At 46.6% G+C, this 69,184-nt stretch overlaps 5 protein-coding genes across 14 annotated transcripts in view; 3 read left to right on the top strand and 2 right to left on the bottom strand.

Annotated features, from left to right (window-relative positions):
- Positions 1-8,560, top strand: part of aff4 (AF4/FMR2 family, member 4) — an 18,533-nt gene extending 9,973 nt beyond the window's left edge. For 5 of the 6 annotated variants that reach the window (XM_067257825.1, XM_067257824.1, XM_067257826.1 and 2 more), the window contains 12 exons: positions 4-157; positions 438-1,301; positions 1,544-1,626; positions 1,739-1,985; positions 2,395-2,492; positions 2,923-2,986; positions 3,381-3,517; positions 3,781-3,852; positions 4,344-4,437; positions 4,572-4,615; positions 4,720-4,937; positions 5,097-8,560. In XM_067257825.1, the coding sequence (XP_067113926.1) occupies positions 4-157; positions 438-1,301; positions 1,544-1,626; positions 1,739-1,985; positions 2,395-2,492; positions 2,923-2,986; positions 3,381-3,517; positions 3,781-3,852; positions 4,344-4,437; positions 4,572-4,615; positions 4,720-4,937; positions 5,097-5,224 (2,203 nt within the window). In that variant the 3' untranslated portion in view covers positions 5,225-8,560. Of the gene's footprint in view, positions 1-3; positions 158-437; positions 1,302-1,543; positions 1,627-1,738; positions 1,986-2,394; positions 2,493-2,922; positions 2,987-3,380; positions 3,518-3,780; positions 3,853-4,343; positions 4,438-4,571; positions 4,616-4,719; positions 4,938-5,096 lie in introns of those variants that run through there. The other variant, XM_067257828.1, reaches the window with a different exon arrangement.
- Positions 8,561-9,698: 1,138 nt separating this feature from the next.
- Positions 9,699-30,402, top strand: shroom1 (shroom family member 1). 3 transcript variants are annotated; one of them, XM_067257497.1, is made up of 8 exons: positions 9,699-9,864; positions 21,229-23,975; positions 24,122-24,174; positions 24,497-25,111; positions 25,226-25,828; positions 26,227-26,338; positions 26,508-26,780; positions 27,779-30,402. In XM_067257497.1, exons 2-8 carry the CDS (start codon positions 21,357-21,359, stop codon positions 28,031-28,033), a joined length of 4,530 nt encoding a protein of 1,509 aa, XP_067113598.1. In that variant the 5' UTR covers positions 9,699-9,864; positions 21,229-21,356; the 3' UTR covers positions 28,034-30,402. The 3 variants fall into 3 exon arrangements, with proteins under 3 accessions (XP_067113598.1, XP_067113596.1, XP_067113597.1); XM_067257495.1 differs by having other exon boundaries at positions 25,223-25,828; XM_067257496.1 differs by lacking the exon at positions 9,699-9,864 and adding an exon at positions 19,578-19,676 and having other exon boundaries at positions 25,223-25,828.
- Positions 30,403-31,331: 929 nt separating this feature from the next.
- Positions 31,332-33,464, bottom strand: LOC136963350 (ankyrin repeat domain-containing protein SOWAHA-like). Of its 2 annotated transcripts, XM_067257453.1 has the most exons (2): positions 33,076-33,124; positions 31,332-32,897 (listed from the first exon to the last, which is right to left on the bottom strand). In XM_067257453.1, exon 2 carries the CDS (start codon positions 32,834-32,836, stop codon positions 31,952-31,954), a length of 885 nt encoding a protein of 294 aa, XP_067113554.1. In that variant the 5' UTR covers positions 32,837-32,897; positions 33,076-33,124; the 3' UTR covers positions 31,332-31,951. The 2 variants fall into 2 exon arrangements, with proteins under 2 accessions (XP_067113554.1, XP_067113553.1); XM_067257452.1 differs by having other exon boundaries at positions 31,332-33,464.
- A 618-nt stretch (positions 33,465-34,082) lies between these two features.
- Positions 34,083-47,821, top strand: septin8a (septin 8a). The gene is made up of 10 exons (XM_067256651.1): positions 34,083-34,277; positions 38,031-38,145; positions 38,461-38,656; positions 39,690-39,882; positions 41,948-42,103; positions 43,018-43,114; positions 45,067-45,235; positions 45,331-45,463; positions 45,690-45,859; positions 46,856-47,821. Exons 1-10 carry the CDS (start codon positions 34,248-34,250, stop codon positions 46,857-46,859), a joined length of 1,263 nt encoding a protein of 420 aa, XP_067112752.1. The 5' UTR covers positions 34,083-34,247; the 3' UTR covers positions 46,860-47,821.
- Positions 47,822-49,670: 1,849 nt separating this feature from the next.
- Positions 49,671-56,160, bottom strand: ccni2 (cyclin I family, member 2). Of its 2 annotated transcripts, none has more exons than XM_067256652.1 (7): positions 55,927-56,160; positions 53,687-53,843; positions 53,440-53,574; positions 53,269-53,343; positions 52,946-53,086; positions 50,954-51,193; positions 49,671-50,625 (listed from the first exon to the last, which is right to left on the bottom strand). In XM_067256652.1, exons 2-7 carry the CDS (start codon positions 53,798-53,800, stop codon positions 50,290-50,292), a joined length of 1,041 nt encoding a protein of 346 aa, XP_067112753.1. In that variant the 5' UTR covers positions 53,801-53,843; positions 55,927-56,160; the 3' UTR covers positions 49,671-50,289. The 2 variants fall into 2 exon arrangements, with proteins under 2 accessions (XP_067112753.1, XP_067112754.1); XM_067256653.1 differs by lacking the exon at positions 55,927-56,160 and adding an exon at positions 54,389-55,600.
- Positions 56,161-69,184: the final 13,024 nt, after the last annotated feature.

Genomic DNA, 69,184 nt, shown 5'->3' with positions numbered 1-69,184 from the left:
CAGCAACAACAGCAACAACAGCGAGGTGGCGGAGCACTCGCGGGACGACTCGAGCAGCCACAGCGGCAGCGAGAGCAGCTCCGGCTCGGACAGCGAGAGCGAGAGCAGCTCCACGGACAGCGAGGCCAACGAGCCGCCGCGGCCCGCGTCGCCTGAGGTAACGCGGCGGCAGCCGCCTGCCGTCTTGCTGTTTTTGAAACGTTTTGAAACGCGGCGTAGAGCGAGCTAGCAAACGGAGGATTAGAAACATCGTCTGTGACCGTGTCAGCGCTGTCCAATCTCCAACTCCCCTACCTTAGCGTGTGTCACGGGAAGGTTACCTATACCGTCCACTAATCCCATATTGACCTGGTAACTCTAAAGACTTAGTTGAAGGTGGTTCACCCTATTCTAATCTCTCTTGTTGCCCCCCCCCCCCTCTCTCTTTCCAACCCCAGCCTGAACCGCCTGTGAACAAGTGGCAGCTAGACAACTGGTTTAAGAAGGTCAAGCAGTTCTCCCCAGCCTCCCCCGTGGACAACAATGTCCCCGCCAAGTACAAGAAGGAGGGTCGCGACTCGGGCTCAGGGAGGAGCTACGGCGGCCAGGGAGGAGGCTCCAAGGAGTCCGGGGCGCCCACGCCCAGCCGGGACCTGAGGACCAGCCAGAAGACGGAAAGCGGCCGCGGGCGCCAGAAATCCCCCGCCCAGAGCGAGGGGGGCGCGGGCCAGCGGAGGACCGTGGGGAAGAAACAGCCCAAGAAGTCGGAGAAGCTCCCCGTGGTGGAGGAGCCCAAGGGGGGGCTGAGAGTGGAGAGCGAGCCCCCTCCCGAGATCTCTCCCCACCGGCCCAAAGCCGCCACGAAGGGCCCCCGCAAACCCAACATCAAGCCCAAGCCCTCCCCCCGGCCGGCGGCCGCCGATAGGCGCAAGAGCAAGGCGCCCACCAAGTCCACCTCGCAGAAGTCCCGGGAGTTCGTGGACACGGACCCGTCGTCATCGGACTCGGAGGAGAACGACAGCATTCCCTCGTCGTCGCAGACGCCCCGGTACACGGAGAGCATCCGTACGCCCGTGTGCGTCTTCTCTCCCATGGAGGAGAAGGAGCTCCTGTCGCCGCTCAGCGACCCCGAGGAGCGCTACCCGCCCCGCCAGGTGCTGGTGGTGAAGATCGACCTGAGCCTGATTGGGAAAGTCCCTGGCCGCTCTTACAAGGAGCCGGAGCAGCCCAAGGCCGAGAGGGACTCTTCTCTGGACCGAGACGGCAAGGAGTTCCACAAGCAGAACCCCGAGAAGAGCTCCAAGGGCAAGAGGAAACACAAGGTTAGTTTGCCGCCGGCTAGGGCTAGCGATCATTCCACATGGCCCCCGTGGATTTGTTCTCTTAAGGGGGCCAGCCATCAATCAGATCCCTGCTCCCTGACCTGGCTGGCTACTATGCTGATTAGATTACATTCTCATAGGGAACGGTTTAATTTGAGCGGCGATTGTGCTACTCTGTTTAGATACCCAACCTTGGTTTGTTTGCATTAACCCTTGTTATCTGTGGCGTTCTTTTGTGGCAGAATGATGACGAAAGTGCCAAACCAGACAGTAAGAAGTCCCGATTTGAGGACAAGTCTTCATCTCACAAGCCCAGCAGCAAAGAGTGAGAGACTTCCCTCTTATCCCTCCCGTACCGTCGCGCAGCTACCGGTCGGATGTTGTATCTGACCCGCGTTGAATCCAATGCTGACCGACCCTCCCGTTCTCCACACCAGGTCAAAGAGGTCGTCGGAGAAGAAGGAGGAGCCGGCGCCGTCTCCCTCCATTGCGGGACTCCAGAGGACTCCCAAGGCGGAGCACCCCGGCCGCAAGCGCACCGTCAGCCAATCGTCCGCCTCGCACTCCAGCGGCGCCAGCAGCGGCAAGGAAGGGGGCGGGGGCCGCAGCAGCAGCAAGAGCAGCTCCACCCCCAAGCACAGGAAGGGAGAGGACAAGCAGGGGCGCGGCGCGCGGGAGGGCAAGGTGGGTGTGGTGGCTGATGGCGAGCCTCTTATCTCGACCTCCGGCCTCTCTGGATCTCCGTCTGGCTTCCTTTCCGCAAACTCGTCACGAAACCACACAGTCAGCTCTGGAATTATTGACACCACTGATAAAAGATTGTAAAAGGGTTATTAGTGTCACCTTTCGGTAGTTTATCTTAATGTCACAGAGAGAGAATTTGAACAATCCAACAGATAATTTATTCAGAAAAAGTACTTCAATCAAAGGTTGAATTGTTGTTTTTGGAGTGTGACATTAAGCTAAAATCCCCCCCAAAAAAGTTTTATATACCCTTTTACTCATCTTTACCAGGGGTGCCAATAATATGTGAGGTGTGTGTGTGTGTGTGTATAAATAAAAAATATATAAGTCTACTATTCTCTGCCTGCAGGATAAAAGCTCCAAGGGTCCAGACAACCAGCTGGCAGTGCCCCCCCTGTTGTCCGACGGCTCCAAGTCCCTCCGGTCTAAGCTGCAGTTTGAGGACAGGTAAGATGAGCCTGCTCCAGGCCTCCACCCAACCCCCGCCAGCATGCACACAGCTGCAGCAGGGATCCAGGGCTGCCTTTGATCCCATTCCCCTGGGGAGGGAAGGGGAGGTGGTTGGATGGGTGTCTGTGTGCTGGAAGAGAGACAAGCCAGTGTGAAGTAGAGATGATGTTAATTTCCATTTTTAAAGCTCAGCAGGGAAGCCCCCCTTTTTTTTTGGCTCATGCTGAGCGGCCAGGAAACCCCAGAACTGCTAGAAGGAGATTGGAGATTGAGTTTCTAGGGACTTCAGTGACGCAACTCAACTTGATTTTAAATTTTTTCGGTGACTTAATTTGAGGATTAAATTAGAAGGAGACATCTAAGATGATTCATTTGTGGTTTATTGAATGTGTATCTAACCAAGCCTCCTCTGCTGGCTGTGTTTCAGGGTTCTTTCTGCTGACCACTACCTACAGGAAGCCAAGAAACTGAAACACAACGCAGACGCTCTGGTGAGAGACAGCTGCAGCGCTCTGTGAAACAGAGAAAAGAAAAAAAAAACTGGTTTTGCATATCTGATGGGACACGGGTCTATTTCACTGTTTTGAATAGAAATAGTTTGAATAGAGTAGTTTTTTTTTTAGATTGTCACTGCTCACACGTGTTGAGGTGTTGTAAGGACACGGCGTGTTAGTACAGAGGTCCAGTGTCGTTCCTGGTCTGTGGCTCTTGAAATCGTTTCATGGGTGCGTTGACAGTAAAAGCCTAGAGGAGCGAGAGTGTAATAGTTCCGACCTGACAGCCTTGATGAAACATTGATATCAGGTCACCACCAATACTCTTGCAGTAAGAGCTCAGGGTCAGCCTAGCAGGCTGTGGTCTTACTGCGTGTCCGTCCGCCCGCAGTTGGACCGGTTCGAGAAGGCCGTGTACTACCTGGACGCCGTGGTGTCGTTCATCGAGTGTGGGAACGCCCTGGAGAAGAGCGCCCAGGAGGCCAAGTCTCCCTTCCCCATGTACGCCGAGACGGTGGAGCTCATCAAGTAAGGACCCCCCTGGCCACGCGCCCCCGGCAGCCAGGCCTCCGACGACACCAAGCACACAGCCACGGAGCCCCCCCCTCCTTCACGCGCCCTAGCTCCTCACACCGACCTAGCGTGAAAACACGCGCGCGCGCGCCGTATCAACTCGCGTTACCCACCTCGAATGAACTCCTGTGTTATCCACCAAGGCTGTGTGTGTGTGTGTGTGTGTGTACTGAGGTGAAAATGACGGGTGTCTTTTGTTCTGCGCGTGCGTTGCCCAGGTACACTATGAAGTTGAAGAGCTACATGGCTCCAGACGCTACATCGGCAGACAAGAGGCTCGCCGTGCTCTGGTACGTGGCTTTCAGCACGTCGACCGCTCCCGGCTGTCCGGGATGCGATCCTGACTGTCGCTGGAGCTGATGAACTGTGACCCCCCCCCTGCCCTCCCCTCCCCTCCACACCCCACAGGCCTGATCCATAGGCCATGAATGACTTGGATGTGGAAACCATCACACTGCAAATAGTTCCGCTTGCCAAGATTTTAAATCTTAGTTCTGGAAATATAATATTTATTATCTTGTTTCAAAAATGATTTACTAGTTTCTATCTTTTAATTTGTGGTATATTCTTAAGCCTGCTTATTTCTAGACTGGAACCAACTTATTTTAAGATATCTTGTCGAGTAAAATTATCTGTCCATGCAGCAAGATAATTTCACTAGTATCAAGTCATTTTCTATTCAAATTTAGTGTTAATTTCTTGTATTGTAGCAGACCTTTTTTGCAGTGTAGTATCACTGAGTCACTACTAATGACCTCCCTCCCTCCCTCCTCATACACAGCCTACGGTGCCAGTCCCTCCTCTACTTGCGACTGTTCAAGCTGAGAAAGGAAAGCGCTCTGAAGTATTCCAAAACCCTCACAGACCACCTCAAGGTAACACATTTGACCACGTGGACAGATGGGATAGCGCATTGAATACGCTGTGTACTGTTGCGATTTATACCTTTTTGAGTACATAATGGCTGTGAGCTTTCAACTCCTTGTCTTCTCACCTTGTGCGTTTCTAGAATTCCTTAAGCAACACTCAAGCCCCCTCTCCTGGAATGGGGAAGTAAGTTCACTCATTAGACGCCAGATTTGAAACTAACTGTCAACACCAAACTCGGTGATTTAAAATGAATATTAACCAATTGTCCCCCCCCACCCCCCCCTCAGTAAAGCGGCAGGGATGCCCTCCCCGGTCTCGCCCAAGCTGTCTCCAGGCAACGCCGGTGGCTACTCGTCGGGCTCCAGCAGCGCCAGCGGCAGCTCGTCCGTCACCATCCCTCAGAGGATCCACCAGATGGCCGCCAGCTACGTCCAGGTCACCTCCAACTTCCTGTTTGCCACGGACGTGTGGGACCAGGCCGAGCAGCTAGCCAAGGAGCAGAGGGGTAAGCGCTCATCGTCGCTCGACCACTTGACTCGGTCGGGTCAGTTCTTGCCTCCCAGGCAGGGACAGTATGATGAGCAAGTTAGGTCAGGGTCTCTTCTCCGCCTCTCGAATCTCTCGACGGCGTTTTTAACTTTGACGCCGTCTGTTTTCTCCTCAGAGTTCTTTGTGGAGCTGGACAAGGTGATGACGCCGCTCATCTTCAACACCAGCAGTATGAGCGAACTGGTGCGCTTCACACGCCAGGGACTACACTGGCTGAGGCTGGACGCGAAGCTCATTCCCTAGAACACGGACCATTACTTGCCTCAGAACACACACGCGCGCACACACGCAAACACACACCGTCCACCCGCGCTGGCTCTCCATGCACATGAACTTATCTGCCTCAAACATATCTCTTACACTGTGTCCATTTTCTACACCAGCTTGCCAAGAACACTCAGCAATTTGGAGCATTTTACACCCATGACAGGCCACCATAGGAGAAGCTCGACTGCAGAGAAGTGTCTACACACTATATCCACTATCAACGCTGGCTTCTCTCATATCCTAACGTTGTGTAACGAAAGCCATGTTACAACTTGGCGTGCAGCCGTCGCGGAATTATTTTTAAAAAAACACTAAATGTCGTTTTATTTTGTTTTTTAGGCTATAAGCACATTTTTGCATAATTTGGCTTTTTAAATGAATTGTTTTGTTTTACCAAAGTACCTCCCTCAGACCAAAGGTGCTTTAAAACTAAGGTTTTACTCTTATCTGGTTTGTGCCTTGTATTTGATCTACAGGAAACAAGAATATGTACCATATGTCAAAATGCAGAGTCGGCAATGTTGGAGAGGGATTTTATGTTTTGCCAAAACATTTATGTCGTTGGCAGAAGTAGCAATTTTACGCTTTCAAACACAACTTGGCTGTGAGATGGGTTTAGGGGGCACATGGCCTTGTCCCTGTCTACCTACCTTATGTCTGGACAGTGCCTGCTTAACGTGTCTGAGTTCATTCGGTCGCCCACGGTGGTGTCGGCCTGTTTCCTTATGGCTGTTGAAATGAGTCATAGATTCCAGGAAAACATGTCCTTATACTGAAGCACCGCAAGGCTTTTGTTTCTGTCAGTAAGTTCTTCCTTCGTATCACGTGTCGTTGTGCAGATGTCGTACTCCCACGTACTTCAGATACAAGCCCTCAGAGATTGGTCACGTTATAACATGGGTGACCGTGTTCGTTTTGATCCTTGAGAGTCTAGGGGAGAATTGGTAGGGTGGTTTGAAGTGCGTTTCCAAGGAACTGCAGGTGGTCCTTGCTATAGCACATCTTTAATCGCCACTGCAGTTCCAGAGAATACGCACCGAGAAGAACATGCATACCGCTAAATCAAAGGCAAATATACTCGCTTTCTGAAAGGACAACTTTAAGAAGTGATGGTGCTCGCTAGCCATACGTTTTTATTGCAGTGTTGTAGCCCACAAGTGTTCCGTTCCAGTATGACTGGCACACAGGCCCCATGAACTCCTCGCCTTGGGTCCAGATCCCTTGTTCACATACGCTTGGTTCTGATCATCAGTACTCGGAACATTCCATGTCCATATCCTTTGTGAAGATGGAGCGTGGTCCAGGATGTTGTTGGAAACGAACGGAAATGGGTCCAGATTAAACAGCCAACAGATTTGTATCTATGTACCCAGCAGTGGTTCTGTCAAAGTTTCAGACTACTAGATTTCAAGCAGGGTCGAATGAAGAATGAGATGATCTATTGGGGGGGAAATGTCCTATTTAAAATGTCCCAACGTGGTTCACTGGTTCTTTACCTAGCATTACAGTTGTGTATGACAGAACTATAAAAGAAGTGTCACCCATGATCTCTATTTATGGTACCAGTTAGAAGAGGGGTATCGATGTTAGTTACTGTTGCTTTGAACTACCCTAGCATGAACATTTTAGTCTTTTTTAATTTTTTTGTAGTTTGGCTTCAAGGCAAAGTGGACATGAGATTTGTGAACAGATAACGTGATGACTTGACACAGGCAGGGTTACTCTGATGCACGAGGTGGTGTTGAAGCGAGGGTTGGGGTTGTGTGGTGAACTTGTTTTCTTTCCTTTTATTTTCTTCATTGAGCCCTCTTGCTTCAGTATACATTCACATGCTGGAAACACTAGTAACTTTTCATTATCGGCTCCCTGGTCTTTCTTTTGGGGGAAAACTGTTATTCTCTCTCAACTCGACAAGTGAAAGAGAAATTCATTTTTTTAATCTATGCAGGATTACAGAAAAATCACTATGTTCCTTGGGGTGGTAGTTAACTGTCTTGTCAGTCACAAACCTGTTTTGTTTGACACAACTGTCCAATGCCTTTTGAGCTTTTTTGCAAGTCATCCTTGTCTACTGGTTTAGTGTATGTGTAAATATAGCAAAGTTTTTATAACCAAACACGGATGGCTTAAGCAGCCATTTTATACCTTAAGCTGGAGGCCACTTTTCTTGTTGATGTTCCTCTGTGTGTGCATTTGTGTACACTCCAATGTCTTCATACACTGGTACACTTTTTGTATGTACAGGTTCGAGGCTTGTGTTCCATATAGTCAGATGTACAGGATTACTCTTTTAGGATTATTTTGATGTGTTTACTCTTAATTTATTTTACTGCCCCTTTTTATTTTATTTGAATTGATCTTTTTTGCTGAATATCATTTTATGGATTTGGATGACGTTGTATAAGTTGTTCACAGGATTTCAGTGTATTAATGTTGAAATAAATTCAAACTTGAAAGAATCCAGGGTAAGATAACATTTTCTGACATTCAACAGAAAGTAACACTTGCATGTCTATTTAAATACAAATGTGTAAAAATTGTATATAGAACATTTCTCTTTAGGATGAATTTGTACAACAGGTTAACATTTTTATTGAGAATTTAAGTTGTAAATATGATGTGAGATATATGCACATTTTTCTTTCTTCCAAAATGTTTCAGATGACACCAGAGTCTCTGAACACTGTATATCAAACATGTTTATCAATCATTTTGTAACTGTATTTTATGCCTTTTTATTCTGCTTCAAAATACTGTCTATTGTTGTCGCCATCATAATCATCAATGTCTATAGATCCAAGTGCTAATATTGTCGTCTTTGTATTTGATACGGAGATATGTTAATTCATGAAATGGTATATAGTTTGATCAACATGAGTGGATGGATGTTGGGAGTGAGATGTATACAATGAACACATTATCATCATAGTCTGTGTGAAAGAGCTCTATCCCTTTTTTGAAATTTGATCTGAGAACTCTTTTGAATCAGAGGTATTTCTGTAAATTAAAAGGTTGTAGAAGTTTATACAGTATGTTGTACTTTTTACTGTCTCAGAGGAGACCATCAGCATACAAAGTACAATAATCTAAATTGGGTTAGTTTTAGGATTCCGATGATAGAGATATATATTATGGATGCAATATTAAGTAAAGGTACTCTTGAGAGTTTGTTATTCAAACTTGGGATTACGTGTAATTTAAAACATTCTTGTGAAGTGAGTATTACTTGTTACTAATGGGATTTCTGAGTCTGTCCTGAATATTCTTTGTATTTTGCCGTATTGAGAATAAAATATATATGGTTATGTTTAATTGAGCTGTCCTGTTTTCATTATGCCTACACCACATATTAAACTCACTGGTTGCCTTCATTCTGAAGGCTATGACTAATGTAAAATGGGATTGTTCACAATGAAGTATCCATATTTGCAAACCAAGCAGGCATTACAACGAGGTTCTCACCATCCCTGATCAGGTACATTGGAATAACTAGGGCTAGAACTTGCTGCTCCGTGGTTGAGCTGCCCCCTTGTGGACATGACATGTCCTAAAAGCTTGGGCAGCCCTTCAGCAGAGTTTCTGCCTTCACCTTGCGTTTCAGACTAATGGTGGAATCAACTCCCCACCTCCATCAGAGACACTGACTGTCTCCCCACCTTCAAGAAAAGGCTCTAGACGCACTTTTTCCGGGAGTACAACGGTACTTAGGAATGTTTGGCTGGACCTGATGCTAGTGTCCTCCAGGATCACAATGACTCTTATTGAGAGACTTGTTGCTCTTGTTGGTTAGTTGTAACTGACTTAAAATGATTGTACTCGCTGTGAAATATATTATTGTTGCTTGCTTTTTCCACAGATACACTCTTGCACTTTTGAGGTTCAATGCTGTTTAATTGTAACTTGTCTAACTACATGCTCTTATGGTTCTTCCCTTTGTGACCTATTTGGTTTTCACAATGTATGCTTCATGTTTGGTTACCCACAATGTTTGGGGCTATCTTGTTATGTTCAGTGACCTATGCACTTTTGTAAAGCTCTCTCTTGGAAGTCGCTTTGGATAAAAGCGTCTGCTAAATGCATAAATGTAATGTAATGCTGCAATTGTTCATATGATTAACTGTATTTAGACCACCAAAACACAAAAGTTCAACACAAAATATTAAGCACTCATTAACGACCACAAATATTTGTTCTCACCGTCAGTATTGTGTGCTTAGGTATGCTTGTCCTTGAATTACCAATACAAAATTCATTGTAAAAGAGTGTCACCTTCCCCCTATTATTTGTAATTCCCGGCAGGAACATGAAAATGCAATGTTAGCCTCTCTTATCACTAGGGCTGTGACATGCAGTGTTAAGAAAGCTCCGCCTACTTATCGGTGCATTGGCTGGGCTGGTGTTGCGTTACCTTTCAGAATCCCCTTTCCTCCCGAGCCAAGGTACCCAGAAGTGAAAGGTTACGCTGTTGCTTGTGTATATTTTTTAAATAACAATGGTTATAATGAAGTGTTCTTTTACATAGTTACATCGATATGATACAGCGTCTTATTTTAAGACGAAAACACACCTAAGCAATCCAAGGAGTTCCCTGACAGCTACCAGGAGAAGGAAGCCAGGTAGGCTTTGTAGACTTTGGCAGGTGCATTAGTATCGCTTAACAATACAGTTTCGGTTGTCAACGGTTTTTAGCGGGGTGGCGTTTATTTTGCTTTAAAAACAATTAAATCAGTTATGCAGTTTTTTGGTCAAGTGTTATGTATGTGTATATGCAGTGTTATTAAAGCCAAAATATTATGAAAGATGTTTTCTTAAATGTGTTTATACTGTAAAGCTGAGAATTAGAACATTTTATATATGGTCGCTGTAGGCTATACATTGTGTGTTGCCAGCATCAATGAACTCATTCACTAAATTAAATAATCTCAATAATATTGTCGAGCTGTGTTAACATTAAATAGGTTACCTTAATTCCTTATAGCCATATCATCGGGTATGTAGACAATGTGCTTGTGGTAAATTAAACTATAAAGGATAGTGCCAAGGACAGGCGTTTCTCACCTGTCAGGAACATGAAAACAAACTCTTAACGATGTCTTGATGGATGTTTATGCACGCGCCTAGAACACATTATTGCTAATCCAGATTGCACATATTAAATAGCATATGTGATCTTGTGAGTGCTTATTTAGAATGTGCAATTTGGTGGGAGCATACAGTAGCCTATGTGCAATTTGTCTCTTCTGCATGTCCTGTCGCAGTTTTAGAAACAAATATGAAGGAGTGTCACATTAGAGATGATTGAATAATGCAGATGGGCCCTTTCAGGCTAATGACTTCAGTATGTTTAATTTAAAGTGGGAATAAAAACGACACCATTGTCCTGTGTTGTTTTGGGGGAAACCAGACACTGGAGTTTTGTCCCATAGCTGAAACTGAATCACTCATGCAGCGCGAGGACACTACCTTCCCTGTCCTCTCTGGCAGACTCAGCACTGGCCAGGCTACTGTCCTACACCCACAGGTCTGCCACAGAGTGTGTTTGGACGAACACACTCACACAATACATACACGCACACAAACACACACATACACAGGGATGTTGCACACATATTTTAGCATTCTAGTCTCTCTATAAATGTCTTATTACAATACATAAGCTCAGCATTTAGCCAAAGTCCTATCCAAGAATCTAATGCGCTTATCCCAAGCAGATTTTAGGTTCCTCTGTGCTGCCTCACATGTTCATTATCTTGGGGCATCACATGGGGCTGTCTACTAAGACCAGGAAGTGGTAAATTGGCTGTGATGGTACTTTGGTTATACGCCAATATGTGAACTAAATTATTGAGGGAGAACCAGTTGACATTGATCATGACACTGGACTCAGAGATAACATCCCAGATATGTCATTAGGCAGATCCTGTGTTGGTGAATGACATGAGCACGTGTGTGTATGCTTATGTGTGGATCCCCATGAATCCTCTCATTCCGGGACAAATGGGAGAGGGGTCACAATAGAGAAGTCAAACATTAGAGTGGAGTGGGATCATGTAAACCGATGCCGGATGATGAAATCTGAACCTTCTGGCTGGCCTGAAATTAATCGAGCCTCGGCAGTGGTTAACAATAGGGACTGCTGTGACGGAGTTGATCTGAGAGAGGGATGTGTTTGATATGAAGGCTGGCCTGATGTTGGAATATGGAAAATGACTCTGGTTCACTCTCGGGGTTTATGGCTGTGTTTGTGTTGGTGAAAGGAATTGGTGTGTGTGTGGTGTGGTGTGTCGTGACTTACTGGTTTGGCTACAAACAGTTAGAGGTGTGGGGAAGGTGCCTCTGCAGGTTTATGAAAGGGAGTAGGCATCTAGTTCGGTTCTGCTCAGTAACATCCAGATGCTCCTTTCAAGGGATTCATATATGTTTCATAAGCTACATCTGCATTTGCAGTACGGGTCAGCTGAGATGTCGTGTCTTATGTTCTTTTGTATCTGGTCTGTTCTGGTCTGTGTGTGGCTGTTTAGAGGGGAACACCCTGGATGGAACTGTTGTCCAACAAGGAGGAAACGATCAGGTTATAAGAAAGGTCACACCTCTTAGGAGGGTCAGGTTAGGTGAGTTCCTGGAAAGAGTCGGAAAATACTGAGTGGGCAGGTGAAGTTTTCTCCGAATGGATCACATGGGCGTCATATCTTGTGACATCGAAAAGAAACGGTCGAATTGGAAAAGAAGGGGTGTATTCGGGATTCCGGAATTTGAAATGTGCAATAGCTGAGGCCCGCTGGAGGATTCTAGAATGCCTGACATTCCATGGCAGCTTGGCAGTGTGCATTATGGATACTCGTAGCTGTGAATGGACGTGGATGAGCTATACCAACGTCTACAGCTATCTCCGAAGGCACCGTGCTCAAAAGGCGCAGTGTCTCTTTGAGAACAAACACACACACACACACATCCTCACTGACTCCTTTCCTCACCTTTAATCTGGTTTCCTCTTTGCAGACCCCCTGTCCCGAGTACCTCCATTGTATCTAGACTTGGCAATCACTCAGAGGCTGTGTGTAGCTGTCGGTCCGACTGCCCTTTGTGTATTTCCATAGAAAGGTCTGAGGGAAGAAAGGCCCTGTCAGGGTTATCTTTCACGGCCCTAGGCCCAGAACACAGGGCCCTAGGCTGCATGGGCTGTGACTTCGAGAACACGGTCATGAGATTGTTCTGTCTCGTCTGTTTGGAGCCCACCCATGCTATTGTGTGACCCTACAGGACCGTTCATCATGTGAGCAACTGGGCGTCATGTGACACGTGTCATGTCCAAAGGGTTTGACTATAGAGTAAATCAATTCCTCTTTTCTTCCCCATCAGTTTTCACATAGATCGAACATGGATTGGAGAAAGCGAGACCCTAACCAGTACCATAGCCCGAGGCACAGGCATGGAAAGCTTGGGTTTCATAAACGCTGTTGAACTAGCAAGATTAGCGATTGACCTCCTCCAGAACAAGTGAGGAGTCAAGCAGGACCAGCCAAGGGATATCGGCTAAACTTTTAAATGCCCTCAACACGGAAGCCGTGTTTTTTTGCCTGCTTCAATAACAATGACTTTGCTCCAGGAACACAGACTGGGGAGGAAAAGGAACTGGACATTGTTTCTTTTTCACAGAGCCTTGACTACAAAGACCCTGTCTCAGCCGTTGTCATTTCAGGAGAGTCATGGTGTGTGAGGCTAGGCTCTGTACTGTACTTCCCTCCAGGCTGCCAGCAGGCCATCCAGGGTAGCTAGAGTTTCATGGGCCCTGATGAAAAGGTGTTCCGTGAAGCCCTGTCAGCTAAACCTTATGTAGGCCAGGCTGAGGTAACATGGCTGTCATATTAACTCATAAAGGAGGCCTTTACAGTAGGCTGACATGAGGGGAGGTGTAAGTGGCGGCAGGGTTTCAACCAGGGTGTTTGGTCTTGTGCCGCCAGCGGTGTTTCTCCACCAAGCAGTTCTGACTGGAGCCTTGCGGCACTGCTACCGGTCCCCACGCTCGCTAGCCTGCTCCCGTTAGCCTCAAACCTTCTTCCTGACAGTTACGGTTATTTTAATTTCCCGGTGTTCCGTTCTTAACTCTCAAGTTCTTTCTTCCTCCTTTCCCCCTCTCCAAATGCTTTTCCTAACCTCATTCCGCTCCCTTTTTTTTTAGCCTTTTTTGGACTCTCTTTGTTTCCCCTTTTCTATCTCTCTGTCCTACCTATATTTCCTCCTCTTCCCTCTTACGTCTATGTCATGCCAATCCAGGTTACAAAGTTCCGATAGTATTGCGCTGTGGCAAATCCGGAGAGCCAAGCAGGGTGAAGTTTAATCTCTGTGTCTTTGGTTTCACAGCCCCCCAAAGCCCTCCACCGCCCCTCTCTGCTCTGCTCTGAGGGACAGAGAGAACCTGCTCTAAAAGGTGCCCTTTGTGACCACCCCGACATTAGCCATGCCAGCGAGCGGCTGCACAATGGAGATTACAAATCGCTTGACTCCTCACAATGATGCTGATTATATGATTTTCTAAAGGAGCCATTTCAAGTTTCCGAGACGAGCTCCACTAGGTGACGGTTGCGCGGAGGAGCAGACGTCGTACAATATCAAGTATCAGGGGGGGCGGGAGTAGTTAGGACACATGTGGTTCTTTGTCTTGTCTTCTGATCTGCTGTGGCTCCGTTCTGTAGCGAGGGTGAGGGGAAAAGGGAGAGCAGGGAGAGGGAGAAAGCGAGGGAGGGAGGAGGTAAGCACTGAGGTAACAGCAGCTCACTGAGAACTCCAGAATCCCTGCTTAGTCCTGATCATTGCCGCGTGACCCATGGACAACTTTGACAGACCTCTCGTAACTTTAAACTGAGACAGCGTAGGAAGAACGGGAACGCTGTCTCGAAAACGTTTGAGGACTGGTAAGACCTGACATGGAGAATGAGGATTTAACAAAAGCAACAGTGCAATTAGAGTGCCATACAATTATTATTATACAAGGTCAGGAATGACGCACGCCAGTATTCACATAATCTCAATGAAAGCCACCTTAGTGTCAAAAGGGAAGTAACCTACATTCGGCCCGTTTTTTCCCGACAGCCTCTCTGTCAGTGGTGTTGTTTTGCAATTCAAATATGTTGCAAGAGCAGGCAAATGTTCCCGACAGAGGCCTTGCTGTTGCCCCAACACAAAGCCTGGGCCAACGTGTCCGGTTCCCTGTCTGTCGGTCCTTTCATGTTTGTCAAAAGCACATCGTATATTATGGCATGGATTATAGTTTCCGAGCAGATGAGCCCTTTCACTGTTGCACAGGTTACATGGTGCAGGGTGTCTCCGTGGGCCAGACATGATGTCAGCATGCGTGTCTTCCGGATAGGTCGGTGACTTTGTGATTCTCGCTGCGTAAATGCTTTCCCACCAAGGAGCATGCGGTAATGGAGCGACGTGTCGAACTGAAGTGGGGCGAAAGGTGGATCTCTTCACAGGTTGTCCGTGATAAGAATATGGACCTTGCAAGGTCACTCGTCTATTGAGATCTTATGAGTCCTGAGGAATTTTGGCCAATGCCATTGAGAGCAGAGACGTATGAATTCATTGTGTGTCATAGTTTGCCAAGAGTAGAGACATTATGTCATAAAGACAGTAACAATGTTAGGATGAATATAACCATAGTCCCGTAATTTAGTTGGTTTTATGTGAGAGTAAAGTGAAGGTGGGGAGAGGAAGGGGGTTGAGAGTCATCAGGTTCGGAGGTGGTGCTTATTGTGTGGTATGTTCCAATAAACTCGTGCACACGAGCTTTTGGGTGCACACTTTGTGCACCCAAAAGCGCAATCGTTGATCCCTGCCAGCCTTACATTGGCAACCGCTCATCTGGCACTTAATGCACTTAATTTGCCCAGTGAAAAGACTTGAAACCTTACATAACACGTATTATAATATAAATACGGAGACAAACTTTGTCCTTCTGATATAATCAAGCCCTGTGAGATAAGCAAGGATCTGTGTATTGTAGTGGAAGAGACTAACCCTTGTTTTAGCCAGAAGGAGAGGTGAACATAGGGAGAGGTGAATAACTGAAGCCTAAGCCAAGCCGCTGTTTGTATTCCCATCTCCTGGTGGAGATAAGATGGCTGACAGAACCACATGACATAACACAGAATGTGCTAGTCTTGTTTGCCCGCCCTGTTTGCCTGCGTACCTACCTGCTTATCTCACGCATTCCTACCCGCGTATAATTGCCTGGACTGTTAAGAGTGCCATGCAGGCATGCTATGCCACCTGACACTCTGACAAAGATCGCCATGCCAACCGGAGGCTGTCACCACTTTTCCTATGGGACACGCACACACACACACACACACACACACAGACACACACCTACACACACACACACACACAGAGCCTGATCTTGTACATCACATTGTGTACGTTGGGCTCCTCTATCTCTACAAAGTGCAACATGTTGCATAACCTTCCCTTACTTAGCGACAGCAGAGAACGATCCTTATCCTGATTTTTTGGAATATACCGCCTGAGATAAGGACATGGTAGTGTGAATACAGGTTGTTGGAAATAGACCAACACATGACCTTGATACACCAAATCATTATCTTAACAGCCTCCTATTAAGGGCCCTCCTGGGCCTACTCCAATCTCTGCACTGACAATGGAACTGTGAAAACCTATTATACACAATCTATTATGCTTGATGTCATTTTGACAAGGTAAGATAGCACACTGAAATTAAGCCTCTCCCTTATTATTTGGCTCCCACAAAGCCCACAGTCGTATAAAGATCAATTTCAAAGTATTAAAGATATAGTCTGACAGATAGGGTTGTTGGTGTGAGGTAACTTTCCAATTGGCTCGTCTATGTCTGTACAACAGTGAAATGCCCTTCCATGAACAGTTGCTGACCACTCAGATGCTCAGTGTAATTCCTTGGATGGGGCAGGCACAGTTCAGGACAATGCCAGTGTACTCTGTGGGGCCCCCAAACAGGGGATTGCCTGGTGTTCTCTATGGCACTCTACCAAGAGACTGCTACCAAGCAAGCTATCAGAGCTTTAACTTCTGTTCCGAAGGCCACATTATTGACCAGAGGCAACCATATAAGACACAAGTCTCCAAATAATTGGTCATGTGTTTCCAGGTGTATGGGGTCCCCTATCTCGCCAGAGAGACAACCAGACAGAGACTGCCAGACAGAAAGATAGCCTAGCATATTAAAAGCCAGCCAAGAAAGCAGAAAGCCATGGGAGATATTGCAAAAACATTCAAAGACTACTGTGGATAAAAGGCCTACATTAGCCTCCTCGTAGGAAGTGGGTCAATTGTTTTCGGTTGTTTGTCCAGCACATCCTGTGGTGCTTTCTCTCCTTTCACACATTCCACGGTGCGCTTTCTCACGGAGACTGCCTGTGTCGCCCTGCCGTGTTGCATAAGGTGGCTCTTCTACAGTGCATATGGGGGGATGCTGTCAGGACTTTAGCCTGAAGAAGGAACCTGACCTCGAAGGCCTGGTTTGGGTCTTGTTAAAGTGAGAACATTGAGCTGGTGTGGAAGATACTGTTGTTCCTCAGGTGGATATGTGCCCTGCTGAATTGCCCACTTGGAACATGCAGACTCACGGAGCCAGAGAATGGACTAGCTAGTTTGTGACCCTGAATAAACACACAGAATATGGCCTGCAGCGTATTATATATTGTCTGTGTAGAGTTCAGAGATATCTATTTTAACCCCAAAGTCTTTGGTGTTTCATATATCTGTGGTTCGGCCCCTGGGGGGTCCTAGATTTAAAAGTAATTGTTTCTCTGAGACCGCTTGAGAGTAATAAGATGTTCATTATGTGTGGAGAGACCTTTTCATGATTCAGCCTCATGTTCTGGGTCATGATGCTCGCTAGGTTAATGTTTGACCTGTGCTAGCCCTGACAGTATATCAATGCTTGACTGGGGTATTTTTATAGTTCAGAGTGTTCCAAAATGAGTCTTGTGTATCCAATAAGTTAAATATCAACTACTACACAAAAGTCATTTTGAATTTTTTTAGCAGGTTTTATCTAGGTGAAATGGAGTTGTCAATTTTGTTCTGGTGGTCAACAACTCAGCTTGGCTGGCTGGTAACCGCGTATCATCCTCCTCTTCAGGTACAATTGGGCCATGTCGACTTTTCACGGTCACCCAGGGATTGTGGACATTGGTCTGAATACTGCATGCTCACATTACTCTTCCCAGCTCCTTTCTTTGTCTGTGCGCAAACACTCTCCCCCTTCCACCTTTTCAAAAAGCCTTTCCTCAACGTTTGTTTGATCGGTGTCGCTGATGACGTTCTCTCAGTCATTAGTGCCCGGGACTGGGGGGTCAAGTCCTCGTCAAGAATGTATTCTCAGTCTGTGTATCTCTTTCCTTCTCCCCCTCTCTCTTTCCCCCTCCCTCCCTCTTTCTCTCTATCTCTCTGTTCCTCTGAAGCTGTATCCGACACCAGGTATTCTGCTCTGCTTCACTTAAGTCACCAGGGGTCCGTTGATCTCATTGGCCTGAAGTGGACCTCATCATTAGCCCTCATGCTCTTACTTGGATGGTGGGCCCCGATGACATCAGCAGTACAGTGGGTCCTGTACGGCGAGGCCAGCCGCTGGTGGTCTGGTCTCGTGGCTGCACAATGGAGGTCATGCCAGTGCACATAAGCACCTATGAAAGCCTCGATATGCACACTTGGAATTCCGACCTCCCTCGCTCGCTCTCTCCCTTCCTACCTCCCTCCCCCTCCCTCTCTCTCTCTCTCTCTCTCTCTCTCTCTCTCTGTCTCTCTCTCTCTCTCTCTGTCTCTCTCTCTCTCTCTCTCTCTCTCTCTCTCTCTCTCTCTCTCTCTCCTCCCTACCTCTGCTTTTTAGCCTTGCAAATCAAACGCCCATTCCAGACATGATGAAACCCTGACTGCTCCTTCTACTCCTTTTCAAATAATCTATTTGTAAACACACACTTCTCCTCTCCTCCTTGAAATAGTTTTCCCTCCCTAACGGGGGAATGGCTGCCGTGCAGAAGTGACGAGGCAGACTCCATTTCTCCAAGTCTGCCCTAAATGGGACGAGCGCAAATAGCAGTTACCGCCATGGATTCACAAGACATGGATTCGGTTAAGCATATGAGCATTTTCTAATCTATACAACAGCTATGTGTCAGATTCAGCAGTTTGGCTCTACAAGGTGTGTCGGTCGAACTGGTTGCCAGCCCCTCCCTGAAAGCTTTGTGTTTCACCCTGTTGGCTGACAGGTGGAGGTGGCAGCACAGAGGTGACATTAACAGCAGCAACAACAACCACAATAGAGGGCCTGTCCAGAACTTGAAGAACCGCAACCAAGTCATTTACTGTAACAGAGACCTGTGCCTTTTCTCCTTGTTTGATACTCGGAAAGTGCTTACTTGATCACCTGAACAGTAATTAGCCTACGGTGTTACAAATATGTGATCGAATGTCACCTCAATTTAAAGTGTTTCCAGGCGATCTATTATCTTACTGAAACACTAAGCGAAGTCTACAAAAAACGGTGTACTGCCATAAGATAAAGTCAAACAGGTTGTGTTGCAGTCAGGTAAAGCTATACCTTAATTCCTATAACATAATGTAACTTTAGCCAAGTGGCAGCATAACTCTTGTGTTTCTGTACATCTCCTTCACCAACCCTGTCCGGTTGAGAACATGGAAGCGGGTTGTAAATGGGCTAAAAGGAGAATCCTCTCTTCTTTACACAGAACTATCTCACATCTCCTTCAAGCTCAAGGCTTCTCCGACACAGACCCGTGTTTGGGTGGTTGGGCCTTGTGGTAGAGGGGAAGGGAGGGGAGGTAATAGAGAGGGGGGGTCTCTGTCTGTCTTTGTGAGTGTTTGGGCTGAGAGAGAGGGAGAGGGAGAGAGCACCCACCCCTGCCGTTTGGCTTGTCTCCATGTGCCGAGGACCCTGGGAATGAATGACGCCCGGGCCCTGTCTTTCTTTGAAGCTAGTCAGGAATGCAAGGGCCCTCTCTTTCTCTTTTTTCTCTCCTTTTTTTTGTGCTCAGACGGCACAAGATATCTGCAGTGAAATATTCCCTCCGTTGAGCTCATTGTGCGAGGGCCAGGAGGACGTCAGAGGCAGCCAGGGTCCAGGCTGGGGGAAGAGGACACTCTGGAAGTCTCCTCTGATTTCACCTCCTGTGTATTTCTTTTGGGCCCTGCTTTCTGTACACAATGAGATGTATACACAGACTCCTGCTTGATCTAGACGTGTGGTGCCCACTTGGAACTTCCCTCTCTTTTTCTGGAATGAAATGTTGAATTGGAACTTTTCACAGGATTTCGGTGAGTTGCTTTCGTCGCCCGTTTCTCTGCAAAGCCTTGTGTCTTGTCTTTGTGTGACCATTGATCCAGGAAACCAGCTTAGTTGAACGCCACGGTGCGTTCTCTCTCTGCCGAGCGGGTGTGCGTGTGAGTGTGTTGGTCTGGGGCCGTCTCCCTCTCTCCTCTCCGTACATTTTGTCACTGGCTGTCCCCCTCCTCATCACTTCCACATGAGCGCCTCTCTGTGAGGGTGGCAGGCAGATAGCTAGTGTGCTCAGGCTCTGGCCTGGCAGCTGCTCTCACACAACCACACAGCTCTCAACGAAAATGTGGAAACCCCCTTTAAGGAAGGCCGACCGCATTTACACAGTATTTTCTAGTATTTCTGTCTTGCATAGTTCAGTTTGTTCTCTGAACTACTATGATATATTTCTACATTTGGGGAGAAATGTCAGAAAAGCACTTTCAGTTCCGAGAAGAATGATGTATAGAACAGGTGGGGGTTTGTTATCTGATTTTTACCAGTCTTTTTTTTATCAGTTTCATTCTTTGCTGCCAGCAGTTAGTTTCCCCAACACAAGTGCATTGATTTGATGTTGGCAGAGCTATCTGGAAAAATTATCCTGCAGGTACTACATACTGAAACAGAAAGTTTCATATACTCTGAGGTAACCAAACCTGTCCAGCATAAATGACAGAATAGCTGGTTGTTTTTGGTGTTTTTGGCTACACTGACCTTTCTGTGTGCGTGACAGGTATGCATGGAGAAACAAGACCTTGCAATGCAGGCCTGGAACCCTGCATCCACTGTGTGGTTAACCTCTGTATAACCACCATTACTACTACTTCCTGAGGAAATCTTTGTTTTGTGTTGAAGCAACGGTACACGGGTCAATGTCTGGACTCAAGGAGATGTAACTCATTTTTTTAAGCAATACTTCTTCTAAACACATCTCACAAGTCACCTCAAGTCAGTCACTAGGTTTTATCTTGGATTGATCTGTTTAGCCTTCCTTGTCTTGTATGTACATACCCCAAGTTCAGTGGTTGTGCATGGCTGGTTTCCTGATGGACTAAGCCAGCCCAGCGTTACACTCTGTGCCACAATGCTGTATAATCCATTAAACCGTTGTCATATGACTAATCCTCAAATATTTCTGCGAGGTTGATGGAGAATTCCAGACATTTTTGGTTCACTGCAATGTGCACTTCAGCCATCTAATTAGGCGTCTTACTCTAAAGGCTGCTAAACGTTTGATCCCAAAAGAAATCGAGTACCAATAACACTTTTAGTGTGGGAATTTGTTTTGCTAAAGGTTTTTAAATATCTTATCTCACTATTAACATGCATGGCCAATGCTAAGTCCATCCCTTATTTGCAGGACCTGTGGGTCTGGCCTGTCAGCTGTGATTGCTGTTGACTCAATAGACATGCCATGTTGAGAATCAAACACAAACATATTATTAGTTGCCAGCACAGCCAAGTTGGGGGAGGTGGAGTTGTGTACAGTATCGCTCATTTCCTAGGAAGTTTCACTGGCATAGAATGACAATTCTCAGTGGCTTTTCAACACCTCCCATTTTTCAGGGGGGACGTAAGTGGAGCATTTCCACTTTGTCGTTTTCCTGGATAATATCTCATCCGTGTGTGTTTGTTCCTCTGCCAGGAATCAGTGACGTCATAACTGCGAAAATGACCTGAGTGCCCAGAGTTAAACGAGACAGACGGCTGAATGTATCAGAGAGTCTCCCCTTCCACCTGCATGGTCGCCCCCGCCTCCGTAGCCACACCCAGATGGATTCCTACAACTTCCACTTTGAGAGGATGAACAACCTGGACCTGCACCCCCTGAGCCTGCCCGTCAGCCGGCTCTCCCCCGCAAAGTCCAGCAGCAGCATCGACCAGTTCACCCACCACCACCACGGCAAAGGAGACTCCGCCTACAGCTCCTTCTCGGGAGGCTCGAACGCCCCCGACTACCCCTCTCCTGTCCTTCCCGACGACCTCCATCCGAGCAGCTACCACCACTACGCCGACCTCAAGTATGTAAAAGCCATCTACAACCCCAGCCAGGCGCTCCAGTCTGACGCCAGGAGCATGGATCAGCTCTATCGCTCGGTGGAGGCCATCTCGAAGCAGTACCGCCACGGTGGCGACCACAACGACAACAGCGGCAATGGCTTCCTCGCTAAACAGTACTGTAACCAGGACGAACCCTCCCGGGTACCTCCACCGCTTCCCCCTCCTCCGCCAGCCCGCCTGGACAGCTACATCACCACCAGGAACCTGGAGAACAGCAGGGTCCATCATGGTCCGGAGGGCCAGCAAGGCCCCCAGGCCCAGCGGCAGGCTCAGAGAGGCCAGACGGCTAATCCAGAGGCGGGCGGTCTCAGGTCTGACCTAGTCTACGCTTGGCAAGGCTCTGAACCCTACCACCGAGACCCATTGAACCCAGACAACATGGATAAGAGCTCTGAGCAGCAGAAGTCAGCAAACATCTTAAGCCGATCACCTCCTCGAGGCGCAAGTCAGCCTGAGCACCCAAAACATAAACAACAGACCAGCGGCGGCGGCGGCCATTTTGAGGCTGATCGCAAGAGGGCGTATGTGAACCACAGATCGCTGTTGCAGGAGTCGGTTAGCCCGTGGCACGTGGCTCAGAACCTGATCAACAGCAGTATCCAACACAAGGGCCAGTTCTACTTTGTCACCGGCGTGTCGTCAGAGTCTGGTCTGAGGAACGTGTCTCCCTGTGTGTCTGAAGCAGGAAGCGGGGGCTCCACTGTGGTGGAAATCCACAGGCTGGTGGAGAAGGAGAAGGAGAGGGAACGTTCGCACAGCACCCCTGACAATAATCCGCTCAGGAACCCGCATCAGAGACACCCGGCCAGTCCAGACAGCACCACCGATGAGCTGGAGCATCTCACAAACACACAGAGCCAAGAGGAGGAGGACTCTGGTTCTCCAAACTCACTAGTCTCTCGTAGCTTCGACGCTTCAGAGCCCAGCCTTAAAAGCCAGGGTAGGGACAGAAGCAGGCACCACAGCAGCAACCACCCCATCTTCTACTGCGGCCCAGAGGCCAACTCCCCACCACCATCCACCCTCCCGAACTCCTCCCACATTCAGGAGATGGCCCCGCCCCCAGTAGCGGAGCAGCCCAATCAGCACACGAGAGAGGATCAGGGCAAGAAGGGGAGGAGACATGCGGCGGGAGATGTGGCGAGTGATAGGATCAACAAGGAAACCACTCCTCTCCTGTACCACCTGACTGGAGCAAGCAGGGTGGCCCCCAAGCCCAAAAAGGACAGCCAGGCATCTGTGAGCGGTAGCGACAGACCACAGGGGGAGGTGCCAAAGGAGGAGAGAGGAGTGGTCGGCGGCTCCAACCCCTGCAACACCCTGGACGACTCCTTCAAGAAGTACTACAAGGAGAAGCTGAAGGATGCCCAGCCCAAGGTCCTCAGGGAGACCTCTTTCAAGAGGAGGGACCTTCAGCTGTCCTGGCCCCACAGAGTCAGACCGAGACCAGAGCTCAGGCCCACCGTGCTCCACTCCGACACCTCCCCACAGGACTCGGAAACGTCCGCACACACCTTCCCTCCGCCTCTCGCCCACGCCGAGGGGACCGAGAGGGTGGCCGCGAGGGAGGAGGCGGCCGAGCCGGAGCGGGAGAGCGCGAAGGAGGCCAAGAAGGAGAACGCGAGGCCCGTGAACGTGGCCCAGCCGCAGGTGGCTCGCATCGGAGGCAGGAAGCGCCTGACTCAGGAGCAGAAGAAGCTCTGCTACTCGGAACCTGAGAACCTCAACCAGCTCGGAGACGGCCCCTCCCACGCCGCCTGCCGCTCCCTGGGAAATGAGAGGGAGGGCCTTCTGTCAGGCCAGGAGGAGCACGGAGAGCAGGGATTGGTGGCTGCCAGGAGACAGATGTTTGAGACCAGAGGAAGGGCCCTATCAGCATCCAGCATTTCCAAGAGCACCCTGAAGCACCTCCAGCACACAGCCCTGGTGGCTTACATGGAGCGCAAGACCGGCCAAAAGGTGGCAGAGCCCCAGCAGCCAGCCCCCCAAGTCCCAACTGCCCCCAGCCAGAGGCACTCCACAGCGGGGAAGCCGTCCGACTGGTGCCCCAGGCCTCAGGATTCTGGGAGTAAATGCCCCAAGAAGAACCTCCACAGACCCCTCTCTGCAGGCCGCATCCTGGACTCCTCCTCCAGCTCCATCAGGTATGCACAGTTCAGCTCCGCCCAGTCCAGCTCTGGCCAATCAAGTAGCCCCTCCCACCTGTCCAGTTGGAGAGACAAGCCCAGCCCACCTCAGGGCATGTCTGCCTCAGTAGAGAGTCTACTAGACCAGCAGGAAGCACCTGAGTTCTTCAGAAACAGATCCACCTCAATCCCACACATATTCCAGGTGAGACACAACAGCACTAGTCACTATCAATGTATACAAATATCTGCACTGTGGAACAGCATGTTTTCAATACTGGAATGTACCCGAAGGCATGGACCAATGCAATTTATATTGAATATGATCTTAATTTGTGTTTTTTGCTGCAGAATCCAAACCGTGTGAATGATCCCTCACCGGTTAGCTCTGTGGAGACTTCCAGGTATGTCAGTCCGACAGGGGAAGAGAGGAAGTAAACTCCTTCACACATTACTGCATGCCAGTTTGACATGAAATTTACATCCAAGCTGTTTCTTACATTTCTTACATTGAAGCTGTTTTATATCCAGACCTACTGTTTATGATGTCAACTATTTTTGAAAGCAAACCAAGCTTGTAAAAAAAAAAAGATAGACTCAGAGAGACATCTGCCATCAAACACATTTGTTTCATAATACCCAGAGGGAGGAGAGGGAACACGAAGTCTCATAGGCAGTGCCACTGTACATACAGCACTCTGATCTGTGTGTGTTTTGTGCCATCAGCCTCCAGAGAACAGCAGAAGAGGAAGTGTTGTCGAGGCCCGACCCGGTGCCGGAGGCCCCTCCAGCGGGTCAGAGGATCAGGGTGACGGCCCCGAGGGGCAAGTCCATGGAGGAGCTGGGGGTTTCCAAGGTCACCAGGCCCTCCGTCCTCAGCCAGAGCTCCGAGCAGCTGGACCTCTACCAGAGTGGGCCCTCCGGACCAGGCCAGGAGAAGGCGTTCTTCAGAGGGGAACCGGAACAGACCACACAGCGACCGGAGAAGATCCATCATGGATGGAGGAAGCCCCTCTTTAAGCAGCATTCTGCGCCGCAGTTCTGCAACGAGAAGGAACCTCTTTCAGTGACTAGAGGAACCAGGAACTCCAGCAGGTCCACCTCGCCCTCATCCGGTGCCTCCTCTCGGAGCAGAGCCCACTCTGACTCTCCGAGATCGAGTGGCTTGGGCCCTACTGTCTTAGCCGACATAGCGACCACAGGGCCTCCCAGCGAGGATGCGGTCCCGCCAACCTCAAGAGGCCAGGAGCCCAGTGAGAATGAGGTCAAGGCCTCTTCTCCTGTCCCGTCTCAATACCATCACCATCATCGGGTGCCCTCTGAGAGCAAGCCCTGCTCTAGGTAAGAGACGATGAAAAGTGATTTGTCGTATAACTCTTTGACAGATTGTACTTTGCTTAACAGACGGTATAATGGGGTTATCGTCTGTTCGTGTACTATGTTTCTTAATAGCAGACTGAGGATGACCCCGTCTTTGACCACCGAGGGGAGAGAAGAGTCTGTGGACGAGCCCAGCGAGACTCCTCCCCCCGACACCAACCAGGAAGTGTCTCTAAGCTGCGGCGTCACCACAGACCCCTCTTTGTGGATCGTCCTGCCGGAGCCAGGGAGCTCCAGCACGGAGGACGAGGAGATCCCTCCCCTGTCTGACAGAGCGACGGGGGGAGAGTCCTCACTCCCAGCCCCTGCACAGCAGGGTAGCGAACCCCCTACGCCCTCCACCCCTCCAGCCCCTGACACGGACACCTGTGTGGAGGGAGAGGCAGAGGCAGAGGAAGAGGCGGAGCACCCCGGGGTTGACGCCAAGGAGGAGAGGGAGGAGGAAAGTCCTGAGGGAGAGATGGACAACGCGGAGAAGACTCCGGCTGCGGAGGTTCCGAGGTGGGCGGAGCTTGTGGAAGAAGTGGTCACCGCCGACCAATCGCTGGCCCGGGTCCTGTACCCGTTGACCAATCGAAAGACGGCCTTGATGCTCATGGAGCAGTTGCTGTCGGAGGACACTCTTCTGATGGAGGAGCACTATAAGAAGAAGCAAGAGAAGAAAGAGGCGGGAGACAGGTGATACGCTATACTGGCCCCTTAATGTGGTTCACCGTTAGACCATGGAGTCTCAGTTACATACCACTGGTTTCAGATTGGCCAGAGACGTGCAGTGCTGGTGCTCCATTACTGTTACATCACCACACGTTGGTTTCGGTTTCTAACAAGTGGTCCAGTTACAGTCCAGTTCAGTTCAGTCTAAAATGATTTAAAGGATCATAGCTGGACAGGTTTTACAGCTGTTAGCAGGTATCAGTGATTCAGAGCACAAAATCATGGCGGGAAAGGCCAGGTGGAGGATTGTTACAGATTGACCTGTTTGTTTTAACAAACACACCGTTCTGTGTGTGGTCAGCTTAAGATGTTTCGTCAAGGGAAGTCCAGTTCCGTGTGAAAATGTATCTGTTTGATTTCAGCTCTGGAACAGTGGATGATGTTCAGCCGCCTCCTTCCTCCTCCCCCACTCCCGACAAGAACTCCCAGCCTGAGCCTAAGGTTCAGGACAAGACTGACATCACAGAGAAGAAGGTGAGCATTGCGCCATTTCTCCTTCGCTGCACAGTTTGCTTGTCGCTTTGGATAAAGACACCCGCGAAATGAACCAAATGTGAACGGCAGTTTTTACACACGCGTATATACGCACAAGCACTATCAAAACCCTCTTCGTCGCCCGCTCCTCCCCCTCTCCCCCCGACAGCGTCAGGTGATGGCCCGCATCGAGGAGCGCCTGCGTGGCCTGGAGGAGGGCCGGGAGGCCCTGCAGCTGGAGCTGGGGGAGAACGGGCTGCGGGGCCGGGCGGTGGAGGCCCTGGTCCAGGAGCGCTGTCAGCCCATGGAGATGGAGAGGTACGCCCTCTTCATAGGGGACCTGGAGAAGGTGGTCAGCCTGCTGCTGTGCCTCTCCGCCAGGCTGGCCCGCGTCCAGAACGCCCTCAGCACCGTGGATCAACACACCGACGCTGAGGAGAAGGTACAGGGGAGAACGACTGGCTGAATGGCCGTGATTCAGTCCAGTAATAACAGTTTGCTATAGGGGGAATTGTGGTAGGGTGGCATGCTGGCAAACAAAATGGCTGCTTTGGCTTGTGTAGTGTCAGTGCTTTTAGGCTGTCTTCCACATCAGAGAGCTGTTTGCTCTGTACTGGCAAACACACTGTACTGGGTTTGAAAGTCGAAGGACAACTTGGCCTGAGCCCTGGGCAATCTGAGCAATTGCTTCATATCAGTTGGAAGATATGTTGGGAATGGTGTGGGGTAATTTAGGTTGAGTAAATAAGAGAATGTTTGTTTTTGTTGACATTGGCAAAGCTTTGTAATGGTCAATTGATGTGGTTTTATTATTTTCTTAGTTTGATGGTCCATTCACATTAGAGTGTATTAACTTGGCACCACTACCAAAGTAATCATTTTTGGGTGTAGTTTTATGGTGGCATGAAATATGTAGACATTTCATCAAATTGTTAGATGATTTCTTAGAAATTCAAGATGAGTGTCTTCCACGAAGAGCAGCAGTTTGAGGCTCGCTTTCTGCTGTTATCAGCAGTGGTATTTACAATGAGTCACCGAAACCACAGTGCAGTTTCGATGCGATTTGTATCTGCCCTGCCCTCTGTTGACAAAATAAAATATTGCACATCTTTCCTGTGTAATATGAGCACATGAGCACACATATGAGCATCTACGAGATCACATTTCACCATAACAGCTCACAACCAAATGACTAATGGAAAACAAATGTAAAAATATGGTCCCAAAAGGGAGATGTTTACAAATGTCATGCTAGGATACAGGAAAAAAATACTATTCATCATTTAGCAACCTTTGGCCACACGGAAGGGCCTTGATTCCCAAGCTAGGACAATTGAAGTGCAGAGGTGCGGTGTTTTCGCAGTTTAACGGCATCGAAAGAAAACACTTCAACCCGAATGTAACTCTCGTTCTCATCTCTGTCTCTCTCACCTCTGCCAGCAATCTCTGGACAACCGTCACCGCCTGCTGTGCAAACAGAGGGACGACGCCAAAGACCTGAAGGACAACCTGGACCGGAGAGAGAACCTCGTGTCCTCCTTCCTTTCTCGCCAGCTGAGCTCGGAGCAGCTCCTGGACTACCGCCGCTTTGTCCAGACCAAGGCGTCGCTCCTGATCCGCCAGAAGGACCTGGAGGAGAGGCAGCGTCTGGGCGAGGAGCAGCTGGAGGCTCTCCTCAACAGCCTGCCTCCGTAAGGGGCTTCTGGAGCTCTGGAGGCCCCCTCTCTGCTGGAGCATCAGGGCCTCAGGACCAAGTCACACCGTCCTTGACTCAAGTAGCGTCTTGACCTCCCCGTACTCCTTGTCAAGTCTGGGCTGCCTAGTCCCAGAGTTTGGTCCTCCATTTTCTGCTTCTCCTCACCTGTGAGGATCTTCTTACCCACAACCCCCCTGGCCCCTACTCTCTCTCAGCGCTCTGCCCCAGCCGTCCATCAACTTCCTGGGCTTTCGTTGAGCCCTGGTCAGCCTCCCTCGCCACAAATCTCCAGCACAATCACATGGATCTCTGGAGACAATAGATTCCGTCTGTCCATATTGACGTAGATTAGAAGGACTGTGTATGTGTGCCTTTTAAAGGGTGCTGACGTGGATTGTTTTCAGTGTGGACATTTAATGTTAACCATTTTCCACTGGATTTTCTGTCCATATTTTCCCTTTCATGTCATACAATCATATCATGCAACTCTGGAAACCTATATAAGCTTTAAGATTGTATTGTGGCCTGACGGTGGTTTTGCTCACCAACATGTATTTTATTCTTAGCTTGGTGAGGGAGACTAGTCAGAGAAGAGGGTGCTAGGTATTCTGTTTATGTCATTCGAAATGGATTAAAACTTTGGTTTTAATTTTTGACGCATTTTTTTAATGAAGGCACTACATAGAGACCAAAAAGGTGAATGATAAAAGCACTTTTATATGTAAACATGCACATGCATTTCTGTTTTATTTCCAAACTCAAATTTCTAACTCAAGACCTTAATCAATCCAATGTACCCCATGTTCTTTTTTTCTATTGATCTGGTATGAGAAGTGGTACATAAGCACAATCAACAGTATGAATCATGTTTAGTTTATTTCTTCATTTTGGGGGGCTCATCATTACCTATTATGTCTAATGCTATTTAATTCTGACAACGTTCTACATACAAAAGCAGCAAACCTCTTAAAATGAGACTATTAAACGGAAACATTTCTATTACAGATTACATGTTCATCATATCCTTTCCATTTAAAAATCTACTTGAAATTAGGATTAAAGTCAAGTACTTCACTGCAGGTGTCTTAATCTGTATTTGTTGTCTACCTCTTTTAGCAATATCCTTTCTGAAGCCTTCGTCAGTAGAGATGGTGAATTTAACTTTGAGAATAGAATTCCTGTTTTGGAAATCTCAACATTTCCCAGGAAAAGCCCTCATAAAATATTCTGCTGATTTGTTAATAATTCTGTATGTAGAACTGCAAACCTTCTTAACTTCAAAATATGTCTTTCCTTTGTAAGCACGATGTGGCATTATGTGATATTTTTTCCGTTTTGCTATTATACACAGTAAATGTATATTTTGTTATTCAGTCAAATCAAGAATTTGACCATCGTTGTTGATGCTGAAAAAACTCTATTGTGAATGTGTATTGTGTGGAAGGATCAGTGTGTGAAAATGGCAAGCCCTTTTATGTTCTGTAGTACTAACGGCTCCCTTTTGTCTGCTGTGGGTCATGTGGTGCTTGTTTGGGGTAAAACAATCATTGTATTAATTTACAACTAACTGCTCACTTTGTTATTATATTACCATGGACTGGATGTGCTCATGTACTCAAATATTTTCACCAATCTTGTGGATTTGGATCAAAACCCAAGAATTGTGCAGACAGTGTGTGTCCATGAAATCTGATGCAAGATTTCATAATACATTTCGCTTCATTATACAAATCTCCAAACTCATAAATATTTAATGTTTGCTGTAAAACAGCTCACCCTAAACATTTCTCTGGAGATTTAGACCTCGTGTCCATTTCAGTTTGCTAAACAAATGTCTGTTTGTTTTGGCTTTAGTTCTTAGAGCAGCATGTAAAGTTAGGAGCGTTGGACCCTTGATGCCTCAGAGACTGGCTGTTGTTCCTATGGCCTGGAGGAATTCCTAAGGCACACACCAATACAGTGAGGCGGGTTATTACCAACAAAGGAGCACATTCCTGCTTTCATCATAATTTCCTGTTATGTATATCTATTGTGTCATTTATCACATCTTCTGTCAAAACCTGTTTGGTCAAGACAAATCACAGAACGGGGTTGTTTTGAAATAGAATTCGATTGTTTATTTAGTCGGGGTGGGAATTTGTGAATGGCATGCTGATATTGAGAGAACCAAGTGAAGAATGCCTGCTTTTGGTTTCAATCAATCCCAGGCTTGGGATACAGCACTATGGATGTTTCAAAATTTGAACTTACTTTTACTATCTTACTGTATTGTAGCCCATGTGTCGTTTGTTGAGAGTGTGCTCAAGTGTTTTGCTTGGAGTTTTTAATTCCATGTCATATTGTGAATAAATTAAAGGTTCTTCACTTCCCTGTGTTCTAGCAGTGGCTTTTTCTAGCGAGCTTCTCTTAGAATATGACACGTTCTCTGTTGAGACTCTTTCTCTCCTCATTATAAGTCCAGTTTGTTTGTTTGTGACAGCAAACACCGAAGAGGAAATGATCTACTTGGCTTTCATCAGCAGAATCCCTAGCTGACGAAAATACATCACAACACGGCACCTGTGATGTTCACTTCAAACTGCATTACACCTTGAAGCTGATTCAAATGGTGGCCAGAGAGTGCATACTGCAGCCAAGAGGACAGATAACCAAACAGCAGCTAGACCACCCATTTTTAGCAGGTTCCTGTTGTGAACCCGTATGGGGTACATTTCTTACACTTATTTTATCTTGCAAGTTAAGTGGAAGAGAATTGTCACACATCATTCGAATATGAATGCTGGATGTCTCCATAGCACAGCAGATGCATGTTGCGTAATGACAGCGCCTCTGGTCAGTCGTGCATGGAACCGTGTCCTCTTCGACTCCGTGGCCTACAGTAGTGCGGCAGTGCTGGGAACATTTGCTTCAGCTCGAGGGGGTGAGAATGGCTCTGACGTCAAGCCATTTGCCCCGCTAGCCAGATGACATCATGAGCAGAGGCAGAGACACAGCTTGAGTAAGCCTGTTCTCTCCTCTTCTTCTCAGCCTGCAGGCCCAACGGGGACACTAGCACGATGAATCACACTCACTCATATCAGCTGTCGGCAATGATGACACAGAAGAAACACATGATGGCATGCTTCTGAGGCGTTTGGGAGGCAAAAACATCCATGAATGTGTAATAAAATAGACATTACATTATTTACACTTTTCATCATCAGCACAAAAAAAACAAACAGGACATCCTGTGCATAGGATACAGCATTAGATTTATGTAGTAGGTGATGTATTTAAATTCACAGAAAGAAGACAACAATCAATACAGTGTTATTTAATCATCATTTAGCAGTAAATATGGATAGTCACACAGACTACAATAGTCAGTCATATAAGACATTCAGACATGGTCCCTTTGTCCATTTGAGGATTATCCTATACACCATATCCCAATCCTAATCTTAGTACTTTAGTCCAGGGGCTCACACAATAGACAAACAAAGTGTACTCTTAATCTGATGTCGGATTTGTAAAAACACATTTAGTTTTAAATGGATTTGTTGAAATAGTGGCATGACAAAGAGTAGAATAACACAGTACACTGGTGAAAATGTGTCATTGAGTTTCAGTCAGTAAAATGTAATATACTAGTAGCAATAAAGTGCTTGGTGAGGTTTAGAGTATTTTTTATACATATATATATATGTGTGTAAAGATTAAGTACAATAAAGGTATATAGCATTTCTTGGAAAAACAAAACACAAGAAAAAAGGATAAGAAGAAGGATAAAAACAATGTATGTCACATTAAAAATCAACCTCCAATATTCCCTATCCGGAATGTAGACAACAAGAATATTCTATCATGTCACATCATGTCCATAAACGTCGGGCGTTTCAGCTACCGTGGTCTCTCCCGCTCCCATCTGCATCTCAGAGTCATGTGAACATGTCTGAGGCTCTGGGTCTGGCGGAGCTCTCCTCTCTCTCCTCCCGGGGGTCGTCTCTCAGCGAATACAACCCTACCCTCTGCTTCTTCTTCTTGGTCCCTGGCACGTGGGGCTGGAAGAGGCGGCTGATGGTCTGCAGGCCCTTGGAGAGGTCCGGGAAGAGGTCCAACTCCTCCTTCTCCTTCTCCTTCTCCTGGGCGACCGTCTCCTGCTGGGGCTGCAGATCTGACTGTGTAAGAATCCTCCTCACTCCGTCCGTTATCCCTCCGTGGAGGTAGTGGTGCGCCTTCTTCCCACTGTTGTCCCGTTTGTTCACGTCCGCCCCGTAGACATTCACCAGCATGGCCATGATGAACTCCTGGTCGTGCAAGGCGGCGATGTGCAGGGGGGTGTATCCCCCGTGACTCTTTGCGTTGACGTCGACTTGGACGCCTTTTTCCTTGGATTTCTCCATGATGTTTGTCACCATGTCACTTTTGCCGCACTTGGCCGCCCAGTGGAGGGCCGTGAAACCAGACAGGAAGTCTCTTTTGTCCGCCAGCTGTGTGTCTCTCATGAGGAGCCCGTACACCTGGCTCCAGTGGCCCGAGGCGGACCCGACTAGCCACTGGTGCTCTGCCTGCTCCAGAGGTATGGTGGAGGAGAACTTGGGCTCCTCTATGGGCTTGGAGCTCTTTGTTGCCCTCCTAAGCTGAGGAGATCCATGACTCACGCTGTCTGTGGACGGCCTTCGTTTGTACCTGTAGGGGCTGTAGGTGTCTTGTTCAGGGTCGGCTCTCAATGGAGGGTCGTCGTCCGTTTTCAGTTTTCGGATCTCAATCCGCGTTGCACTGGGAGGCATCCTCAAAGGCAGTGCGTAAGGCTTGTTGTGCATGACAGTGGTCTTCTGACCAAAGACAGGCTGAACTACCTTTACACCGGCTGTCTGGTTCTGACTAAAATTGAAAGATCTTTTAGGTTTGAAATCAACACTTTGGACTCTCTCCAATGCCAACTCAATGGTAAAACACTCCTCTGGTGATGGATGAGTTTCACTGTCATTTGAGGCACACTGGCTGAGACTTGAGATAGCAGCCTGTTGTGCAACTCGATCAGGAGCACAAAAGATCGTACCTTTTCCGTCTTGAGAATGCTGTTTGCTATTCTCGCTCTCCTGAACAGGTGAGAGTATATCTTGGAAGTCTTCATCAGCGTTGTTTAAAGTATCATCCGCCTGTATCAGATGCTGATACTTTTTCCTAATGACAACATACTTGACCTCTTCAATTTCTTTCACTACCGCAACGTTGTTCACGAACCTTTTGAAAAGATCCCTGTACTGTTTCTTCTCTGCCTGGTCCGCGCAGTTCAAGGAATCTTTGAATTTGCTCACTAACTCAGAATTTTTCAATTTTCCCCCTTCCTCTACAATTACTTTCAAAATAGCATCTTGAGTCACTTCCATTCTTAGCGCAGTAGATAAAAAGAATGTCTTTAAGAAAGCTGTCTTTTAAAGACCTGTAGCCTACCTGCTGACGTACCTTTGCTTGCGGTTTCCGGGAGAAAAAAAATCATTGCACACGTGGAACACATTTGAATAATGTATTCAAAGATGGGATGTAGGAGGTGTCTTGTCCACTGTAAATACTTAGCAAATGAAAAGAAATGACCACAAAATAAATAAGCAGGTTTGCTAATGCACAGATATGAATATGTAATGATAAACAATGCAAAACTCATTAAACATTATCTCGTATGTGTACACAGGCACATTCACATCATCCTCTTAAAATATGAAAATAATAGACAGGAACATTAAAGTTACTGTTTATGTTTTATTTAAAGCAGAGCATACAAGCAATCTTTCATAAATGTGTATTTATTGAGTTGTTAATAGTCTTATCAATGTCAATCTGTACACTTTGCAACATTGGTTTCAAAGTAGCCTGATTGTCGCCGAACCTCGCAACTACAAATCCCATGAGCGCCTAGCGAGGCCATTGAGGCAAGAGGTTAGAATTAATCGAAAGCAACTTAAAATCTTTATTGGTGTGACAGATGCATTGTTGCACATTTTGGTAGTCGACTGCAATGACAATTTTAACTTTCGATCGTCCTATATTCCGTCGGAATTTCTTGTTTGGACTTGTGTAGCATAACATTCCTAAACCAAATGGGAGTTTCCAGGAAGTAGCCATATTGGAGGAAAACCCTTTTCACTGTGTCAGCTACGGAGAGAGTGATACTAGGGCAGTGGCAGCTCCCTTTCGCGTAGCTCTACATTAATATACCAAACATTCCTCACTATGGCTGCTACGGACGTCGACATATTTTCTGTAAGTATACAGCCTTACTGATTAATGAGACATGCAGCTTAATTTAAAGAAGACCACACAATTATTCGTAAACGTGGACGGTCTTTGGACCAGGTTCAGCCGTTACCGATGGACACAGGCAGATGATAGAAGTGGTTTCTCTCAATGGGGGATCACGCTGGTCCTGATGGGGTTCCTCCCAGGACAAGGCGTATTTGGTGCCTCGGAATGGGCTAAATGCATCCAATTCATGATAGATATGGTTTGTTTTGCATTTGTACAACTCAAGCGGTCCTACGTTGCTTCCTTATGCACAGTGTTTGCAGGTTGGTGCTACAATATGGTATCGGTATAAGGTTATGGTTTCCGATTAATAGGACTTTGCATGTCAGAATTTACCTATTTAACAACAATGTTGCTGTGTCGTCCTGTAATCGAAAGGCCACTTCACATTGCTTATTTTGAAAAGACAAGGTGGTATTGTAACTTACTGTAGCGTATTGGAACCTTCTCCAAAGCGGTCTCTAGGCTAATTACGAATTACTCCCCTGGTGCAATTAATTAACATAGCCTAATACTAACTCACACCGTAAGTAAGATGACCTCACACAGTAATATCATGTGGAGGCATGATGAAACCACAATGAAATGTGACAGTATTTAAAGTCTCCAAAGCCTAGACCACACAATGTGTGTGTTTATAAAGGGTGTAGGAACAAGAACTCTTGAGGGTGATTAACTTTTAGCTGGCCCAGAAGGGGATCTTCTGGGTAGTTGAACCGGACAGATAAGCGCTTCGTTGCTTGACTAAGTAGATTAACACTAGAGCCACTCCTTCCACATATTGTCACAACACCTTCTGCTGGACAGGAAGTCAGTAGGAAGGTGCCCAAATATTTCCAATTCCATTTTCTTTGTTAATCTCACACCCTTAACTTGGTGAGGGTGGAATTAGAATGAATGGAAGTCTTCAGTCTTTCTGACTTTAATCTGCTAGCTATAACAGTCTACCCATGTAGAGTATAGTAGACTTAAATGCAAAGTGGTAGTCTACATGCCGTAAGGGCATGTTAATTACATCTGGTTATTAATAGGATGTGAGATTGGTCTGATTCAATCACCAATGATGGTGGTGGTGGGGGCGGGGGTAAGTTTGTAAGTCAAGGGGGGGGGGGGGGGGGGCACAGAGTGGTGCTATGTGGGATGATCAATGCAGTATTGATTTTATTCTACTATGGAGCTATCTATTTTTGCTGTGGTTATATAATGAACCGCCCATGGCAGCTTTACCATGCTGGATGCCCACTGACCCCTAACACTGGCAGCATCTTTGGGCTAGCATGCATAGTGCGAAATTAACATCTCACACAAACACATACAGCCTGGAGAATGTTAGAGATGCTTGGGAGCCTCTTTACCACAATTATGTTCTGATGGAACAAACGTTTAAGTTAGTGACAGGACAGATTTCCCTGATATTACTCTTGTAAAGTCACAGAGTTTTGAATCGTCAGAACGGTCATCTTGAAATCGACCTTGAAATAGTTCTCGTAGAGCGTTGGCTCTCTATTCGTGACCGTAGGTCATCGCTTTCCTTTCGAAGTTGATTTGACGTACGACAGGAAACACAAATTGTGTGTTTAGTTTAAGTGTCATCAGTGCATCCTATTCAATATACACAAGCTGCAGCCTGGCAAAGGAGCTGTTCCATGAAATTCTGGAACAACATACTGATTAGCTGACTACATGCCCCCCACCCCCAACCCATCTGTGTGCCTTACATCCATATGTTATGCAACGAAACGATGTTAACACCTGATTGTGTGTATTGCAGTTAACCAAGCTACCAAAAGAATTCCATCAGGACAATGTATTGATTGAGGTACCTAGGGCTGTGCAACTTTCACTTTTCAGCCTGTAAGCCTGAATGGTGTATTTGTTTTTCAGGCTCCTAAAGATAGGTATGCTGTGCCTCTGTCTCGTAAAATGGCCCCCATCTCCTTTCCCCTCCGTCTTGTTTTTATCTTTCCTGTTGGGCCGTCAATGGTAACCAGACAGAGGACGTGGGGTTAGATAATGGCGTATGCGCGTGTGAGAAAGTAACTGATGTGTGGAGGTGAACGAAGTAGGCTGAACCCAGAAACGGAAAACAAGTTTTTCCTCTCTCTTTCACTCTCTCTCTCTCTCTCTCTCTCTCTCTCTCTCTCTCTCTCTCTCTCTCTCTCTCTCTCTCTCTCTCTCTCTCTCTCTCTCTCTCTCTCTCTCTCTCTCTCTCTCTCTCTCTCTCTCTCTCTCTCTCTCTCTCTCTCTCTCACGTGCCCTCTGTCTCTTTCTCTCCCCCTCTGTCTCTCTCTCTGTGGGGATGCCTGGTGTCATGCAAAGACCAAATCTGAACCATCTGCATTTTTGTCCTCCTTCCCCAGTCTGGGCTCCGAATCATCGGTGTGTCACTGTCAGGGCGTTGCTAGGACGTCGTAGGCTGTCTGCTATCCTTCTTATCAGTTCACTGAACTAGACAGAGTATTCATATGGGGAAGGGAATGAATGTTTCAGACCACTGTTGTCTATGCAGGTCTGACACGTGCATATGTCTGCCAGCCTGTGACATTGTTTTTCAGATATGAGTCCTGGCTGAATCTGATAAGTTTAAAAGTTTGATATGTTTGTTGTGGTTTGTATTAGATGCCACCTCTCATCCGTTTTCCTTTATAGTCCTGGGATGAGGGCTGACCTGGGGATAAGGGCTGACCTGGGGATGAGGCTGTTTGCCGGAATGAGGCTGTTGTGGGGATGAGGGCCGCTCTGGGATGTCGTGGAACTGGCTTTGTCCCTCCTGGCTGGCTTTGTCCCTAACTGACTAACCATAGACAGGGTGGATACCTGTCAGCCTGCACACACACACACACACACAGTTGGAGGCGTGGGCAGTTTGTGTCCACGTCTGCAGTCCTGCCTGATCCTGGAGATAACACATGCCGTCCGCTCCGCACTGCGATCGGCCTGGCTGCCCGCACCGTTCAGCTGGGCTCCTCGCTGCTCGCCTCTCAGCCCTCGTCCCGTGACATCACCCCCTAACTATGCAGCCCCGAGTGGGAAAAGGCCAAGCCAGACGTGCTAGGTCTGCCCAATTCATCCCAAGGTGCTCCCTGCTCACGCACACTCAGTGCCACAGAGCAGAGACGAGCGAGATAAGAGTTTAGAGTTCAGACTTGTGAAAGATGGTGTCATCGTCCTTCTGTTTAACGTCGTAGAATCTTCTTTCTTTTTTTCCATGTTTTTTTTTTTTTACGACACTTGTAGGGTTTGGGTTCAACTCTGAGTGCCTCAGATTGTTTGGGAACTTCATCTCTATTGTTTGTCGCGAGCGATGAAGGCTGATCACGTGAGAGGGCGGTCGCTTGTGGGGAGGCTTCCATCCCGTGGCCTCAATTAATATGAAGACAGTTGGCTGTGTGGATTTGGGACCGAGATGCCTAGTCCTGTCCTGCTCCAACTCCTCCTAAGAGAAGACCGCCTAAGCTCCCCGGAGCTTTCCATAATTTGAGCTGCTGATGAACTATGTAGAATGCATCATTGGTTCTTCTGCACAGCGGAAAATGATACATTTGATGCATCAAAGAAGCACTTATTCCTCTTTGAACCGCATAGAAGAAGTACTTATTCCACCCCCCCCCCCCCCCCCCCCCCCTCCCACTTCCCCTATGTGTGTTAAAATTGAGCCTCCTCATAAATGATGCGTTTCATATCCTCTCCCTTTTGTTTATTCTTTTCCAGAATGAAGAAAAGCGTAACCTCAGTTTGGGCGGCCATGTTGGATTCGACAGCCTCCCGGACCAGCTGGTCAGTAAATCGGTGACACAGGGTTTCTGCTTCAACATCCTCTGCGTAGGTGAGTGTCCCGACCGAACCGCAGGTTTGCATCGGCCGTGGACGACAAGTGTGTACTCTGGTGGAATTGGTTCATACTCGTTCAGTTGAGGTTCACTGAGTCTAGCCAGTTGTATGACTGTGTCATTTCGGTCATATCTGTGTTGGCTGTGAAGTCAGAGGACTGCGATGCAGGTATGAGTTGCAACTTGTGAGGGTGGAAGCATTACTGACGAGTGACACAGGGACACCTGCTAACCTTTGAGCGCCGCTCCAAACTGCCATCTGCCATAAAACATTGTTTTCAACACTTCTACTCCCACTATTATGCCTGCAGGGGAAACGGGTATTGGCAAGTCAACGTTAATGAACACGCTCTTCAACACCATGTTTGAGAACGAGGAGGCCAGCCATTACCAGAATAGCGTTTACCTGAGGCCGAGGACGTACGACCTGCTGGAGAGCAACGTCCACTTGAAGCTGACCATCGTGGACTCTGTGGGCTTTGGAGACCAGATCAACAAGGAGGAGAGGTGAGGAGATGACAGGCACAGACGCGAGGGACAGGCATGATATCTTTCCCCCGATTACGTCAGGAAGACGACACACCTTACTGGAGAAAGTAAATGATTGAATGATCTAGCCGTGGGAAATGTTTCCTTAGTGATGTGCCTGGGAGTCAGGTGGCTGAGCGGTTAGGGAATCGGCCTAGTAATCTGAAGGTTGCCAGTTCGATTCACGGCCGTGCCAAAAAATTACGTTGTGTCCTTGGGCAAGGCACTTCACCCTACTTGCCTCAGGGGAATGTCCCTGTACTTACTGTAAGTCGCTCTGGATAAGAGCGTTTGCTAAATGACTAAATGTAAATGTGTTGAAATCAGCCAACGGGTTATAATTGAAGTAAAAGTGAACAGAAAAAGCTAAATGAATCACGGTTATTCGCTGGAATCTTCTGCAGCAGCAGTAGCAGTGTAGCCAGAAAAACGTTTTCCAAACAGTAAGAGGTTCAGGACGTTCTCCTTCCATCAGTAGGGAGCCTTGGTGGTTCCAATATAGGCTGATTCCAAGGAAATGTTCAGTTAAAATGTCAGTTTAAGTGTCCGCATGACCTCGTGAGCAGAAGGGGTCACACGGCCCCTCGCAATCCCTAGGCCGGCCTGGGCTGAAGAGGCTATAATTCATGATGTTTAGAAGAACACCGCCACAAAAACTCATCTGTGAAAGGTCATGACGGATGCCTTCTGGGGGGAAAGGATGACTGATGAAATGATGATGAGACGTGAAGGGGAAGGAATGAATATTGTAAATAATGTTCTGAATGCCTTAGCAGGCCAGCAGCCAACCCTCATTTAGATGGGAGGACACTTAACTATTATTACACTAAACAATGATATAAAAGCAACATGTAAAGTGTTGTTCCTGATTCTGTCAAATCTAAGGCCTGTTGAAGGCCTAGCAAATCATTTTACCATTTGAAACGGAACTCAATTCAATCTTTGAAACTGCTGCATGTTGTATACATCTTTTTTGTGTAATGCTCAGAATACGTCTTTCACCCCTTTGCAGTTATAAGCCTATCGTGGACTACATCGACACACAGTTTGAGAACTACCTTCAGGAGGAGCTGAAGATCAAGCGCTCCCTCTTCAACTACCACGACACTCGCATCCACATCTGCCTGTACTTCATCGCCCCCACAGGACACTCGCTCAAGTCCCTGGATCTGGTTACCATGAAGAAGCTGGACAGCAAGGTAAACCTAACCCTTCCCAGGCCTTTTGGGTAAAAGAACACACACCTCCCGTCCCCTTGCTGTTGTCTACCAAAGGCTTTTGATGTCGCTGAAATTCCAGCCTCCTTTTCTCTGAAACACGGTTCCCTGCGGCGAAGTATCGCATGTCGGGGTGTGTGTGCGCCAAGACGTTCCCCGTGGAAGTCACAGGAAGAATGTTTGGACTCCACCAAGTTTCAGTCAGTCAAAATTCACGTTTTCTCCGGAGCGGCTCAGGTCTTTTGTTCGGCGCTCCGTTTGCTCCAGTGCGTTGGGGGGAAGCAGTGTGGTTTGGACGGGAAGTCAATAACAATCTCGGTTCCTTTGCTGCTTTGTGCGTATGGCAGGCCACTAACTGAGGCTGTGTTTGAGGATGTAGGAGCACACGTGGACGGTAGCCATGAGGAGACTGTGGCTCGTCCTCGATTAGCAACGGGATTGAACAAACCTCATCAACACGGCTGCCAGAGCGTGAATGTGGGGGAGGGGGATGTATGGCGAGGGCAAATTAGTGAGGATGAGGAAGTTCAAAGAGAGAGAGAGAGAGAGAGAGAGAGAGAGTAAGAGAGGGTGAGCGTGTGAGAGAGAGAGAGAGAGAGAGAGAGCGAGAAAGGGTAGGGAGGTAGTAACGGGAAATAGAATGTCACTGCCTCTGTGTTATACTGACCCCTGACAGGGGTGGAAGGGGATACATGTGAAGCTTGTCATGTGGAGACGGATCTTAGGCAGGCACAGACACCCAGTAACGCTTGGGGGAAAAAAGCACGAGTGGTCACACGTGAAGAAAACACAGTCGCACTACCCCGTTAGAACGAATGTATCATGGCTGCCGTAACTATAGGTGCCTGTCATGCTGCTTTGCGAGTTGTAAAGGGAGAGTCAAACCCAGGCTTGTTTGTGTCTGCCTTTCGCTGTGACACATATCCAACAGATGGTCTGGATATGTGCAGATCTCGCTAGCTAGCCAGTCGGAGCCAACTCTCTCCAACCCCCCTCCCCCTCCAAACGGGGCTCTGGCTGGCACATAGGCAGCTCCCGAGCCAAAGCATGCAGACCTTGGTGGACATCGAGGAGTAGTGCACAGCAGGGTCAGCTCTGATGATAGAGAGACAGGAAACTAGGCAGGAAGCTAGCTGTGAGCTTGAGGTCTCTGTGGATTTGTCATTAACCCTGACACTGACGGGGATGCGCTGCAGTGTCCTGACGAACTATGTACTGTAATCGGGCTATTAATCGGAAGGTTGCCGGTTCGATTCCCGCCCACGCATAATGACGTTGTGTCCTTGGGCAAGGCACTTCAAGGCACTTGCCTCGGGGGAACGTCCCTGTTCTTACTGTAAGTCGCTCTGGATAAGAGCATCTGCTAAATGACTCGATGTACTTGTCCACATACAGACACGCCCATCACATGGGAGCCTACATTAGCAGACGGTGCCCTAGGGATGTTAGCGGTAACGGGGGTGAATGACCACGACGCATGAGAACTCGTTCGCGAGGAGTACAAGCAATACATTTAAATGGAGATTGTTTACGTTTCCCCATCTGCCTGGGAGGAGATGGGACCCAGCGTTTGTTTTTGTTTTTCGGTCTCTGTGGGTTTGAGGGAGCAGAACTGTTCATGGCGTTTGGCCCGCATTAGGACTTCAGTACTCAAACTATTTATGACACGGTGCCAAAGTGAGCTCGTCTGCGTGTTTAATTAGTAGGTTGTGTGTGCTTTTGTGAAACCACATACAGTAGATACAGAAGATATACAATACCAGTCAAAAGTTTGACTGGTACTGTATATCTTCTTCAGTGGCACGCTGATTTAGCTCCGACGATGTCAGGCACGAGGACAATAGTGGCAGGGTTTCGGAAGAGACCACAGAGAAACAGAAAGAAACAGTAGAACCAGAAAGGATGCTATCTTGAGAATCTCTTTTAATGGTTGCATATTCATCTCTCTCTCTCTCTCTCTCTCTTTGTCTCTCTCTCACTTCCTCTTTTTCTTTCTCTTTCTCTCTTACCCCCCTCTCCCTCCCTCCCTCTCTCCGCCCAACCACAGGTAAACATAATCCCCATCATAGCCAAGGCCGACACCATCTCCAAGAGCGAGCTCCACAAGTTCAAGATCAAGATCATGAGTGAGCTGGTCAGCAACGGCGTCCAGATCTACCAGTTCCCCACGGACGACGAGGCCGTCACGGAGATCAACTCCTCCATGAACGTGAGCGCCTCGGCCAGCCGCCAGATTCGGTGGCGCTCTCTCTTGTGGTCCCGTTTGGTTTCTCCAACCCGCCTATGTTCCATCATCCCTGACGCCGCCTTTCCAAATAAAGCGCGGCTTGTTCTACCCCCCCCCCCTTCCCTGCACGGGAATTTACAGCCTTTTGGAGTTTTAATGAGGGCACATTTTTTTCCCCTCCCCCTTGAAAATATCTGAGTACTGTAAAGCTGTTTGGTTTGCAACTGTTCAAACAAAGCTGTTGCATGGTATTGTAGGAAGTCCATTTGTTTTATCCATAGTCTTAACTGGACAGCTGTCAATGGTCCAGAATAGGCGGTAACGATCCTTGAAGTTCAGGCCAAGTGACTTTCGAGGTTGAGACAGCCACTGACAGTTTGCCATTGAGCTCTAGTGTTTGGCTGTTGAACACGTTTTGGTGATGGTGCAAGATTAGCTACTGGGCATGGAAATTCTCTAAAGGGCGTAAGTGTGAAATTACGTCAACAAACATAAACTTTGTCCTCCAAACACAGCTGGATGTGTGTCTAAATACAGATTCAATAGTGCACTACGTTATGTGTCAACCCTGTTTAGTTGTACTCTTGTGCGGTCTCGCCAAAGATTCGAATACCGAAAACCGCTGCGCCCGAACAGTTTTATTTGACTCTTTTTTATCTTTTTCGTTCGTCGTTTTTCATTGGAGTGTTTTTCCCAACTAGGGACATCTGTGGAAGCAGTCATTGTAAACCTCACAAGACAGAATGCCTCTGTGCTGAGAGAATGGCGCTCCGCCGTGAAGTCGGAGCGGGGCCGAAGTGAAACCTGCGTGTGAACGAGCGAGAACCCTGATGTAGAAGCTACCTCCACTCAAACCCGGGACCCCTCATGACCTTTTCACCTCTGACCTCTTCCAGGCTCACCTTCCCTTTGCCGTGGTGGGCAGCGTTGAGGAGGTCAAAGTGGGGAACAAAACAGTTCGAGCGAGGCAGTACCCCTGGGGGGTTGTACAAGGTGAGGAGAGCCTTATCTTTCTCTCGGTTCCCGTGCTCTATCCATTACAGGGCTGGCACAGTGCTCCCACAGTCCCTGACGACCTGAAACAGTGACGAAGACAAATGAACACATTAGTAGTATAATACCATTGGGACCTCAAAGTTTGTTGGAAACTGCAATGATGATGATGGTGGTGTGTGTTTGTGTGTGTGTGTGTCTCTAGCTCTTGTTTATTTGTCTTCTGTCTATGCGGGCAGGCTAATGATTGGTGTGTGCTGTATATAGGGACACTATTGTATTGGGAGCGCTTCAACTGGATAGACGAGAGAGTCTAAACACTGTAATTTGATCATGTCACATAGGGATCTGCTGGGAGAATATCCCAGCCCAGCTGGGAGTCTCCATTATCCCCAGCCCAGTCCCATTCCTCAATCCCCCAGGGGAGAGGGGTCTATTTATAAAGGCCTGTCTGTCTCTGAGCAGAGGACTGGGCCATCAGTTCACACACACACATGGAGAGAGGGGGAGAGAGGGAGAGAGAGGGAGAGAGGGGGAGAGAGAGGGGGAGAGAGAGGGGGAGAGAGAGGGGGAGAGAGAGAGGGGGAGAGAGAGAGAGAGGGAGAGAGAGAGGGAGAGAGAGAGGGAGAGAGAGAGGGAGAGAGAGGGGGAGAGATAGACCAGCCTGGATGTAGGGGCTCAGCTTAATGAGGGTCTTGTGTTTCCCTGATTGCATATGTGTGGCTAAGAGGAGAAAATGACCACTCAAGCCTGAATCATACAATCAACTTGTACTATAGCACCCACGAGGTCAATCCCCCAAAATTGTTTTGGGATAAATGTATTTTTAATGTTTGTTTTTTCTTATTTAATGTTAGTTTTTTTAATTGTAACCCAGAAATAATAAAGACAGAGGGGTTTTGCTGGAGGAAGGCACTTTTTAGAGCTTACACACTAATCTCTCCTCAGAGCTTGGTTGTTATCTGGGAACCACAGACTGTTCTGACAGATAGCAGACCTCTGGTATTTCTGCGCTCACAGCTTAGCCTAGAGTAATGTGTGTGTAAGTGATTCTGCAAGGCTGTGTGCCTGGAGAGTGTCCCAAGGGCCCGAAGCAGGGGTCAGTAAATTGGCCCTCAGGTCTCAGCAGGGGCACTTTAAACAAAGAGGTTGTGAGATTCCAGATGGCGGCCATTTTTACTCTCCATTTTTCTCCCTCAAAGACTTCAAAGCGCAGGTCGTTTGTTTGTTTGTGTCAGTTTCGAACCCTCATACCATATTTCACATCCTCCCCTAACCAATGGATGTGTTGTTTTTACCCAATTGGCGTTATTATGTATGCTACGCTAAGCTAGGAGGTTCAACGCTAGCTAAATGCCAGGCTAATTAACACTATTTCTGACATCATCCTTCCATCTCCAGCGCTCACAGCTGGCGTTGGTATTAAGTGCCAGTATATCCCACGGTATAGGCCAGCTACCCTAGGGTCCTCTGTTGCTAACCCACCCTCCCACAGGCCTTCATCACATTCCTCCACACTTAGCCTAGCAGCACAGGAAATGCTTCCCTCTCTGCTGTCTCTCTCCCTTTCTCTGTTGTGAGAACGTTTGTTGAACATGAATCTGGGAGGAAACTCCAAGCTCTTCAGATTAATGGACTGTTTGCTCTCATGCTAAATGACCTTGTAGACCGAGGGCCAGACCTCAGCCATACTGGGCATTCCTCAGCAGATAGGAAGCTTCTCCTTCTCATCCTCCCAGTTTACCATAGAGAGGACAGCACCCAGGAAGACTCCCACAGACTCCCGCTATTGTTTATCACCGAGACGTTATCAGAAACAAATCCAAACACGACCGCTCTGCAAATCTTCCTCTCCATCCAAATTCCCCATCTACGGCTTGTCGTTTGTGTGTGTGTGTGTACATGGCATGCTGTCCTGGTAACGAGTGGGCGTCTGTGCTGTGTCTCGACAGTCGAGAACGAGAGCCACTGTGACTTTGTGAAGCTGCGCGAGATGCTGATCAGGGTGAACATGGAGGACCTGAGGGAGCAGACTCACGCGCGCCACTACGAGCTCTACAGACGCTGCAAGCTGGAGGAGATGGGCTTCAAAGACACCGACCCCGACTGTCAGCCTTTCAGGTAGGAGACGCGCTCGCAGCCCCTTTTGAGATCCCCGAAAAGGTGCCGTCCGGAACCACGTCGCTTTCATCCCGTCCCCTCTCCCCTCCTGTTAGTCTTCAGGAGACGTACGAGGCCAAGAGGAAAGAGTTCCTGGGCGACCTGCAACACAAGGAGGAGGAGATGAGGCAGATGTTCGTCACCAAAGTCAAGGAGACGGAAGCTGAGCTTAAGGAGAAGGAGAGAGAGGTGATGCATATTGGGAGAAACAGATCGTGTTTTTTTTGGGGGGGGCCGTTATTCCCTGGCAGTAAATGTACCATATTTTGAGTTCATACGTGTCACTGGAGTATCTAAACTGAAATATAGATCAGTGTTTGACCAAAAATATGACTGGATTGCAGGGCAGCAGGTTTGCGTTACGGCCATTAAAGCGTGTCGGTCTGTTCTCTTCCTTCTCCGCGTGCACCCTCAGCTGCACGACAAGTTTGAGCAGCTGAAGCGCATGCACCAGGAGGAGAAGAGGAAGGTGGAGGAGAAGCGGCGCGACCTGGAGGAGGAGATGAACGCCTTCAACCGCAGGAAGGTGGCGGCCGAGACCCTCTCCTTATCCCAGCCTCTCAAGAAGGACAAGGACAAGAAAAAGTAAGCGGCTCGTTTTACCCCCCCCCCCCCTCTCGAATCTCCCCTCTACCCCTCCCTCCCTCGCTCTCTCTCTCTCTTTGTCCCTTTCCCTCCCGTACTCTCGCTGTCCTTCCCTCCTCCTCACTTCAGTCTCTTTCCGCCGTTTTAAGTTCAGGATTATCTCCCCTGTCCTTTCACTTTGTACTTCTTCCTGTTTCATCTTGAGGGAGCTGACAGGTCATTCGATTTGACCTGAACAGTGCCGAAACTGAAAACCGTAAAGAGCTTAGCGTAGACTCCCCCCAGCTATCGTTATCAAGAACGTCCTGTCTCTTAATACCCCGGTACCGCTCTGCATTAATCTTCATTCGTGTACATTGAGCAGACAGGCAGGGAGAACGAGCTTCTACTCTCCTCTGCATGTGCTTTCTGGAGAGGCTCTCTTCTCCTCTGATTGGAAACCCAGAAGCATTGAGTTCTAACTGTCTCCATCTTGTGGATGATATGTGCACTGTCTGGCTGTCAGTGGAGGTTCGGGTCATCCATTTTGTGGTTGGAACTCCAGTCCAGGTTTGTGTTTGGGTATTCACTTTGTTGACACAGCCTCAAGACTGTGCAGGTGGTCAGATATCATTATCACGATTGATTCAAGTTTTTCTGAATTAGGAATTCGATATTCTATGCCCTGGCTGTGTTCCTGTCAATTGTCCTCAACAGGCAGCTGAAGAGCTCCCCCTTCTGATGGTTTTGTGAATAACTTGATATAACTCTTCCTTAGAGATTCTGATCTAAATATTCATCCCAACCCATCTTTCCTCTTCTGTTCCTGGTTTCTTAGTCTCTATTGCATGATTGTCTGCGTTATACTTTCATTATGATTTGGTCAAAGTGGCATTGTTGCTTAGTATGAAATCATACTTTTGACAAGTGTAATGATGTATGTTGTTTTTCATCCCATGCTGGGTTTTTTATATTTCAGTTCATTTTGCCATTGTTTGTCATTTTGTTTTCTTTCAGTTAATTTATGGGCACCAGTTACCCTCCCCCCCCAAGCCGACCATGGATTTGCCTTCCATCACCATAGCGACGCCAACGTTTTATTATTTTTTTTTACATTCCTTCATGGCATTGTGCACATGGACCAAAGACTGCAGACGCTACAGGGAGAGAGAACGGACATGCTGACAGGCCATTTCCTGCACTAGGATCACTCATGCTATGATTTGTTAAACTTTGTTTATACCTTTTTTTTGTGCTGTTTTTTTTTCTTCCCTTCTTCTTCTAGTTTGACTTTTACGGATCACATCACTGTATTATGACGGCAGCAAAAGAAAAAGAAAAAAATCGAATCATAGACCTCCGTCAATCACTGCTATTTGGTACTATGGTTGTATTAACCTGTTCATGGCTAGTTATACTTGTCTGACCGTGTCATATTAATGCATCTACATGTTGTGTAGTTAGATTTAACACAAGCCATTCCTTTTTAGTTCGGTCTAAAATCTGAGCCAGACCAGACCAGATCTTTAATCATGGTTCATTGCAATAATAGACATCATGTAAAGTACCTGTATATATATTTTTGCATCGTAGGTACCATTGAGTCACTCTAGACCTAAATCTTAAGAAAATATGCAATATTCTGGTGCTGTTTTGTATTAATCCAGAACCTGTATGTGAATATTTCTCGGACCATACCTGGCTTAATTGAAAATGCTAATATGCAAAGTGTATTCGTTTTTTAAACAATATGATCAAGCACATAATGTTGTAATGTAGTCTTAATTACGCTGTGCCAGTAACTATACTACTATAGTAAGCCATGATTGACGTGCGCGTGTGGTGTCTCACAGTTTACATAGTCATGTAAGATGCAGCAGCCAGATGCCTGGACTCACCAGGAGAGCTGTTTAGTCTGAGAGACCAGATGAGAGCTGATGTATTTACTTTCATTGGAAATAAATGCAAACCCTCGCCCTGAAAGTGTCCCTATATGATTTCAACTGATCTCCTGTACTGTGGGATTGTTTAATAAGAAGTTGCGATTAGTCTTAAGATAGACTCACGAGCTGTATACCCGTCAGCCTGACCAGAAGGCTCTGTCCAGCTGTGCAGTGTGTACCTAACGTCTCCGACAGGACGGGTGGCCTTCTCTTTGTCCTCTGAGTGAACGAATGCTTGACCAACTGTGGTGTCTGAGGCAACTGGTAAACAACAGTAAAAGAGGAAGTTACTGTTTGCCACTTCGCTGTTCTTCGACCTCAGCTGTGTGTGTGTGTGTGTGTCAGATGTGTGTTTGTGTAAGAGCGAGACAGCTGCTAAAGTTCGTTGTGCTCTGCCAGTGTCCACCACAGCTGGTTTCTGGCTTGCGCTCTTTGTCAGTCGCCCTCCAACAACCCTACTGCATAGAGTTGAAGTACTATGGAGGGTAGCCATTCCTCTTTCTTTTTTTTTCTTTCAAAATCCCATTTAATAAAAAGTTGAGGCCTACTTTAGACCAGTATTATTAGGAAGTAAATGAATGTCTAGACATAGCTAAGCCTTCAACAGAGTAGATGCTTTATCATATTTTTGTTAACATGCTAGTTCATATGAAGTGCTCAATAGATTATTGTGTTGGCCTCTGAGTGATTCGATAGAAACTAGAGAGGGTACAATTTTTGTGTGCTTGCGCCTGCCGCAGCTGGGGCAGTTTAACCTTCTTCACCTCCAAACCTATTGTTTCAATTAATATGAAATGTCCATGATGTAAAAATATTTAGAGAAAGACAATAGTTTTTATAGGGTGTACTTATATTTTCACATTACTAAAAGACATACACACAACTGACATTACTCTGTTTTGTTCTAGTTTGATTTATTATTGATGAAGATTGCATAGATTAAAAAGTAGGTGTTTGAAAGTAAAGCTAAAGTAATTTACTTCCCACATAGCTATCTAAAAACTGTGGACAACTGGAAAATGTCATTTCAATTGGCTTCAGGAATTGGATTCAGGAATTATGTCAGACAAAGCCGTAGCAGGATTTTAATAGCACATTGTCAAATTAAACATGAAGAAATACAGGAAAAGGCTTATGTGAGATTCTAACCCAAGCTGCTGCAGTACAGACTCAGCTTACATGGCACACACCCTTACCCAGTGAGCTACCAGGGCCTCACAAATACACTGAACATTTAGAAAATATATCTTTAAAGTGTGCTTTAAAACATTTGATTAAAACTATCCAAGAAAGGGGAAGGGGCCCTGGTAGCCCACCGGATAAACATCCACAAAAGGCCCAACAAAGTGGCCTGGGCTCAAATCTGGCTGCAGCCCATCTACATGCAAGGTCACCCCTCCTGCCATGCAAGGTCCCAGCTTCCTCTCATGCTTTCCTTCTATCACACTATCAAATAAAACAAAAAGCTAAAAAACACATTTTAAGTGTGGTTTTAACAAATATAAATGTTAATTTAGAAAATAACTGCTTGGCTAATTTGGACACACAAGGAATGCGAGGGTACATTCAGGAAATGGCTGAAGTGGGATTTGAACCAAAGCCAGTATCAAGGCCTCAGCTTACAGTGTACAGTACACACTTAACAATTGAACCCTCTGTGGCTCAGTGGGTAAGCATGTGTACCATTGAGTCTAATGCAAAACACTGTACTCCTGGTTCAAATCTCGCTCAAACCAATTGGTAATTCATTTAACTGATATCAGTTAAGTAATATATATGTATGTTTCCCTGCTCCAGCACACCTGATTCAAATGAATGGTCGTTATCAGGCTTGGATAATAATATATAATAAAAAGAATGAATAAAAGACAATAGACAGAATGAAATGTTTGAATCATTGCTTTATTCTGGAGTCAACATGAATGGGATATAGCTGCCATAGGTGAAAGTACCAAGAAATTAAGATAGGCTTACATGTGTGTAACATCACACAGGTACTATTGGTAATGATTTACCTTGATATGACATATTATTCACAGTTCTGATTATTACAAAACTCCACTGTGTGTGTGTCCCAAACATAGGACAGGAGTGTCAAATGAAAACACAGTAAGGTAACGCGTGTTTAACTGTACGTTGAATGTGACAAGCACAGAAAAATGTCAAAACTGCACTTCATCTGAGATGACCTTTAAAAACAAAGAATCCACAAAATTCTAAAGCCTTTTTGAACGTAAAAAATATTTGCAGCATTTAGTCATTTGAGATTAAAGCATTCTTGAATAAGTAGTACACACACATCTAATAAAAATAAGTAACAATTAAAATAAAAGGGTCTTGAAAAATATAATTATATAAAAGTATGCATATATATATAAAAAAAAAGCTACCGTCATTACCAAAGTGCTGAGTAAGTCATGAGAAAGACGACACTCCTTTCAAAAAAAGGTACTCTTGGTCAATCTCCCCATGTAGAAAAGGAACCTCCGTCCCTCCCTTTCTGGCTAGCTAGTTGCCAGGTGGGTGCAGGGGCGGGCAGGGGGACACATTCTTCTGGACCTGGCCCTCCATATCACCGCCTCCAGCTTCCAAGGCCTCATTGTACAGACACCCGAACCCATCGTAGAACTCGTCTGTGTCCCCCTCACCTCCACTCCCCCTGGCGGGTGTCAGCAAGGCACCCGGGCCCCACACGCCCCCTCCCCCCTCCTCCACCTCATCCTGGAGCTTGGTCACATTGGTGCTGTCGAATATGTAGACGGCGTTGGGTGGCAGGGAGAACTCCAGGCTGTTCAGGTACTCGTCAACCATCTCCTTGCAGTGGATGAACTCAGCACTTTGGATCTGGGGCGAAAGGGAAAACACACATCACAAGGTAGATTGGATTCGGATTGGCACACAGCTTGTGGCGAAAAGCCAAATCCCCTTTAAAACGGACGTCTAAAGCCTACAGACACACTTGGACTCTCATTGTAACATGGAGGAATATAAATAACACACCTATATTTGTTTGCTTAAAAATGACAAGTAAAAGATTAGGACCCTTGGCTGACTTGGTTACTATGACCACCACAGCAGAATCAAAACAACATGAGAGCTTGCCAACACAGACGTGCTGCAGCACTCAGAGCAAGCATGTCCATTGCTGTGGTTGGTTCCTGTGGAGTCTCACCTGTGCCTTTTTCAACAGGTCTGTGAAGACGGAGAACCAATCAGGCGTGAGCGTCTCCAGCTCCAAGGTGATGATGGCCAAGGCTAGCGTGGAGCCCCTGAACTGCCACAGCTGGTGGCACGCCATGCAGTGCTGCACCTGCCTGGTCCACAGCGCCACCTGGAGGCAGGGTCTCTTCTGAGCGGCCCCCCTCGCGCCGGCGTCCAGATGCGGGTGGCTGGAGATCAGCAGGGCGTGGAACTGCACACATCCGAGAGAGATACACCATTTGAGAGATAAAAGACCAAAACATCACATCATCATGACGTGCCATATCAGCTTTCTCTCCTCCATCTATCCTGACCATTCATACTTTCATTTTTTCAAAGAACACCTTTCCGTTTTAGACCTTATTGGTGTTAACAGTAATGTTGAAATTATTCCTCCTATTCCTTCCATGTTTCCCACCCTTCTTCCTAAAGCGTGAACTTCTCCCAATTCCAGTGCTTTACAGCATCCAATAGAGCTAAGGCTAGGTAGGCTATGGTGTTTCCAGCATATTTTCCGTTCATTCTCCGTTACTTTCCAGAAGCGAGCAGGTGCTCGCTAACAGTGAAGGGTGGAGGACTCAGTGTGAGGTAGGGCCTCCTCTGTTCTCCCTACCCTGAGGTAACGAGTGGTGACCTGCTCTGGGCTCTGAGGAACACTCGCGTATCTGTCTCCCTCTTTTCACGACTGTTCCTGAACATTCTTCTAACTGCGGGCTGTTCCTAACCCCTACATCTTTGATAACTTGTCATTCATTCGGAGGTGGACTGTTCGCTTTTTCAGTGTCTCCCCTTAGCCTACAAGCCATGAAGTTCATACAAAGAAGTTCATAAAAAAAGGATTTAGCTGCACCCTCTATTTACATCCACCTTGAAGTCAATTAAATCGAAACATTGTTTTATGGTGGAAAATGTGGTGATGTTGCTATAGATTTTATGGATTGCTGTTTTAAAGACAATGTAGATATAACTACAGTTTATTTAGGTAACTTAATGCAAAGTAAATTTTTCAGGGGAATGTATGTGTGAGATACCTATTGAAGGAAAGTATTTAATTGCAAAGTATTATCAAAGAGGAAATTTTATTTTTGTTTCAATTAAGAGTTTTTTATGTGTCCTGTTTTTATCTATTGTGAACTAGAGCAAAAATTAAATCGGTCTTAAATATGACACAGAGTAAAGACATGGATGACGAGACAAGCACTCCCAGCTTTCAGTAGATCTGTACCGGGACAGCCTGTACTGGTAAATGACGGGTCAACCCTACCTCGACTTGATTCTCGCTAGACTGCTTGAAGACAGAGTGAGGACGATCCCATTTGTGATGTTTCAATAGGTCATCTCTAAAACTAACTACTCTAAGAACTGGTCCAGTATGAAGCGAAGCTCAGACAGTACACTAACATAAACAGGGATAAAAATAAAAAAATGGGGGATGAAAAATGCATGGTTGTGCAATCAGTGTTTGACCCTTACAGCAATAGGTTGATTTACAACTGCATTACTGAAAAACTATTGTGCCATAAACCAAATCAATACAGCATTGGTTTTTGAATGAAACTTGCTTTGAAAATGGCAAATGCATCTAATCCAGCATGGTCACATCACAATTTACTGTATGCTTTTGGTTTAGATTGGGTTTTGGGGGAAGATGAGAACTGCCAGATAATCTATTTGTCTACATGCCTCTCCAGAGTGTAGCAGAAGTGAACATTCTGCTTTCGGGCCAGAGGTCATTCTCAGACAAGTGCCTTGTCCTGACAAGCACGGCACTTACAGTATTTTCGTTGCTGCTTTGGTTTACCAATGCGGTCAGACGTAGAAGGTTGGAGTGGGCACAAGTCAAATCAATGCACAATATCTAGGACCAATTCACTATTGTGGTGAGGTAAAAAGCTTTGTTGACGTAATTTGGAACAGGTGTGGTGGGAAGGAAGGAAGGGCCGGTGTTAGCGATGTCACTTACGATGTTGATGAAGTCGACGGCAGTGGCGGTGTACAGGTCCCAGTGCAGCTTGTCTAGTATGATCCTCTCCATGCGAAGAATCTCGGCAGTTGAAAAGTTGCATCCGCTCTGCACAACGAGGTCCTTCACAGACCCAATCACCTGTGTCAACAGATACCGATAAACAAGCCAATAAATGTATGTATTAAGATATTCCTTGTGCTTTATTGTCTTCTTACACTTTAGAGATGGCATAGGATTGACTATTTGAATATTTTTATTTTGGGGAAACCAATGCCTAGTGGCTCACGACACTGACAAGTGTATAAAACAGAAATTCTCACATCATCCTCCTCATTGATCTTGGCAGCCAGGATGAGTGAGGTGAAGGCGATACACTTCAGATACTTGGGCTGAGCCTGCAATGGAAGTGGATTAGAATATGACCCAATGAACAATCTTCTTATGTGTTACAGAAAACATGGGATTGAGCCAGAGACTGTTTTATAATCTACCTTGACTGTAGCCAGAAGTCTGTTCAGAACACACACTCCGAGAGCAAAGGTTTCTGGGCAGAGCTTAAACAGTCTGCTCCTCTCCCCCAACCAGAGGATCACATCTTGGTATTGAAATGAGGAGATGTCAGTACCCTGTAGGCACAGAGAGAAGACCTTTACAGTAAATCTTATGTACACAAGATAAAAGGTTTTCACAAGTGATAGGTACACCTCAGGTCATCTAAAAGGTGAGTGAAGTACGAACCTGAATCCGATCACTTTTGAAGACGGGGACCTTCCAGAGGCGCAGCTCTCGGGCCAGTGCGTCCTCCAACAATCCAACCAGCCGTCGGTTCTCGGCCACAGCTGGGTTCTTCATTGGTACCTTGAAGCAGGCCAGGCTTCCCCAATGACACAAACACCTGCAGAGATGCACACCCCAGCGTCCGCAGTTGTAAAGATGGTCACTTTTTGATCATGTAACGTTTCCTTTTTCAATGCGTACATAAACACACTGAAAGAGAATGATGCTAACAACTTAAGCAATGCCCTTCTTAAACCATACACGACCTGCCGTCAGCTAAGAACAAGATGAAAACCATTCCAATACAACATTTTATTGTTACATTGCTACTGTTAGGATTGAGGGGCTCCAGACTATTTTGGACCACTGAGATTGTCAATTGCGAGCAAGCAACTGCTGTTTAGGTAGAAAGAGCTTCCTTCAGCTCATTTTTGGATCCCACAGAAGTTGCTCTCTTGGTCGGATATGATCTGACAAACTGCACCATGTATGGCAGTGAAGCAGTGCAGACCATTAATGTAGCAATCCGCTGACGTCATCCGACATCTCAAGATGAACAGCACGAGAGCAAAGGCAGGTGACACGAAGACCTTTTGTGCATCCCTGCTGGGTGAGAAAAGGACAAAAAAAGAATCCACAGTGTGCAAATGGTGCAATGCCCACCTGCTCTGGGAGGGAGATTAGCCATTCTTTGTCCTGCTGCGGGCCTCCAGTTTTCTGCAAGTCACTCATTGGCGGATTTGAGATGCTACGGCCCGACTCATCCCAAGGATCCAGTAGCCATTTAACCGTCTTTCATTAATGGTTAGGGCCTTTCCCTTCATGTTTTACCCTTTCGTGGTAGCAAGCAATTATCACGTTTGCGATGTGGTGTTCCTTGGCAATGATGGCATGGTGTTTTATTGAGTCAGGGAGAGACGAGTTACAAAGTCTTCCCTCCTACCTTGAGTACACCGTTTTTACACGTGGGGGGGAATTGAGGTGATGCCTGACTTCCTTTGTTTGGTATCTCTTGATACACCCGTGTCAAGTCTTTGACTATGAGACGCTCTGCGCTCGCACATTCTTGTACTGTTGACAAGACTTTTTGACTTGTCCTTGTTGTTGTGCAACTGCTTCGGTAGCTTGATAGCTGAATGTGTACGTTTAAAACTAGCTCTTTTGTTGTCGTGTTCAGTGTTTGAACCCCAACTTTTGGATCTCCTATGAAGCAAGCTCTGCATCTTCTGAGTGTATGACAGCCACTCTTTAACCATTAGGCCTCTGGATAAGTAATCAGATGGATTTCATTACTTGGAATGTAACTCCTTTGTTGTGGAGTTGTGCTAAGATGAATCTTATGTACACAATTGGCCACAAAGGTGTGGCCTTGCATTGGAATATCCTTGCATTGGTACATTCACCTTTTCCATATCCACGATCAGTTTTCCCACACTCCCACCTTGATTGAACATTGAGGTTTTTTATTGTATTTATAGTTTTATAGTCACTTGCCATTTGTTCCATTAAAATCAACACATGTAATTTAACAATACTAAACACATTTCAAAGGACAACTTTACCATGGTGAAAAAATAGGAACAACGTATTGTTTACGATTATGTGCTACAGATCTTGGTTTGAAATGGAAGTAAATATGAAAAAGCATAACGTTGACAGTCCTATAACCCAGAGGGTATGCTGTTGAACGGGTTTTGGGCCAAAGTAAAGTTTAAATTGAAAGCTTGAACACACGTTATTGCATTGCAGAATAGGGCCAATTCGCTTTGGAATCAATAAAAATTACGATGTTTGGAAGATGCACAAACCATGTTCTTTGGACAGATTTCCTGCAGTGCAATCTAATGTGCGAAAATTCGAATGTTTGATTTGCCAATTGAGCACTCCGTTACATGGTAAACGATAGGCACAATAAAACGTATTGGCGTGCCAAGCTTTAACAGGAAATCAGGAAATACAACTTTCCAATTGGTAAACAACGCCATTTTCATCTTTGGTATTCAGCGGTCTGTAAAATAGCCCTGCAAACTGCAAAATATGTATCTGCATTTAATTGTATTTTAGTGTTGAATATTAAGCACCTAATAGAACAGAGGCTATAGGCGGGATAATGAGCTGCAGCTGCAAAAGGCTGGGAGCAGATGCTACTGAAAGCTCAAACACACATTTCTTTCCCTTTAGCTTTTTTCAATCAATCTTACCTCTTTGTTTGGATTTGCGGAACAATTCTTCCAAGTTTGGCGCATTTATACTCTTGATTTTAACCCGTCGATGTTCAAATCAAAAAGCTAACAGGATGCAGTAGTCAAAGAAACTCTACAGTACTTTGTTGCAGTGGCGCAATATATACAAATAAGAACCACATTATAAAAACTGCATCCAAATCATGAATGTATATACACCCAATTTGTCAAATAAAAATGAAAATGCACGAAGGTTTGAACCAAACGGAGAAGAAAACAAAATCTAAGACTAGATTCAGACTGTTTACGCCCCTGACTCCGCCCACATTCTCGTCATCCGTAACAATAACTTGTGTTTGTAGGTCAAACATACGGGATCCGTTTTACAAAATGGTTGAGCTCCCACTGAAAAGATCAATTTAATGCAGCAAATAATAATGTAGCCTATGTTTCAGTGTGACATTGTATGGTGACTTACAGTATAATTCCATTATACAACCTTAAAAACATTGTAATTGTGGATTTTGGGCAACTATACTGTCAGTTCTAGTCAGCACTTATCAAATAGGCCCTCAATAGCATTGTGTCTAAACAGGAGTGAAACAAACACAATGTACTGTGTGTTCCATGGAAATAATCTATCAACAGCTCAGCAGCAAAAATGCTGACCATGAAGCTTGTAGGAGATGTTATGAATTTTGTGCCAGGGGTACAGGTTTTTCTCTCAGCAGGATGTCCTCAAACACACATTCCTGGACATTGATAAGAGGATTCTTTCTCTCCATGTTCACATGGTGCAGCTCTGGGGGGAGAACAGCCTAATCCTGGCTGATACTGTATCTGAACCCCAGGATACTTAGTGGTGAAATCGGAATCCTTGGAAAAGATTGTGAAAGTCCTAAACGTTATGTTAAATCAAATGAGTCACTCTTGGTCAAAGATCCTCTTGAATGTTTACAAAATCAAAATTATTTGGCAGACATTACACCGAGGTGTTCAGATAATAGTCATATTGCAGTCTTTACATGGCATAGACTCAAACATTCAAAGTGGAAAATGCACATCTCCAAAAGCAGTTCTTCCCGGACCATGAAAGCGTCTAGGACTTTCACAGTCTTTTCAGGGCTTCAGATCTGTTCTGGACAGGAGGAGGTACCTTGTGTCACACAACCCACTGAGGGGGAAAGGATGTCAGTGTTCTAGCACCTAACAACAGAGACAATTCACAATAACCCTAACCCAATCCACAAAAATACACAATCCAGGAAAGGTCACATACTTTTAGAAAGCAGAACATTCTCTTAATGACATATGGAAAGAAAACAGACCCCCCCCAAAAAGCTAATTAAAGCAAAATAAGCAGAAGGAGCACAGACAGCAGCTTTAAAACATAACACGTGAACTTGAGCAAATTCCCTTTCCGTTTTCTTCCTCTTTTCTTTGTTCCTCAAGGATCGGGAAACAGCAGAGTAGAACAAAGAAAAAAGAAACTGCTGCACCACAGCCCCCCAAAAAAGCGTATTCATTAAAAAGTGAAAGGCTTTGTTGGAATGAGCCAGAGGATTGGGATTGTGAACGTGGCTCCGAGTAAGGCAGAGACAGGCGTGCTGTTTTTACTCCGCAGAAGGAAATGCATTCATAGGATCAGAGAACCACTGTACCTCTGGTGGCAGAGAGCGAGGGGCGAGGGAAAGAGAAGGGCTGGTGCACCATTTCTTCACAGACTCCATGCTCAGCGTCGGTGACACTAAGACATATCGTGTTTGGTTACGCCACTGGAGGGAGACATAGGCTGTGCTATACAGACCACTTATCCATACTGTAGGAGATGCCTATTCCATGTACTTGTGTCATGGCCTGTGCACAGGTTTCTCTGATTTAGTTTGCGCACGACTAAAAGTCAATAAAAACAATATATGTTCTCACTGTCTACTTGTGTAGTATTGAGTATTGTTGAACATCTCATACGTGTTAAACATTAAACCTGTGCTGTCACCTCTGTATATATGAATCAAGCTACGAGCCTTGTTGCTATGTTCTGAATGCCCTGACGACGAAGCCTTGCTCGGTGCATGATCAGCAGCTCTGAAGGAGGTCACGGGGTCATCGCGAAGCTGCTGCGTAGGAGGTGCGAACGTATGAACATTCAAACCCCGCACATGAACAGCGTCTGTACACCTGTGTAAAAGATGCCCCGTGAAATATGAAAGCACTCCCACCTCATAATTACACGGCGGTTGACGTCATCTCTCCTCTCTGTGGATGGGAGATCGCAGCCCTCAATGCAACACCAACCTACAAGGTGCTCATTAAGATGGAGGTATATATACACACACTTCCACATTTAGAATGTCTGTTTATTCAGTCAACAGCACTGACAGCAGTGCACTCGCCAGGTGAGTCCACGTACTTGGCAGTGAACAAGACCTGATCCTATGGCAAACACACACACACCCCAGTGTCCTATAGACGCCTTCATCTCCATCCATGCTCTGCTCTGCTAATGCGATTCCCTTCCTGTTGTTCTTGGCTGTCATGAGGACCCTCAGCGGCATGAATCAGACCGAGGGAGGCCAGCTGCACCGCGCTAGCAGGAGGTAGCAGCAGAGCTAACAGGGGTGTAATGAGTGTAATCATGACATGTATTTGATGTGCTCACATGGGCATGCCAGAGAATTACACAAGCCTTTCATTTCATGTTGCACACAAGCACACACTCAGTCACATGTTGTGGTGTCCCCGTAGCACATAACATAGAGGCATTCCGTACCAGAAATCCCTGCTGAGAGAATGTCCAGGTTGGTGGAGGAGAGTATGTTGGCTTTTCACAGAATTTGAAGTATTCTGCTGGACACTGCCATTCCCCAGGAGGCATGCCTAGTTAGAAGCCTTTATGAGCCAGCTGTACAGTGTCTCTGTGATGGTATGCTTCCTGGTAAAAGTGATAGAGCATTGTAGCGTATCGGGAAAACATTGCCACTGTCCGTGTTCCCGATGTGCCGTAATGTGTATATTGGAATAAAAAGGTTCTCCAGCATTATTGTTTAATGGCCTTGAACCAAATTAAACATTTAAAGGCCCACCAAGTGATGTGAGACGGGATAAATATTAATGAATGGTTGGTTCAAAGAATGTAAAGCTTTGCAAATTAAAAAGGAAAACTGGGCTATGTATGGGGGTGTTTGAAATTGAGGTCAGGAGAATGTGATGCACACCATAAAACAAAGAGAAGAGATGCTGAAACAGTTCACAAAGAATCCATCTGGGTTCGCTGATCTGTTTGAATTTGGCCTGTCAAATGCTTATCAACATTGCTTAATTTTGTTTTTACTAACAATCTTAAATTAGCTGTCATGAACAAGACAGCATGAGGACGAACATTAAACTGCAATGAAGCCTTTCTCTGTAGAACTAGACAAGCTCAAACTTAGGCTACAGTAATATTTGCTGCTAGATACCTCATCGGCCATGGATGCAGCAGTGTTGTCATGGTGACTCTCCGTTGAACTTGGGAGCGAGCTGGTGGGAGGAAGTGAAACTGGGGTCAGGGGCTGAGAGCTCTCACACCTCTGATAATCAGGGGTATGACCCCCAATGACCCCAATGACCCCTAATGAGGATGAAGTGGGTGAAACTGAGCCAGTATTCTGACATGGGGAGAAGCTATGCTTCTGAATAAGTTGAGGAATATGGGCTAAACTGTCTGTTCTCTGTCTGTGCAAAATTCCCTCCTCTTGCTTGCGTTTGTTTGATGGTTTATTTCACCATAGCTGGGAGTTTTATGTACATTTGAAATAATCGGACACATGAAATTTGAGAAAATTGAGCTGCATGCATGTATGTAGAGAATAAGAGAAAGGATGTGTGAGCAAATTGTCACTCTCCTCACTGTCACTGCTCCAAATAGGAGTTTACCGGGAGTTTAAAAGCTATTTTATCTTCCACCTGCAAAAAGTAAATCTTAGATTTAGCTTGACGTGACATTATAAACTCCCAGTACATTTGCATACGACTCGGTCAATATCGGAGGTAAATACGCTCAAAGATATTAGTTTGGGTATCTAGATTGATGCCATTTTAAACGGCATGCCGTTTATTGCGGCTGGCAGTGTGTTATGATGAGATCGAGTTTTCATTACTCCCCCATCCTCATATGACTGGCGTGCAATCACTGGGGTTCTTCATTGCCGACACCTGGAGTGAAAGAGAGGGAGGGATAGACGCACAGTACAGTCAGATCAAGAGAGAGTCTCACGGACCTCTGGGTGTCATCTTACAGAGAACTTCCAAACTAAGGTCCTGCCAAAGCCACCCTGCGTTTTTCAGTCTCTGCAGTTGCCTGGTGGCCGTTTAAGGACTTCTGTTTTGAAAAATGATCGAGGGAGGGGGGGTATTTGTGTTGACGTTACTTCACCACCACCGGTCTTTCATGCAGAATAATATGATATCTAATAAACCTTCACACATGGAACTCGAGTCTCTCAAATCTATTCTCAAGTGTGGGTTACCAGCACTCTGTAAATTGCATTTTCCAGACAGACGATTGTTATTGGTAGCACTGCACTCATTGTTTGCTGGTGTTGTTTATGTACTCACAGTTCCAATCTGCATTCAACAGACAGTTTTGTGTGGCGCTCACGTTCCGTTTTCCATTGTATTCAGATGGCTGTTTGCAACTGCAGAGATTTTTTCAAATTATCTGACATTCACCCATAGATTGAATTGAGGAAAATATGGAGATGACCTGAATGCAAGGCTCTATGCATGCAAAAATCGTCACATATTGTTTGTTGAATGGATTACCACACACAGAGGGGAAAACAATGAAAAAGCAATTTAAAAATCAACAAAATACAGTTTGTACAGTGGCCAGCTGTAGAAATGATAAACACAATGGCAAATAATAATAAAGAGAGGCGATTACATTGCACATTTACTTATTCTGATTTGCTGCTCTGAGAGACTGCAAGGCTCCTAGGAGAAATGTGATAACATCACATGTTGTATTTCTTACCTGTCACACATTGTGTTATATGAAAAACAGTCTCAAGACAGTTCAGTTTTATGGAGCCCGTTTGCTTGGATTATGTCAAATAGTATGCCATGTGATGGTTTCAGATATAATCTCATCCCCACACTGATGGGTCCAGTCCAGATAGCCTTGTTGCCAAATACCTGTCATCCTTCCAGGAGTTTCACCGGAATAATCTCTTTCTTTCCTTCAACAATTAAATAACAGGAGTCAGGTGGCTGAGCGGTGAGGGAATCGGGCTCGTAATCCGAAGGTTGCCAGTTCGATTCCCGGTCATGCCAACTGACGTTGTGTCCTTGGGCAAGGCACTTCACCCTACTTGCCTCGGGGGAATGTCCCTGTACTTACTGTAAGTCGCTCTGGATAAGAGCGTCTGCTAAATGACTAAATGTAAATGTCTAAATGTAGCAATACCACCCCCACTTTATTCATGTGATACCCTGAGCCCCATCACGAGTATTTAAAGGTAACACCCAGATACAGCCTTTAATAAATACATTGTATTTCATTTCCTGCTTTGAAAATGACAGCGATACAGGGGCACAGTTTGTTTCAAACGCTCCACACCTCTCCTTCCGTCCTCAGTGCGGCGTCTCTCGACTGAAACAGTGAGAAGTCCCACCCCACTCTTTTCTGGTGGGCATCTTCTCTTAACATCAATTAAGCATCCCCTTGCATGTGGCAGGCCAAGCCGAGGAGAGAGAATCAGAGAGCCTTTCATATGATAACCACACTGGGCTGTCTGCGGCAGACTAACACAGCGCTCAGACTGGGAGATCAAAGCTGAGAGGCACCTCTAAAAGCAGCGCGCACAAGGAGGCAGAGGGAGTCAAGCCAATAGGCCTTTTAAGCCCTGCGGTCCAGCTCACATTGAAGATAATCACCCATGTTGTCAGAACCCACGCCATCACACCTGGGCCTGGGTCTGGGAGGGAGGAAGGAAGGGAGGCGAGAATATAGGCCCGTCTGTCTGCACATCGTCCTTTGAGCTTTGCCTCTGCTCCAAAGTTAGTTTCCTCTTTTGTTCTCCTTACTCTTTTCACACTTTGGAAACCGCAGTCCCCGATGCAATTTGCTAAGTGTTTACTTGAATCCTCTGAAAACGGGCAGTAATCATCTCTGTAGCCAAACTTTTACCCATGTTTAATATGCTTCAGCTCCTACACCTAGACGTTTGAAGCATTTCCAATGTCGCAGACGATCACAGACAATTAAGCCTATGGTTTTTCACTCCTGTACCGCAAAGCCATTTACCCAAATGAAATCTGTGATTACATTGTAATGAAAAGTAATTGACCATCCAGTAATTAAAACGAAGACAAATGAGCTCCCCTGCTTCACCATTCTACATTTGCGATATTTCGTTTTTAATCCATCCATTTGTCAGCTCATTAGCACAGCTCCAGTCCGGCAGAATGCAGAGGGAGTGCAGATTTCAAGGCTGTTCCTTCTTGATTGGCAGCAAGTAATCAAACGATGTTGAGTTAAAACAGTTGGGACGGCCAGCACAGACGTTTACCGTACAGAGAATTACCACCACTCAGGTATGCTAATACAAGCTCTGACCTGCATAACCAAACGAAAATCTGGAAAGCTGCTAATGTAGGCAAGCTCTGCAGGAGTGATTGATGACCAGGTTCAGAGCCGGGGGTTGCATATTTACGATGTGTGATTGTAATGGCTTGAAAGGTTGCCGTTCCCTGCTATTGGATTCTCCGTTGTTTTATCACCGGGCATAAAGAAAAACGAACACAGAATAGTTTTTCACCGTGGCTTTGGAGGTCAGGATCAATTCAAAACACTGTGAAGGGCCTCGCTAGCCTACAGTAGTAGCTGCTCCTAGTCTGTCTGTCCTCATTGTCTGCTCCCTATGGCCGGGGCCAATGAGGGGGAAAGGTGGTCTAAAGTGCTCCTCTCTCGCTTCATGAAACAAACAGAGTCAGAGCAGGGAGGGCTGGACTGGGGGGGAGGTCAGGCCAGTGGAGAGGGCCTCCAGTGTTGAGTGCTTTTAAATGGCCTGTGAGTTCTGTTAACGAGCCAACTACGTGCCGGTGGTGTGAGCGGCGTGCGGGCGGTGTGTGTGTGTGTGTGTGGGGGGGGGGGGGGTGGCGTTAGGTGAGCGAGGGGCGAGTGCATGGGGAGCAAGCAAAAGCATTTTTGCGTAGAAAAAAAAAAAACTGCGGGCGGGTGCCAGCGTTGGCTAATTAGTAGGTCACCTCAGGAGGTGAGTGTCTACACACACCAACACACACACACACACACACACACACCCTACTTCCCAGCCGGACCACCACAGAGCCACGCAGCTCTAATCACAGCTGCAGGCCCAACAGATGGTGAGGATGTGCGTTTGTCAGTCTTGCGTGTGTTCAGGGTTGTGTGAACGTGCTTGTATGTGTGTGTGTATGCGTGTGTGTGTGTACACTCTTTGCATGTACCTGAAGGGGTGGACACTCGTGCCTATTTTGTTTTAGTGCCTCACATTAATTATGATATTGATGTGAGGTGGCAGACTCATGTACAGCTACATGGATATGTAGACTAACAGGAGACAGCACTCTGAAGTTGTCCACGCCTGCTTTGAAACAGAGTTAACCATGAGCTGCAATGGGAATGGAATACAGAACTCCTGCTGTTGACCATGTGTATGTGGTTTTATTTGGGGTTTGACATGGCTGTTCTTCACAAAGATCAGAACTGTGACTGCATCTTCATTATGTGTTGTATATTGAACTGCAGGTTGCCTACATATCGGTAGGTGTTTGTATGTTGGTGAGAGAAACTCCAGAAGCCAGGGACATCCATTCACATAAGTTCTATAAGACTAACTGTTAGTCTAGAAGGTTCTTTTCTGGATAAGAAAGGAAGACAACATCTAAGCTACCATGGAGGACACCCATCCGACCTGACCAATCACTGTAGCGATGTTCTGAGGTTGAAGGCATGTCATTCTTTTTCTGCCTCAATGCTGTGTTGTGACAGGAAGTAAACAATGGCCATAGTCCTTGACTGGTAGGTTGACATATCTAGCCAGTTTTTGCTTTTACATCTTTTCATATCCCATCGACGTCAGAAGCGGTAATCTGTGATGACAACCTCTGCAGTCGGTGTCCTTGATAACTCGCTAGTTAATCCATGTCCTGTGAGACAGCTACAGTATTTATCCTGTTGCGAGGAAGAACCTAGCCTCGATCCTGCATGTAATGCATGTGCTCTATAGATTTCCAAAAGATCTACCGACACATTTATCAATTCATTCAATATACCCATGTACCCATGTGCCTGCCTATCCTTCTATTGAGCTCTCTCTGGACTTTTCCCTGATACTGTAAGCCTGTCTCTTTGGCCCAGGGTGTTAGTCCAAGTCCTAGGAGAGATGTTGCCTCCACTTTAAAAGAGAACCCAATTGAAATCCATCTTGAACATCAGCTGGCCCTTTGAGTGGGAGAGGAGAATTGGATTTGTTTCGTTTTATTCCATAATCCGATTTGGTCAAACATTGTTTTTGACACACAGGGCCTGCTGAGAATGCCTGTTGCCAGGTTACCAAGTTTTCTTCATGTTACTGAGAAAAGTAAACACTCTTTGGTTCCATAATTTGTCTAACGTGTGGGTGCTCTAAAACAGTCAAATGTAAATTGGACAACTGGAGTTGCCAAGTACAGTTCAGGTCTGGATCGCTCTTGTAAGAGAGCATTTCTGAGTGGGGAATCGCTTGTAAATGACCTTTTGATGAGAGTCCTTATGGGTGAAATGAATTTGAAAATGAAATTAGCTAGGATTAGCTTTGGCCCTGTTAAATATACTTCGTATCGGCCAACTAACTGGCGAAGATTGTGAGTTCACACTAGATGCCAAGTTTCTTATTCAACAAGTCTAAAGAGCAGAATAATGTACATATCTCAAGCATTACTGCATACTTAACAAGCTGGTGAGGGAAGCTAGCTCTGGCCCCAAACTGGTCAGTTTGGAGGCAGTGGTGGAGATACTAAATCAAGACCATCCTGGGCGACCCCTTACAGCCCCTTTAAGACGAACTCATGGAGAGCACCTTCAGCCCCAGCCAGGGTCGCAACACCCAGATGCAAGTCTTCTTACATTCTACTGTTTATACGTTGAACTTGTTTATACATCGTTTCTATGTGTCGACATGTGTCTCATATTGTTTCGTTTTACGCTTATTATTATGATGTCCATTGGGTTTTCTTTTTCATTACTGTATCATCTCTATGTTGCCTGTCTGCTGCTGAAACACGATGACGTGTTATTTTATCTAATACTGTGGTTCTATTAATATGTTTTTCTGTCTATTCCATTGTGTGTGTGTGTGTGTGTGTGAATATATAAGGGTGGGTGAGTGCACCTCTGTATGTGTGTGCGAGTGCTCTTTTATGCCTGTGAGAGTGTCGGCCTGTTTGTGTGTTCATCCTAATCTTCAGTAAGACATGGGTGTGTGTGTGTGTATGAGTGTGCTTTCATGTGTGCGAGCCTGTGTGTGTGTGTGTGTGTGTATGAGTGTGCTTTCATGCGTGCGAGCGCAAGCCTGTGTGTGCGCGTGTATGAGTGTGCCTTCATGTGTGCGAGTGCGAGCCTGTGTGTGTGTGCGTGTGTTTATGTGTTCACCCTAATCTTCAGTAAGACATGGGCATGGAGCCCAAACCAGGTCTTATTTACGGCATAGAGGCCAGGAGGCCAGTCCAAACACAGCTGTCTGAGTAGGCATACCCTGGGCAGACAAGCCCCCCCAGCCGGACGTGTGTGTGGGCTCATTAACTATGGGAGTAATGAGACAGCCTCGCAGAGGCTACAGATCCTCGGAAAAATATCAAAGTCTACTGTACAGTATGTGCTGTTTCTTACACTTGAAATACATTGGGATTATTTTCTGTACAATTGAAGTCAGTTGGCATTCTCTTTAATTCAAAGCGGTTTACAATAGGTATGTTTGTCTGGCGTGAAGTGAAGTCAATTGTACAGTTTATACCAGCTGAATCCAACTGATTTTCCGTATCTCGAAATGTGTGGGATCCCAATGCACTAACACTGGTAGCTGGGAGTGTGGTAGTCCAATAAACCTTTTTTGGAAACACAAGGGGAGCATTGATTCCTGCTGTCTAACCCTTGTGTTATCTTCGGGGCATTGTGACCCTTCAGTCACTGTGACCCCCCCCCATACAAAAATAAAGCGACGCATTTTCTTTTAACCGTCGGGCTGTCTCACACCCCCCACAGGCCGACGGTTAAAAGAAAATGCTTTTTATTTGTTTTTGTATTGGGTAAAGTTGTCGCAGCACAACGATGGGTCGTTGGGAACCTTCGGGTTGTGACCCCGAATGCAGCACATAGGTTTTAATCCTCCCCTCTTTTACCTGGGGTGTGTTTACTCCTCTATTCCCCCTGACCCATGCCAAGGAATCCCTGGTTGTCCTGTAAGCATTGGCTGCACCTTCTTCTCACACTGGTCCTCTTCCTTCATGGACTTCCCCGATCCTTGAAGGGAAGTGAACCAGAATGAGAGGGCAGACAATTAGAACAAGGATCTGGTATCCATCTGCTTGGTTCTATCCCAGGGTGACGCAGCACGATCGCAGGTCCACCGCGGGTGAAGTGAACAAACACTGGGGCTTGGTGATGTCGAAAATGAGGTGATGTGGGAGGGGAGAGACGGGAGCCGGGGTGTGATTTGAACCAGGGCTTAGACTGAAGTGGTCGGTGCTGGCGACACCACAGGGTCAAGAGCTGTGTTGTTGTTGTGTTGGCCACTGGTCTTTCAAGTGGAGACAACATGTCGGGCTGTTCAATGAAACGACTGTAGCCTGGCCGCGATGGAAAAACCTGAGGACTGAAAAGGGTTTGCTGTTGACCTTTATTGTGCCTTTTTTTAATCTAGCGTTTCTTTCACATTTACTGTTCCCAACTCCCTCTTTCCTCTTCTCTCCATCCATCCCTCTCTCCTCTCCACACCCCTTCATCCACTTCTCCCCTCTGTTTTCGTTCTACCATTTTCGAGGGCCTGTTCCATAATTAGTCCATAATTAGGTCTGAACTGATGACAGTTGGACTGACTGTCCTCAAGGGTTTTAGGGTCGGAGGTTGTGGTTTCTGTGTGTGTGTGCGTGTTTGTGTGTGGTGGTGGTGGAAGGCGACAGGAGGGCCCTGCTCTGATGCAGCATGTGCCCGGAGATGCGGGGGGGTTGAAGGTGGAGGGTGGAGGGAGGCAGATAAACTCATCCCACACTGTCTCTAATTGGCAGAACACAGCTGCCGCCAACCAGAGAAGCCCATCTGAAGCCCATCATCACGCCCCGCTTCCGAGCAGCCACGCCACGCTTAACAATTACCCCTCCTCATCGGCGCCGTGCAAATGTGCGGCCCGTGCGCTCCCCTTCCAGGAGACTTTCCAGCTGAGCTGAGCCCATGCTAACTGTGGCAGAACTCCACCACATCATCGTCATCGCCACCTCAATCATCGCCAGGCTGTTAAGGTTTGGCTGAGTCTGCCAGGAGAGTCTTTATCCACTTGGCCCTCACCATATAATATAAGGTTTGTTTCCTACAAGGGCTTTACCATAATCAACACACTTCTTTCATTGGACCCCATTGAGTGCTTCCAACTCTCTTTTCCAGGCATTCACATCCTGACCAGTAGGTGGCAGCAGAGCTACACCCATGCACACAGCCCCCGGTCCCCATTTCCTCCCACACATCAGAGACATGTACAGAGACAGCCAGGCAGAAACAGGAAGACACAAAGACCAGGCTGAAAGACAAAAAAAAGAAAAGACAGAAAGCTAGACAGGTAGGCAGAGAGACAGAGAGACCGACATACCGCCAAGCTGACTGGCAAGCCAGTAAAAACCTTTCAACCTTGTTCAAATGAGGCTCTGAAAAAGGGTTGAATGAGATCTAGAGCTTGCGGCCGGCTCGGGGAGAGAGGCAGTGCTTTATTACAGAGTGACAGATAGGGGGTTTCTGTTTCTGAACCTGGCGACTCTCCCCCTGACAAGGAACAGCAGCCGTCACCGAGAGCACGACGTGAGAAGCAGTTAGTCAGAAAGGTCGCTCGCCTCGCTGGCCGCGTAAGTTTATAGGCTTGTCTGTAGTCCCCTGGTCTCCCGTGGACAAATTAAATAAAGGGAGGATTGAGAAAGAAAGAGGAATAGAGAAAGAGGGGGGGGGTGTCCTCAGAGATATTTTGTCGTCGGAGTCTTGCCGTCTTTCCTAGTCAAGAGGTTGGCCCTTGATCCAACTTTGAACCTCGCCAGCTTAAATCCCTCAGTGCATGTGTAGCTCTCTCTCTCTCTCTCTCTCTCTCTCTCTCTCTCTCTCTCTCTCTCTATCCCCTGCTCTGTTTCTCTCTCTCTAATTAACGGAACAGGGGATTAGATCAACGTCAGAAAAATCAATGGCTGACATAAAAAGCAGGAGAAGAGCAATAAAGAAGTGGTCACTTTTTAATCAGGGGTCGTTCTAAGGGTGGTGGAGGGTTTGAAGAGACTGAGAAGGGCACCCTGGAGGATTGTGTGTGTGTGTGTATGTCAAGTGTGTGTGTGTGCCTAGATAATCCCATGCCAAAGCTACCATGCAGTAGTAGGATGTTGGTGGGAGAGAGTCAACCTTGTGGCTCCCAGGGAAAGCCCGACAACACCCCCCGCACCCCCTTCACATCTACCACGGCCTTCCTCGAACCCTTACCCTTGTTGTTTATTTTTCGAAGAAAATACCCTGGAAATGGACCACTTAAGCAAAGGATCATTACCGGCATGTGTGGAAGGTTCTAGTGAAAGACAGAGTGTCCTGTCCTGCTCTCCCAGGAGGCCAGCTGGACCATGAGTGCCCCTCTGGGGGTACACCCAGTGGAGCTGGTGCCAGGATATTATCCCACTGAGTCCCAACACTTTCAATGTGATACTACACAAACCATGACTCAGCAGTATCCTGACTTGGATAGTGGTATTGTTTTAACCATAGTTTTCAAATTAAAAGGGCAAGGCACGCTGGAAACGGGAAGGTGAATCGAATAAAACTGGCGGAATTGAAGCTGTTTGGGGCTGGGATGCTTTCCCACGAACACAAATGTGTTTGCTCTCGAATCGCACTTCTGGAATCATTTCGAGTCTAACGTAAAGTATGTTAAACGACTTCCCACGGATAACACTTCACAGGCACTCCAGTGGCTGACGCCGCACGTCCAGGCTTCAATACTTCAACTGCCAACTTCAATACTTTCCAAGTGGATTGATT

Source organism: Osmerus mordax, chromosome 19 (assembly GCF_038355195.1).
Source record: "Osmerus mordax isolate fOsmMor3 chromosome 19, fOsmMor3.pri, whole genome shotgun sequence".
NCBI lineage: Eukaryota > Metazoa > Chordata > Actinopteri > Osmeriformes > Osmeridae > Osmerus > Osmerus mordax.
Note: the sequence above shows the minus strand (reverse complement) of the source record. Positions and strands in the feature narration are given on the sequence as shown.

Excerpts from the sequence above, each read along its gene's own strand:
- septin8a (XM_067256651.1), top strand. The coding sequence starts at position 34,248 with ATGGCTGCTACGGACGTCGACATATTTTCT. Across the intron at positions 38,657-39,689 it reads CAGATCAACAAGGAGGAGAG|TTATAAGCCTATCGTGGACT; the intron begins GTGAGGAGATGA and ends ACCCCTTTGCAG. Across the intron at positions 39,883-41,947 it reads AGCTGGACAGCAAGGTAAAC|ATAATCCCCATCATAGCCAA; the intron begins CTAACCCTTCCC and ends CCACAGGTAAAC.
- LOC136963350 (XM_067257452.1), bottom strand. The coding sequence starts at position 33,406 with ATGGAAGTGACTCAAGATGCTATTTTGAAAGTAATTGTAGAGGAAGGG.
- ccni2 (XM_067256652.1), bottom strand. The coding sequence starts at position 53,800 with ATGAAGAACCCAGCTGTGGCCGAGAACCGACGGCTGGTTGGATTGTTG. Across the intron at positions 53,575-53,686 it reads TCAAAAGTGATCGGATTCAG|GGTACTGACATCTCCTCATT; the intron begins GTTCGTACTTCA and ends CTGTGCCTACAG. Across the intron at positions 53,344-53,439 it reads GACTTCTGGCTACAGTCAAG|GCTCAGCCCAAGTATCTGAA; the intron begins GTAGATTATAAA and ends CTTCCATTGCAG.
- shroom1 (XM_067257495.1), top strand. The coding sequence starts at position 21,357 with ATGGATTCCTACAACTTCCACTTTGAGAGGATGAACAACCTGGACCTG. Across the intron at positions 25,829-26,226 it reads AAGAAAGAGGCGGGAGACAG|CTCTGGAACAGTGGATGATG; the intron begins GTGATACGCTAT and ends GTTTGATTTCAG. Across the intron at positions 26,781-27,778 it reads ACACCGACGCTGAGGAGAAG|CAATCTCTGGACAACCGTCA; the intron begins GTACAGGGGAGA and ends CACCTCTGCCAG.